Source organism: Simochromis diagramma, unplaced genomic scaffold (genome assembly GCF_900408965.1).
Source record: "Simochromis diagramma unplaced genomic scaffold, fSimDia1.1 OVJJ01000644.1, whole genome shotgun sequence".
NCBI classification, from domain to species: domain Eukaryota; kingdom Metazoa; phylum Chordata; class Actinopteri; order Cichliformes; family Cichlidae; genus Simochromis; species Simochromis diagramma.
In genome coordinates, this window is record NW_024387201.1 from 762,256 (window position 1) to 834,344 (window position 72,089).

The window sequence follows — 72,089 nt, forward strand, 5'->3', positions numbered from 1 at the left end:
TAAACAAGCAAAATACAAGAATGGCTACATCTGAAACTAATAAATATATGTACAAATATCAAACGATCACTATGGCATTACTGAGAGATGAAAAACTGTCTAAAGTCTTTCATCTTTAATAAAATGATCAGCGTTCTGCTCTACCCGGTGTAACAATTGAGTTTATCATCCAGGCATCCATGAAAACGGAATTTATGACGTTTAACGGAGTTAGAAGTTAGCAGTGCACATTGAAGAGAACGGCAACCTCAACATCGAAGTTTACCGGAAGCACACACACACGGACCAGTACCTCCTCTTTGACTCCCATAACCCTCTGGAACACAAACTTGGAGTAATTAGGACCCTACACCACCGGGCAGAACATGTTCCCTCTAAGCCTGAAGGAAAAAAAGAAGGAACACACACACATGTAAAGGAAGCTCTTAAAACATGCGGTTATCCTAAATGGGCGTTCTTAAAGTCAGCAAAGAGGCACAGAAAAGAAGACCAGACACCAGCGAGGGAGGATATGAAAGACAGACGCAACAACATTGTCATCCCCTATGTAGCCGGTGTATCAGAAAAACTCAGGAGAGTTTTCTCCAAGCATGACATCCCGGTGCATTTCAGACCCAGCAACACGCTCAGACAAAAACTGGTTCACCCGAAAGACAAAACGCCAAAACACAGACTTAACAATGTGGTGTATGCTGTACAGTGCAGCGAGGAATGCCCAGACCTCTACATTGGAGAGACCAAACAGCCACTTCACAAGCGCATGGCACAACACAGAAGAGCCACCTCCACAGGACAAGACTCAGCAGTCCATCTGCATCTTAAGGATAAAGGACACTCTTTCGAGGATGCCAATGTTCACATTTTGGACAGAGAGGACAGATGGTTTGAAAGAGGAGTGAAAGAAGCCATCTATGTCCACTGTGAGCGACCATCTTTGAACAGAGGCGGGGGTTTACGACACCAACTGTCTGCCATCTATAATCCAGTTTTGAGATCCCTTCCCAGACGGCTTAACGCCCACTCACATCCTGGGCCATCTGATCTCAGGAATTCGCATGATAAGGTGGGGCCAGGTTTCACAATGAGCTCACCCGAAACTCTGGCTGATTGGGACCCACACCCAGTTTCACACCTTGGCTCAGGCGATTAGAGGATCATCAGGGGGTCCTTTTGTCCCTCTGTGGGGGGGTTACTCCCACTAGGTTTATATCTGGGACTCTCCACCATTTGACCTGAAATCTGAAGAAGCTTCTCGGATGAGAGGTGAAACGTCTTCAAGTAACTTAAAGAAGTCCAGATGCTTTTCTTTGCAAGCTCCTTTGACTACGATGACCTGGATGACTGAGAACCTTCACAGACAAGTTAGCAGGAAGTTAGCTCGCTAGCTTCTATTTAAATACAATATAGCATGTCCTGACTGCGGGGTTTTGGAAACAAATTCAAACGTACAGCTCTGTTATCACTTCCAACATAAATGAAGACAGAAAACTAAACAGCAGTGACGTTTGTAGGGTTACTGAAGTTGGGCTAGCTGGTATATAATGATGTGCTACGTGACCGCTAGCGACACAGCTATGTTAGCATAATATAAACAAGCTAACTTTTTTTCCACTCGATAAAAGTTAACGTGAGTGTTCTCGGTGGTCAGGAACAAATGTAATCGCATGGCAGGATGCTGTAAAAGGACCAAACTTCAGCCAGGAGAACAACTGAGATAATCCATCCACAATACGAGGTTAGTCATTCATATACTGCTGCATGGGCTGGGCTGTAGTTACATCCTAAGATTTTAAAAACTGAGCTTAAATAAATGATTAGCGGTAATAAAAGCCGAGGGAGGTCAACAGGGATCACTGACTGTTTTGGGAGCTTTTTGAGATCAAATAGAAGAAAATACAAAACATTAAAGATGTTAACAACACAAAAGCCATATTAAACGCAGACTACTTTAGGCCCGGAAGTAGGATTCGTCGAGTCATCACTGAACAACTGGATTCTGTCTGACTTAAATTAGTTATGGCATGATTTCTTACCCAATAAAGGAATATATAATATATCAGTCTACTCTTTATTTTATCAGAAAGATGCAATTGATCACAGCTTGTGAATTTTCTTTTTAACCATATGAGTAAGCTTTCAGATGTGCTAAAAAAAAGCCTCTTGGATAAGGGGTAAAATGTCTTCACAAAATGCTTTTCAAACTCCTTAGATATGTATGTTTGTTGGTTCGCAGTCATCCAGGTCATGGTAGTCTAAGTAAATTTTCTTAGCTTGATTCTCCAAGTACTCTCCAAACTACGCCCAAGCTTGGGCAAAGTAACTCTAAGTGTGCTGAAAAAGTGAACTAGTTTCAGAGGCATACAAAAATCACAATAATACAACAACACTTGTACTCATACACACAACATCCTTTCCAAGTCATAAACCTGTGAATTTCATAAACGCTCCAATCGGGAAGAATTTGGCTGGTGCTGTGCTGTTTCTCGTTAACAGTAAATAGCATCACTGGGTCCTGGTGGTGAAATTACACTATATCATGGCTGAGAGCTCATTAAAAATGGATATGAATGGTTGACTAACAGTAGCTCCCAGGCTGGAAAGTGTCAACAGGCCTGCCGCTTTTCTTCCATGTTGTAAAAAATTCAAACTGATGTGACACAGTGGGCACGTTGGTGCCAGACATGCACAGTGATTTATGCCTCTCATTTTCAGTAGGGGACATTTTAAGTGAAAGCACAGGGAATTTGCCAATTTTACAGTGAGGCACTGCAGAGGAAACAGTTGTATATACTTGGTACATTGTTGAGAGAAAAAGCAAAGACGCCAGAAAACAGCATCTGTCAAGAGCAAGCTCACAAATTACCTGTTGGCACTCTCTGACGAACATTCAAGGCCAACTGCCACACAAACAAAGCAGCAAGTACAAAAGACAATTTATGTTATCTCTGTCTGAACAGGCTGTGCCTTAATATACAAAGCAATAAAAGATGTGGAGCTGAAGGGAACTGGCAGTCGTCAGGGACGTTAGTAGGATACAAGAAACTATTATCTCCCACCATACAGCAAAGTCAATTTGCTGTTGAAAGCTCTCTGGCAACTGAGTTTGACAAGGAAAAGTAAGATCCTACCCTTCTGATGACATTGTTGGCTTGGCAGGAGGTCTGTAGTGGAAGTCAAGTCCCTCAAATTAGGAGGTCAGCGATAAAGGAGACCCACTAAACAGGCCAAACAGGTGCCTGCAGCAGAGACCAAGACCATTTTCAGGATTATCAGACCACTGATCAAAAAGGAGACAGAACTGTTGGAGGCTGACCTACTGCTTCACACTTAGGTAGCACAGACCCCCTAAAGACTCTGGAGGCCGGGGTTGCTCAGCGCAGCATGTGGTCTCCTCAAGGTGAAGAGGTTACTGGCTCTTGACCCCAGTTCCACTGCTGAGAACCATGCTTCTGTGTGTGGGAAGCTGGAAGCAGCAACGAGGCTCCATTACTGGGTTGCTGGCTGGTGAAAAGCTTAGCCAACCAGCCCCCATCACTAGGGAAAATGTAGGGGAATAAAGCAGTTGAGGATGTTTCTTAATAATTTACCTCATAACACTAAGTCCCACAGACAAAATGAATGTCATAAATCTATGTGGAAATCTTTGAGAATATGTAAAACTCTTCCTTCAGCTCATCAAAAACAACAGCAATGTCTGCTGGGTCCATTCTCTGATCATGTCATTTTGTCATGTGATATGTGAAGTTAATAAACTATAAACAAACCTTTATTCAAGTGGCAGCCAATTAAGAAGACATGTGGGGGAACTTTAAATAGACTGGTTCTTATATAGGACTTTTCTACTCTACCTCAGCACTCAAAGCGCTTTGTACAACATGGTTCGTTCACTTATTCACACCCATTCATACAAGCACTATGCTTAAGTACTCAAATAGATAAATTGAAGAGCAAAGTGGAGTTAGATCTTACCCAGGGATATTTGACATCTAAAGTGAGGCAGCTAGGGATTGAACCACCAATCTTCCAATTAGTAGAGGACCTGTGTAGTCTTACCACTATAATGCAATGACTGCGCCGTCTACCAGTAGCTGGTGTTTCTCCCCCCTGGTGTTCCTACCAATCCCTTTGTGTGCTCCACTCATGTATTGATCCTGTTTCTCTTAGCCGCCATGATGCCTGACAGAAGCGTCCAAGTGGTACTGAGGTAGGTTATTGGCCAGTAGTTAGATGGGACTGGTCTCTCCTGGGCATCCTTGGGGATCAGGACTGTCCGGCCTTCAGTTAGCCCTTCTAGGTGTGTTTCATTGACTAGCAGCTGGTTCATTTGTGCTGGCAAACACTCATGGAGTGCAGTCAGCTTCTTCAGCCAGTAGGTCCTTCTCTCATATGCTCTCCCAGTATTGCAGGGGTGGTGGTGGTGTTCTCATATGGTGGTGTTGTTGCCCTGCCACTGCGAGAGGCGGCTGTAACTCAGGGTACAACAGGTCATCTACTGATTGGAAGATTTATGGTTGGATCCCTGGCTGCCCAGCCTGCATACCAAATGTGCTTGGGCAAGACCCTAACCCCAAGTTGTTCTCTGATGCAGCTAAAAAGCATAGAACAAATGAAATGTGGCATGTTGTATAAAACCCTTTGAGTGCTCTGGGAGAGTAGAAAAGCACTATATAAGAATCAGTCCATTTATCATACCTTTGATGGTTCTGTGGAGAACAGCTGGTTTATTCTCCTGCTTTCTATTTCTCATTTATATCTCTTCAAGCGGCTGCCAAGGCTGCCAGTCTTTGCTTGCCAGATTACAAAGTATGGACAGCTTGGTGCACTTCTTCTTCCGTGGGTGGGGTGAATGCCGCTGGATCCATATCTGGCTGGTCATACTGTCACGGCGAGTGAGATGAGCCGTGTGGAAATAATAAAGGAGGATCCAATCGCAGGCAGTAGTGAAGGTGTGAAGGTGGTTTATTGAACACCAAAAATAAAAATTGACAAACGGCAAACGGAGAAAGAACTAAACTACACTGGGAACAACTAACTACTTGAACATGAACCAAAACACGAACCTGAACATGAAGGAAGATAGACGATGGTATATGATGGTGACAGCAGGGAGAACACACGAAAGGAACATGGTAGATACACAGACGGACCAGCAACTACAATGACAGAAGACGCGACTTAAATACACACAGAGAAACACAGGGAGATTACACAGAGGTGGTGGACACAGCTGGGAGTAATTAACGAGACGAGACAAGGGAGGTAAAACTGAACACACTCACATGAGACGCAGACCTTCACAATAAAACAGGAAACAAGGACACACTACACAAAGACGCAGACTCGACACTGAGAGACAGACAGAATATAACACATGGAACCTGAACTAAACTAAACGGGAGACACAACCGAAGAACAAATCCTTAAACATGAATAAACAGAAACATAGAATTCTAATAACAATAATAATAATAGCACCCGAAAACACAACAATCATTCAAAAATAAACCAAAACATCAGAACTCAAACTACTGGGTCGAACCGATTACTCAACACTCACCCAACGTGGAGACAGACACAAAGAGACACTGTACACACAATCGCACTCCCCAAGCGTACTCTATACCCCAGGTCTAGGTACCCTTGCCCCTGGAGGGGGAAACTGCACCCTGCCCCGACTCGGCAGCAGCAGGGAGGCCCCACATTCCAGACCCCAATCGGACGGCCAACTCCTCCTCCCAGACCCCCCGCTCCAGCAGGCTGCAGAGAACAGGGGTGTGTGAAGACTCCAAACCTCCCTCCGCCCGCTCATATGTAGTGTTGATGCATGTGTGTTCTAAGGTGCATTTTAAACCCAGGAGGGCATGGAGCTACCTGCCAGAGAGCAGCAGGTAAGCGCATAGCCCCTCCTGATAGCCCTCAATGTCTACGTGTATTTAAAATTGAGAGGTGGGCAACGATGCCAGGGGTGAGGTGTACACCCTGATGGTCTTTTGGACACATACATATAAGACCTTGGCCTATATGTATGTGTTATGAGAGTGTGAGTAATGTGAATGTCTAAGTTGTGAGATAAAATTGAGGCAGAGGCAGCCAGAAGGGGACAGGGGGGGGGATGCCTCCCCTGCACCCTGGTGACACACCTTTACCCCAAGGCCCTGCATGTGTGGGTGATTGTGGTGGAGCGGGAAGAGGGAGGCAGCTGGAGATGGGGAGGGAAGGAAGGGAGGGGCAAGTGATCCCTGTGCTCTCCCTCTAACAAGTACATACACTCACACATACAAGGGTAGCTGGATGAAAAAACACAAAAGAATAAATCAGTGACAGATGTTCTAACACTTCGAGAGGATCCTGCTCTCATTAATCATACCTTATCAGTCACAATCTGAATGTAGAGGGACAGAAAACGGAGTAAGATGGAGGCGGAGTGCTCCTCTGTGTTCACTGTGTGACTCAGAGAGCACAGTCCCTGACCTCCTGCCACCTAACTGAATTGAATAAGAAATCAGCAGCAACCCAAGGGCACAGTGTTAAATAATACCCAGGCACACGGAGTACATTAAGATGTAGTATAAATAAGGAAAAGTAGAGTATTGGATGGCCTCCGTGTCGCCACCTCATTAACCCTGTCAGAGAAAGAGAAAAACAAGTCTAAAGGGATATGTCAAAGAAAAAAATGAAAGCCCACATGAGGTGGTGGCTGGAGGCAACTGAGGAAAAAAACTTGGGATGCAGGTCACATTTCAAAGGTTTTTAAAGCAGGGATTATAAAGTAACAGTTGAATATGGGCATCCATTACCTTTGTGCTGAGATTAAGAGCCAAGATGACACTGGGTTCCTAATGCTTTCCCCGGGATGATGTCCAGCTGCTGAATGCATACTAGTAGCAAACACACTCAGCAAAGCTGAGAAGAAAGGTGTTTTTCATTAATCAGATTAGTTATTGATAAACACAAGCATCAGCTTAGACCCCATTGTAGTCAACAGTCATATAACTAGGTCACAATACATGCTACTGATTAATGAAGAAGCGAGTTTTTTTGTTCAGCAAAACAAAAACAACTTCAATTGCAAATGCAAGCATTCGTTTGAGAGCTTCCTTTTTTAACCCCACCAAAATACAGTTGGTTGTTAATTAATAACAGTGGAGACCAACTCAGGACCTTCTTGCTGTAGGGCAACAGTGCTAACCACTGCACCACCTGTCTGATCAAGTCTGGCCGACTATGTCCTGATGTAACTTAACAGAACACTGAACTGTCACAAAGGACATCATGGACATGATGTTTAAAAACTCTAACCTAACTGGGTATTATCACCATCTCTGCTATATATACACAACAATGATTTGCAACCATTTCTGTGACGATCACTGAAACCAACAGTGAGATGATTGGCAATAAGATGAATGAGACTTCTGATTTCTTTCTTTTTCTATCTCTAGACAAGATAAAACCACCTTTCACTTGTAAACCAGGGTATTGTTTTGGGGACTAGGGTGGGGTCACTTTCCTTTAAACCTGATGGGTCTGTCTAGCACAGACCCACCTCTGGAATGAGACAATTCTACTACAACAGCAAAAAGCATTGGACACCAAGCAGAGCTCTTTGTTTGATCTCGTGCACGAGGGAGAGAACTGTGACGAGCGCCGTTCCTTCCGCTCGAACCCCAGTCGCTCTCAGCCAGCTTCCCCCGTAGCACTGCTCTTTATTGTGGTTACATGACTATGCATAAGTTCATTAACATATGACGTCTTACACAGGCATACATGTGAACAAAGAGTACCTTGTCTGTATGTACGTATAGGCATGCGTGTGTGTGTGTGTGTGTGTGTGTGTGTGTCAAGATGTGACCCTGTGAACGACTCCCCAAAGCTGGTGCTAGGAGCCCAGCGGTCCACCTAAACAAAGGGCTCTTATACTTAAACAGACACAGAGTAGGTGTCCTCCTATACCACAAATCAGTAAGAGGAGGTACGACCTCTCTCATGACCCTAGGATGTGTGTGTATGCCAGAACACTCTGGAAGGCCCACAGAGTCTTTGCAGACTGCTAAGGATCAGACCTCTATCATTATGCAATCGATTATAAAACTTTGAGGATATATGAGTATATATTTCCAAGCATAAATGACAATCCACAATATAAACCTTACAAAACCCTTATTTTGCATTCCGGTACCCCTAGATCAGGATGTAACACTTGTGTTTTTTTGGAATTTTGTTGGGCAGTTACCAGCTATTATATCAGTAAAGTTTAACTGTGATAACTGTGGTATGTACTAGAGATGGCACGATACCACTTTTTATGTCCGATACCGATATCATAAATTTGGATATCTGCCGATACCGATATGAATCCGATATAGTGTTTTTTTTAATCAATAAAACAGTTTTTTAAATATCTTGCTGCTTTTTGTATAAGTTCATACTCAAGTTAAAAAACAAACAAACACTAAAGCTATTCTGTTATACCTGTATGCAAAAAATGCACTGCACCCAAAATATTTCATAGTTCAGCAATACTGATCAATCTAATAAACTTAAACCTACTCCATCCTTCCTATTCTGGTATTTTAAAGAGTAATTAGCAGAAACATTAAGCAACCTAACTAATAGGGTTCTAAAACTCCAAGCAAAAAAAAAAAAAAAAAAAAATAGGGAACCACCCACCCTCCACCTCATGATGCTTAATTGATGTAATCAACTATAATTTGATGCAGTGTGGGAAAAAAATACACAGAAATCAGTTATTTTTCAAGAATAATTAAATAGATTCAACATCTTTCTTCAACAGAATTGCAGATTGAACAAATGGCATCTTCCCAAAGGAAAAAGTACTATAGCTTACTAGGGTATATTGGACTTAATAGTTACTATATACAGTAATGGACTCCTATACATTTTACATCAGATTAAAACTTTGGATGTAAGATTCGGATAATTATTTATTAAAAGCTAGACATTTTAAATGAGAATAAGAAAGAAAAGTATGTCTTTGTGCCCCCTTTTCCCTGTTCATGCCCTATCGGCCCCCCTGGCTAAACTTTGCTAGATCCGCCCCTGCACAGTCAGCTATGTAGAAAAAGATCCTGGTGTAGAAAGTAATATTAAATAAATTCTAATAAATTGATCAGTTTCGATTGAAGTAGCAGCAGGAGAGGGAGGGAGAGAGGCAGTCGCTCCATATATGGGTTGTTAAGCTTAACGCTGGAATGCTTTACAAACATTCAGAGATGAACTTACACACTTGCTTTACTTCTCTCTGGGATCACTTCCTCGGAGATGAAATGCTGGTTTGGTAGCGAGGCTACAAATACACACAGCCACTCTATCACGTGACCCGTACTGATGTGCTACGGTTATGAGCCGAGTTACGCCGTGTCGCAAGTTTTGTGAGGTGCTTTTTTGATATTTAATGGATCGGCTTACATTTTTTTATTTTTCTCTGATATCCGATCCAGTAATTTACGTCAATATCGGATCGGTCCATCTCTAGTATGTACTGCATTTTGAAAACTGTTACAAGTTGTCATGTCTCTACATATCGCAAAATAATTCTAAAGTGAAGACAATCCAGCATGCACATACACTAAATTGCTGCCATTCGTTAGCTAAATAGAATTATCTTCATCCAACATCTCCTGGCTGAAAATTGGTTGGTGATCTCTCCCTACAAAGCTGCCATAGATGTAATAATAATGTATAACTTATTGAGCGCTGTGGGGAAATTCCTCTCTGCATTTAACCCATTCACCCAGGGAGCAGTGTATAGGGATGGTACCTTGCTCAGGGGTACCTCAGGGTAGCCGTTCAGTGGCTTCGAACCCCAGACCTTCCGATCATAGGGGCCACCACTCTACCTACTGAGCTATCCCTGCCCTCAGTATATGCCTGCCAGCATATGTTCCATACTTAACAATGTAGGTAGCGCACTTCATGCAAGTGTTCTGAGTAAGGCAAGGCAAGTTTATTTGTATAGCACAATTCAACAACAAGGTGATTCAAAGTGCTTTACAGAGACATTAGAAACAAGAACAAATAAAAAGCATGATTTAAAATTGATTAAAACAAGCAAATAAACTAACTAATTAACAAACAAACAAACAAACAACAGTATATAAAATCAAAACAGATAAAATCAGAACAGTAGATAAAATCAGTAGTTAAATGTAAGTTTTGAAATTTAAGCTTAAAGTGTGGATTTGGTGCTTTATTCAAATGCAGCTGAGAACAGGTGAGTCTTCAACCTGGATTTAAATAAACTGAGTGTTTCAGCTGATCTGAGGCTTTCTGGGAGTTTGTTCCAGATATATGGAGCATAAAAGCTGAATGCAGCTTCTCCGTGTCTGGTTCTGACTCTGGGGACTGATAAAAGACCGGATCCAGATGACCTGAGGGATCTGGATGGTTCATACTGGGTCAGGAGGTCATTGATGTATTTTGGTCCTAAACCATTCAGAGCTTTATAGGCCAGCATCAGAACTTTAAAGTCTATCCTCTGACGGACAGGCAGCCAGTGTAAGGACCTCAGAGCTGGACTGATGTGGTCCACTTTTTTGGTCTTAGTGAGGACTCGAGCAGCAGAGTTCTGAATGAGCTGTAGTTGTCTGACTGATTTTTTAGGTAGACCTGTAAAGATGCTGTTACAGTAATCAAGCCTACTAAAGATGAATGCATGGACTAGTTTTTCCAGGTCCTGTTGAGACATCAGATCTTTTATCCTTGATATATTCTTGAGGTGATAGTAAGCTGACTTTGTTATTGTCTTAATGTGTTTTTCTAAGTTTAGGTCTGCATCCATCACTACACCCAAATTTCTCGCCTGGTTTGTGGTTTTTAGATGTATAGATTGAAGTTCTCTGGTGACCTGTAATCGTTTTTCTTTGGCGCCAAAGACTATTACCTCAGTTTTGTTTTTGTTTAGCTGGAGAAAATTGTGGCACAACCAGTCATTGATTTCCTCAATGCATTTACCAAGAGCCTGTACAGGGCCTCGGTCTCCTGGTGACATTGTGATATATATTTGCGTGTCATCTGCATAGCTGTGATAGTTTATTTTGTTGTTGTTTATAATCTGTGCCAGTGGGAGCATGTAGATGTTAAACAGAAGGGGTCCCAAGATGGAACCTTGGGGAACTCCACATGTGATACTTGTCTGCTCAGATGTGAAGTTACCTATTGATACAAAGTATTTCCTGTTTTCTAAGTATGTTTTGAACCAGTTTAGTACAGTTCCTGAAAGACCTGTCCAGTTCTCCAGTCGTTTGAGTAATATGTTGTGGTCAACTGTATCAAATGCTGCACTGAGATCCAGTAAAACTAGGACTGACATTTTTCCACTGTCTGTATTCAGACATATGTCATTAAACACTTTGGTCAGAGCGGTTTCAGTGCTGTGGTTCTGTCTAAAACCTGACTGGAAGGCATCGTAGCAGTTATTCTGTTTTAAGAAGTAACTGAGCTGTTGAGAAACTGCTTTTTCAATGATCTTACTTAAAAACGGGAGATTTGAGATCGGCCTGTAGTTGTTCATTTGTGTCTTGTCAAGATTGTCCTTTTTCAGTATAGGTTTGATTACAGCAGTTTTTAGTGATTCTGGAAACACACCTGATAATAAAGAAAAGTTGACGATCTGTAACAGGTCTGACTCTAAAGTCTTTGAGACCTTTTTGAAAAAACTTGTTGGCAGGACATCTAAACAGCAGGAGGAGGAGTTCAGTTGACCTAAGATGTCCTCCAGGTCTTTGCTGTTAATAGGTTTAAACTGTTTCATGGTGTTTAAACAGTTTTTTGGTGGACACAGTACATATCCTGGATCTGCTGTTGATGTACCAATTGCTTGTCTAATTTTTTGGATTTTTTCAGTGAAGAATTTGGCAAAGTCATTGCAGGCCATGGTCGAATGAAGTTCAGCTGCCACTGACACAGGAGGGTTTGTTAGCCTGTCAACTGTAGAAAATAAGACCCGAGCATTATGGCTATTTTTAGTGATGATGTCAGAGAAGTAGGACCTCCTTGCATTCCTCAGTTGTAAATTATAATTGTGAAGTTTCTCTTTATAAATGCCATAATGAACCTGGAGGTTTGTTTTTCTCCATCTGCGCTCAGCTTTCCTACACTCTCTTTTTTCATTTTTCACCAGTGTGGAGTTTCTCCATGGAGACTTTTTCCTTCCAGAGATAACCTTCACCTTAATGGGAGCAATAGTGTCCATTAGTACTGTGAGTACACTTGTGCACTGCACTAAAAATAGCAAGAGTAAATATGGCTGTATATCATTTAGGACACTCTGTAATCTGTAGCAATAATGCACATTTTACAGTTTACAAAGTAAAAGCGTGTCAAAAAGCAAATCCATTCCCACAGGCTTCCAAGGTAAAATATTTAATATCACAATGAAAATGTCATATTTACAGGCCTGCTCAATAACACACACACACACACACACACACACACACACACACACACACACACACACACACACACACACACACACACACTTGTTTGTCTTTGTTTTTTAATGATTCACCAATATGGATTCTCTCAGGCTAAAAATTAGTGAGTATCAGTATCAGTTAATATATTATTAGATTATTTGTGAACTAAGCCTTCAAGCATTAGCTGATAACTTACCCCCCCGTAGTCTAAATCTGGATGATGACACATGTACAATCTCTGCTCCTTCTTTTATCTATTCTTTAAATCTGACATCAACATATTTTTCCTTCCTTTCAAGATGCAGCAGCCAGATCAATGAAAAGACTCTTAGCCGAGCCACACTTTGAACTTGTGCTATCGAAAGAGCACTTTGAGGTCCTACTAAAAGTGCAAGACATTTTTCTCCATTGTTGGTCTCTGTATACGAATCCTTTGAATTGTTGTGTGCGTGTGTGTGTGTGTGTGTGTGTGTGTGTGTGTGACAGAGATGGAGCGAGTAGGTATTTACATTTTTGGTAGACATCCATGATATGCAAATCCGAAATGAAACTGACATGTTATACTAAGGAAAAGGCAGTATTTGACCATCAGTCAGGTCATGAATATAAAGAACAAACAAACAAACAAAAAACGTTTTATCTCGGTCAACCTAACCACTAAGTGGGTGCTAGACATATGACTACACTCAGTAGATACATTTGCTAGATCTTTCCTGCTTTTCCCCTACATTTCTGTGTATCTTGGCAAAAAATAAATCAGTAACTTTAAATTTAAGTTCTGTTTTCTAATCCCTCCCAATTCAAATGCACAACCCTCGGTTTGGTGCCTCCAAACAGCTCACTACAGCGAACATTTACTGCCATTCATTTGTAGTTAGTGTAGCCTGTTAGTTTGGTGTTTACCTCACCTGGTGTCCACGTCTATTCACTCTGTCCTTAACAGAATTTGTTTCCCTTGCATCTTGAGTGCACACTGGGCAGGGAGAGTGGATCAAGTTGACTCCACCTCCATTCCAACCAAATAGACCTGGAAGTAGTGATGTTTTACTTTTCTGAAAACATGAAAGATGAGTGTTGTTACATTACCATTCAGTTTTGGGGTTACAATAGAAAAAGATACATTTATTGTGGTATCAGGTCGTGGTGTCAGTTTTGATTATTTCAACAAACAGAGGACATTTTGCCAAATAAGAGGATAATTGGAGATTAAGTATTGGAATCTCAGGAGCAGGACCACGCCTCCAAACACGCTCCTTCCGGTTCTCATCTATATAGGTTCCCCCAGTTCTACAAACTGTTCATTCTCATTTATGTGCCCCACCCTCCCTCCCCTTATCAGTTCTTTAACCTCTTCATTTCTATTTAGCACATGGGTGATAGGTTTGTAGCTTGAACCTATTCGCTGGAACGTTGAAAACAATATAATTACACAGCAAGCAAGACACGAAGTAGGCAAAGTTCTTCATGTTTCTCGTGCACGGGAGAGAACCGGACAAACGCCGTTCCTTCGCTTGACCCCAGTTGCTCTCGCCAGCTCTCCCGTAACACCGCTCTTTTATTGAGGTTACATGAATATGCATAGGTTCATTAACATACGACTTCTACATACAAACAAAGAGTACCTTGCCTGTGTGTGTGTGTGTGTGTCTGTGTGTGTGTGTGTGTGTGTGGTCAGAGTGACTTCCCTAAACCTGCTGGTCTGGAAGTCCAACAGTTCATCTAAACAAAAGGCACTTAGCCTAAAACAGATACAGCCACGTTTATCCTGCCATAAAACAATAAAACAAGGTACGACCTCTTCCCATGCTCCCAGGATGTAGGTGTGCATTCCTGCTAAAGATCACACATCCTATCACTACACAATTGATTATACACCTCTAAGCATATATGGTTAAATATTTCTAAGCATAAATGACAATCAACAATACAAAACCTAACAATGGGGATCTGCCAGGCCCAGGAACCATCACCAGTCCACTTTGAGGTCTTCCCCAAACTGCAGCTCAATTCATGTCCAAGCCATTCGCCTTTGCCTACTAAAACGCTGTCAAACCTAAAATGAGGACGTAGGCCCAGCTAGTGAATCATGTGTGTAAACTCCATTCATATAAACTTTAATATTCAATATATCACATTCTCAACAAGTAAATCGCTCCAAGTTTGTTTTCAGACGTCCTAAAAAAATACAATTTTTTCTGATTGTTGCATGTGTAAATGGCCTCCTTGATTCTGCGCTCAAACCAGCGTTCCTCCCTGTCCAGGATGTGTTTGATTTAAACAGGGGGAACAAATTGTGGTAAGGTCAACCTGATAGCATCTGTTCCCGCAAATAGGGGAAAGCTGTGGCAGAAAGACTTCAAAAGACAAAGATTAAGTGCAGTTACTTATTATAATCTTGAAGATATGTAAATTAAAATAATAAATAGGTTGACTAGATGGGGGATACGGATTCTGGCAGTGTGGAATGAAATACAAAAGTTGATGTTAGAACAGACACTGGCTTTGTTGAAGAGAATATAACATGAACAAGTTGTGCGTCTGGTGTGGATGCTTTAAGGTGTAAATATGCAACATAAACACAAAGTTAAGTGCCAAATGAGTCATCACCCTGCCATATTTAGGTTTAAAGTAATGTTTTACCTGAAAGTAATATTAACATTTCAGAGTCATGTCTTTAATCGATCATGCTGGCCCTGCTGCAATTTTTTCCCTCTGTCCAAATCATGAACAAACAGTATCCCACATTCTTGTCTTTCAACTACAGAATTGTGTTTTACAAGAATAAAATAGACTTCAGCAGACATAACTTTTGGCAGCTAAAAGGGAAAGACCATCTATGAATCGAGGAGGGGGCCTAAGGGTACATCTGTTACCATCTTACAGTGCTGTGATTGCAACCATTCCCCAACTCATGGCCATTATTCAGTGGTCTATGATCCATGATCAGTGGTCTTTGATCAGCGGATGTTGATCAATGGTCATAACAATTTGCATACTAATGATCAAGGAACTGACCTCACAGCCCATTGTTCATTCGGTGGTGAGGGTTTCAGTCATTGTGCAAAGGTACTGTTTATAAGATTGGGGAAACCTGCAGTCAGCTGAGACTGAAGAAGTCACTTGAATGAGTGACGAAACATTTCTCCCACTGAAAATGCTACGTGCAGATGAACAGACCTTTGGGGACACTCATCTTTCACTTTTTCACAAAGTAAAACATCACTACTTCCAGGTCTAGTTGGTTGGAATGGAGGCAAAGCCAACTGGATCCACTCCCCCTGCCCAGTGTGCGCTCCTGATGCAGGGAAACAAACCGGTTGGGCATGAGTACTTTAGCATGACAGAGACGGTAAACCTTTGTTAAAGGAGTCTGATACAAGTTGATGGATCAGTGAAGCTAACCTCAGTCTGATGGCAGTGATATAGAGATTGACAGACCACGTGACTTTCGCGCATTGCATGCCGGGTACTCGTGGCAAAACAATCAAAGCAATGCATCAAACACAAGCATTTGCAGCACCGCAAAACGTTCATTCTCTGGTTCCAATACCTTCTTGCTTTTTCTTTGTCCCCCCAAAAAGTTATGTACAAAACGTGTACAATGCCGGTCCCTACAAAGACAGACTTGATGAAAAGGCAAAGAAAAGATACGAGGAAAAAATCAAAGGAGTGAAAGGTTTAGACCCTTACGAGCACACAGAGTGGACAAAATACGTTAGCGTGCTGCCCAACTTTCACCACGCTCATATTTATAATTATACGGTTCTTGGAGTGAGTGCATACACTCGTGAAGTTTAGTAACTTCAGGTCACTGCAACAAGCCCAGGTACAGTTTACCGACGGATGGGTACAGGACCTCGAAATGCACCGTGTAGAACGAAAGACCATCGTACGAACAAAGGTAAGTTTACCAGTCTCACAAATCGTCGTCATAAATACACATTCGTTAACCGTTTATTAATAGGACCTTTGAGCTCAACGGTAATTAATTAGTAATGGAAATAATTTCTGGTTCATTACAGAAATGTAGCAGTGACAATAATACTGTATGCTGTAATCGCACTGGACAATTAGTGATACAAAAAATTGTTTTATCCTGTGAATAAAAGTATATGTTTTTGTCAATGTACCATAATAACAGAAGCGAAACACAATATTGTGTCAGGACAATTCACTATTTATGCACAATAAACAAAGGAGCATAGCGCGACCATTTCTGTTCAGCGCCAGACTTGCTTGTAACCTATATCACCAATTATGTTAAGAAAAATGACGCATTAACTACAACAGCAGACTGACCTTTATGGGAATGCTTGGAGCAGACTAACCTGTGAGCTGGAGTGTTCTGAGACGTTATATTTGGTCTTTGAATGGCTGCAATCCAGGCCATCCATGGCTCTTTGTTACTTCGGAAACATGGCTCGAACAATTTCTCTTCAACGACGTAATCAGATAACAACCGATCTCTTTACCCGTCGGCTTCCTGTGGCTGTCATGTGACCGGCTATTGCAGTTAATAATACAACAGCTTCTTGCCATTTTTTGTGGGGTTTTTTTATCGCTGTGTGACTGATTTCAATTGAAAGCCTGTGTGCGCTAGTACCTCTTGCCACGAGTTCCCAGAATCCTTTGCGGTTTTACCCCTGAATGACGTCACATTTTCAATCTCTATAGTGGTTAACTGTTGTAGCTTGAGCAATGTTAGCTTATAATCAGCTGCTGTTGTCTGGTGATAAGTATAATGTCTGACAATGAATAAGTGTGACAATATTGAGAATAAAAATGCATGTTCATAACTATTTATGTGTATCAGTTCAGGAGAAGAAGCTTGAGGTCAGGGGGAAAAGGATGATATTCTATCCAGATGCTGGTCATATTCCCTCTTGGATTTTCATTTATTTATAGAGGGCACCCCTTCTCAGATAATGAAATGTGTATGAACCTTCATATCTTCCATTTGAAGTTGCAGATATGAAATTAAATTTGTCTCCATAGCACACATGTGTATAAGTTCTGTTTTGCTCTGCCTTTGGTGTACTGAGGATGCTAAAAGTGGAGCAGACAGCCATGAAAATTATAGGACAGAACGCTCATCATTGCTCTCAGTCTCTTTATAAATAGTGGTACAAAAAGCCAACTGTTAACTTCTGGAAGGAAATAAAGTTCCACAATGTAAGTTTTAAAAATGTTAGACTTCATTTTTGCCTTGTTCAGTTAATGCTCTGAATAGCAGGCTCTAATGTGGAAATCACTGGGTTAGTGTAGGATAACAGTTATAGCTACACTTCATTTTGATCTTGATGTATGCGAAGTGCTACTAAATTGCGATCGATGATCAAACAGTGTGCCAAGCCCAACCTAGAGGTCAAAGGTTGATTTTCATCAAGTAATAACATCAGGGATAAAGTGTGTATGATCATATGTACTATTACATCTTTCTACAGTAAAAGTCCCCATGTTTCTGGGATGTGCTCTTTGGGATGTTCTTTACCCACTCTGTAGTAATACTTAAAAAGGCTACTAAAAGAAATATCATCTGTATATCTTGCATCATTATTAGGACGTGCAGATGCTAATTAAGCTATATGAAGAGTTTGGTTTTAATAAATAGTGGTACAAATATATTTGTATATATTATATATATTGTATATATACAAAAAAATATTTAAGGGCAGGGATAGCTCAGTAGGTAGAGTGGCGGCCCCATGATCGGAAGGTCGGGGGTTCGATTCCCCTGAACAGCTACCCTGAGGTACCCCTGAGCAAGGTACCGTCCCTACACACTGCTCCCCGGGCGCCCAATGGCTGCCCACTGCTTCACTGAGTGAATGGGTTAAATGCAGAGAGGGATTTTCCCCACGGGGACCAATAAAAGTACACCTTCTATATTGTTAAGTAGCAATTATTCAGGCTGTGTTGTGGAGAAATCCCAACGTCATGTAACAAGTAGTGTAGCAAATTGCTCTCTATAGGCAGTAATGAATAAAGTAATGGATAACACAGTGCACTCCCCTATCACTATAATTAATAAATACTAATTGGTTTAAATATTGTATAAAATGAGCATTCTTACCACTGGCCGCATGTACAGGCTAAAACCTTAAAGTTACCTTTAAATTTGTAATAAATATTTGAACTAATAATTTTTGAGGGTTAACATCTGAGAAAGGGAAACAGTCAACACAATGTTAAACCCTTTAAACTGCAAACTTTGAATGTAAAGTCAGTGGATTTAAAATCTGTTGTGATCTTCCTCAGACACAAAACCATAAAAATGTATAATTCCCCAAAACATACGAACTTAACTATACATTGCGTTGGGGCTGCTTTTCTTAAACCACTGCATGCACACTCATTAGCAGAATAACAACTAGGATTTTTTTCTCCACAGCTCCAGTTAACCTTTTAACTGATGACAGAGCTAATATTAACAAAATGCAGCTAATAAATCAAAAGGTGAAGCTGTCACTTCACTTGTGTAAACTGGATCTCTGTGGTCTGCCTCATCCACAGTAAATAAAAACACAATAGTTTACTGGCATGTTTTCTTTGCTGGCTTTAGTGTGATTGGAATATTTATTTATTTTAAACAGATACTTTCTTGCTGTATTGCCAGTTGTTACTAAATAGCTGCTTTTACATTATGTTGAGTCCTTATTAAAGGTAACTCTCATCGGTACTCTGATTCAGTTAAGGAACTGAATCAATGGTTCATCAGAATTTAATATCCCTCATCGTACTGTGATGGTCATGGCTTCTGCTCAATGATTTTGGATTTTCCAGTGAAAGAGAAAGTGGTTGTGGGCTTGCTTGTTATGGCTACCATGTACATGTAGATACTTATGGGTCGCTCCTCTTAGTTTAACTGAGGATTCAATTGCAACCTAAGGGTAAATCAGAAGCAATGACAAAATACATCTTCTATGCATTTTAAACCAGAATTAAATCGTACATGATGCAAGCCTTTCGATGCCTTCATGCACATGCTGATGGATGCTCTAACCCATTCCACACGAACACAGGTTTTTGTCTCTGACCCCTGCTGCTGCCTCTTGCTCTTGCCTGCTTTCTAGATGAAACACTGATAATGTGAAAAAAGCCTGTTGCAAAGCTGTTTCTTGCCATATTGTGATGATGTCATTTGTCACTGCACTCCAACTTTCCTCTTTGCCGTACAAGTGTGATCAAATCAAAATAAAAGGTTAAAAATAATAGTGAGCAAGAGCCACAACATTTGCAGACATGCCTTTTATAGCAATAAGGTTTAAATCAGTGAAGGTTTCTCTGCAGGTTCAACTGAATGCAAGCCATTAATTTGTTGACTGAAACTGGGAGGAACTCTGATCAGACACTGAGCAATTAAATTAAATGCCAACACGCAATGTGATGTGTCCAGCCCTTATGTATTGTCAGTGACACAGCAGGAGTTAAACCTAGTGAACCCATGCTCTGCCTCTCTAAGCCTATAGCTGGGAAACAATGCCCTTATCTGGTTCACTCAACCTGCTTTCCCATTTAGCCCCTCTGCCAGCCACAAATTTGCATGTCAATCATAGCAGCGAATGACATTTAAAAAGCCTGTAAAGAGACTGGTAGAAAATCACAGAAATTAATTGCAAAGCGTATGTGCATGTTTGTGTGAAATGCACACATACATACACTCTCTCTCACATGTACATACACAGTCCTGCTATCTTCCCACGCACACACTGCTCACCAGGAATTGTAATTACTTTACATTTCTTTGTGGAAGGAGGAAATAACCAAAATGGTTGAAGTAAGCGTCTCTGCACATAATTAACACTGCAGCATCACAACTCTTTCGAAAGAAAGAATTCTCTCCTCCTTTCTTTTGAAATTTTCTTTCTCTTTCTTTTCTACTAAATAAACCTACCAGCAGACTTCTGTCTTTAAGATCAATAGATCATCTAAATACTGGGTATTCACAATCATCACTTTTAGTGTTTAGTGTTTTCATTCAGTCTTTATTCACATTCTCTCTCTCTCTCTCTCTCTCTCTGAGTGGGTGTGGTGAGTGAGTTGAGGAGTGTGGTGCAGCATGAGTGCATTGTGTCAAACTTTCTCTTTGTTGTGTGGTTTTAGTTTTTTTCTGTTGTGTGGAGGGTTACTAGGTGGTGTTGGCAGGGTGGGCTGAGGCTTTCTTTGTTTAACTGTTACCTTTGCTGGTCAGCATGGTGGTGGTACAGAATTCTGTTTCGGAGCAGTTGACTGGCCGGCATGCTGATAAGCTGGTGCTGGCTGTCAGCTGCTCGGTGGAGAAATGCAGTTTGTGTGTGACTTAGTTGGGTATAGCAGTGTAAAATCAGCCTCCTGAATCAATAATGCAGTGCTCATCTTTGTGTAGACAAAGTCTATGAGGTTGTTGAGAGTGATGTAGCGATTAAGGATACACTCATTTCTCTTCTCTCGCTATTAAATCCTGTAAAGAAAGTCACGATCTCCAATGTTCCACCGTTCATCAAAAACAACCTTTTGGAGAAGTTGTCAACTCCTATCTTCCATAAAAATGTTCCCTTTAGGTTGCAAATTTCCACACTTAAAACATGTAGTATTGTTTAGAAGGCAACTTCTAATGATTCTCAAGGACAATATGGAGATCTTAAATCTGGCTTTCAAATTTAGGATTGATGACACTTTGATTACACCATTAATGTCACATTCAAAAACATGAAATGTGTCAGCTGTGGGATAGATGGGGAATCTGATTAGTGCATGTCCAGAAAGAGTCAGGGAGGGCTGGGCACCTGGTATAGATGGTACGGTACGGGTGCTGCCGTTTGTGAAGGCAGATTCACTGTTTTTTCATCCTTGTCAGGTGGCTCCTTTCGATGTAAAGGACCAGCGGCTCCGGTTTCTAGCTGGTTTCTAGCTTGGCAGATAACTAACAGGTCCACAATAAACACCTGGGAGTCAGCGGATACATTTTAGATGTTTACTGTTGAAGCCCTGTGTTGCATCTTCAAAAAATAAAAATACAATAACTGAGCCTTACACCGGAGTATCGTTGCACTGGTTTACTGAACCTTACTTTCAGGGCATGTACAGAACATGAGCATCCATTTTCCTACTGCCTCCTACAGGACACACACTTCTTCCACTTCCTTACACATTAATGTAACACAGAACTAATACTGCCTCTCCTGGCATTACCATTGTAACAACACATTCATTCTGTTTCTTTCAGAAGAATAACAGGAACTTAGGATGTAGGTATCTATGAATAATAACTATTATGTATACTCATATATTTATATAACCACTTATTTCTTGCGATACCACATCTCCTCCCCCCTTAAGTCAACAACTCCCTTGACTTACAAAATAACTGTTTATCTCAAGAATGCTTAACAAGCAATCAACATGTAATTAAGGTAACCATACAACCATACAACTGTACATAGGTTTCCATGTTTCTCTTTTTTTTTTCTAACTAGGAAGGTACGTCCTTCCTGTGAGATCAGAGTGCATTGTTGCTCTATTTCTGGAAGATCTCACTCTACCTAACAAAGTCCTTTAAAGTCTCTGGTGGACGTCTCTCTCTCTGGGAACGTCGCAACACGGGTGTCACTGAGGAGTCTCCGGGAGCCGGAGTCTCCGGAGCATAAGGCAACTCCATTGCCGGAGGTTGTGGCGATGTGTTCAACTCTGATGGCAAGCAGCACTCAGGCACTGCTTCTTTGTCAAGCAATGGCTCCACCTCCCTGTCTGGTGTACTGGGAACAGTGTCAGCCACTCTTGCTCTCACCTGATCCACGTGCCGCTTCACAGTTTGACCTGATCCTATGGTAACAATGTAAGACACTGGACCCGATGCTCTCACAATGACTGCGGGAATCCACTTCGGGCCATAGGAGTAGTTTCTGATGAAGACCTTGTCTCCTGGTGTGAAACTTCTCAGTCTTTTCTTGGTGTCATGATTTTCTTTCTGTTTCAATTGTTTGTGCTGCACTTTTGTTTTCACATCAGGCATGAGCAAGTCCAAAACTGATCTGAGTCTCCGTGACATCATCAACTCTGCAGGTGATAAACCAGTAGTGGCATGCGGTGTGATGCGATAACTGAACAGAAATCGGGACAGTCTGGTTTGTAAGGTATCACCTTTGACTTTCTTCATCCCCTCCTTAAAGGTCTGGACCGCCCTCTCAGCCAGCCCATTTGAAGAAGGGTGGAAAGGTGCTGATCTTACATGGTCAATTCCATTCTGCTTCATGAATGACTCAAATTCAGCACTTGTGAAACATGTTCCGTTGTCTGAAACTAACATTTTAGGTAGTCCAAACACACTGAAACTCTGGCGCAGTTTCTCTATAGTTACCTGTGATGTAGAGGATTTCACAGGGTAAATGTCCATCCACTTGGAATGAGCATCCACAATGATTAGAAACATCTCCCCGAGGAAAGGCCCTGCATAGTCCACATGGATTCTGGACCATGGTGACTCCGGCCACTCCCAAGGGTGTAATGGTGCAGTAGGTGGTGCCTTGGAGTGTTTCTGACACTCCTCACATGCCTGCACTTCTCTTTCAATGTTCTCATCCATCCCTGGCCACCATACATATGACCTTGCCAAGCCTTTCATCTTCGACATGCCTGTATGAGTCTGGTGCAGGAGTTTCAATATTTTGTCTCGGCCTTTGGTGGGAATAATTACTCGGGCTCCCCAGAGCACGCAACCATCCCTCACACTCAGTTCCAGCTTTCTCTGTCGATACGGCTTTAAACAGGTGTCGGTCTCAGTTGGCCAGCCTTTTAAGGTGTACTCGTGGACTTGCGACAACAAGACATCCTTAGCTGTCCATCGTTTGATCTGTGCAGTGTCCACTAATGTGTCATCCAGTACATCCATCATCAAAACCTGCTCAGCCATCTCTTGCTCAGGTGCTGAGTCTGGGACCGGCAACCGGCTGAGCGCATCCGTGTTTTCATGATGTTTTCCTGGCTTGTACCTGATGTTGTACTCGTAAGCACTCAATGTCACGGCCCATCTTTGTACTCTTGGTGAGCCCATCTGAGGTATAGGCTTCTTTTCATTGAACAATGAGATTAGGGGTTTATGATCTGTGTAAATCGTGAAAACTCGGCCATACAAGTATTTGTGAAATTTCTTGATGCCAAATATCACAGCTAGACCTTCTTTGTCAAGCTGAGAATACTTTTCTCTCAGCAGGAGAGAGTGTGCGTGACATGAACCCCAAAGGTCTCTTGCTTCCATCCTCCATCTTATGTGACAATACGGCGCCTACGCCATATGGGGATGCATCACATGAGAGAACCAACTCACGGTCAGCAGAATAATGAACTAACACCTCTGCTGAGTTCAACAGGTTCTTAGATTTCTGGAATGCTTCCTCTTGTCTCTTTTGCCATGTCCACCGTACCTCGTGTCTCAAAAGTTCATGTAAGGGTGCCAACAGGGTTGCCAGGTTTGGAAGGAATTTGTTGTAGTAATTTAGCAAACCTAAGTATGCTTTCAGTTCAGTGATATTTGTGGGGGTAGGTGCGTCCATGATTGCTTTAACTTTCTTTTCCACTGGGTGGAGCCCCTGGGCGTCCACTATGTGCCCCAAGTACTCCACTTTCTCTTGCATGAAGGCACACTTGCACCTCTTTAACCTCAATCCAGCTTCCTCCAACCGGGTCAACACCTCCTCCAGGTTCTGTAGATGGCTTAGTTCATCCACTCCAGTCACTAAGATGTCATCTAAATACACTGCTACATGAGGTATCCCCTTCAAAAGACTTTCCATGGTCCTCTGGAATATTGCTGGAGCAGAGGCCACTCCAAAAGGCAATCTGTTATACGTGAACAGCCCCCGAGATGTGTTTACTGTCACGTACTTTTTCGATTTGTCATCCAAGAGGATTTGCTGGTAAGCGTGGCTCATGTCTAATTTTGAGAACTGCTTACCCCCGGACAGTGTGGCAAACAAGTCCTCCATTCTGGGTATGGGGTACTGCTCCAGTGAAGCCACGGTATTTACAGTAAGCTTGTAATCCCCACACAGTCTTATTGTCCCTGTGGGCTTCAGGAGTGGCACTACTGGTGCCGCCCATTCAGCATATTTCACTGGCGAGATGATGCCTTCTTTCAACAGTCGGTCTATTTCCTCGTCGACTTTTGCTCGCATAGCAAAGGGGACAGTACGTGGACGGAAGAAGCGTGGGGTGGCATCACTTTTCACATGAATAGCAGCTTTCATTCCTTTCAGGGTGCCCAACTCCTCTTTGAACACATTCTCATGTTTACTTAACACTTGCTGAAGTGTTTTTTCTGTTGTTTTGACTTGGTGCAGCTTTCTGTTGTTAGGACTGTTTTTCACTTCACCCCAGTCCAATTGAATTTCCTCGAGCCAAGCTCGACCTAGCAAGCTGGGGCCGTCGCCTTCAACCACCACCAGGGGCAGATGTTTTTTCTGCTGCTTGTATTTGACGCTGACTCGTGTTGCACCAATCACCTTAACAGGATCCCCTGTATAAGTTTCGAGCTTGATTTTGATGGGCTGTAGGCTGGGGGGCTTGCTGTCTTTCCCTGTTTCTCTGAATGTTGCTTCGTTCATAACTGTTAGGCAACATCCAGTGTCTATTTCAAAGTTCACCTTTTTCCCATCAATTTGCATATCCACGGTGTAGGGGTCTACTCTTCTTAAGTGTACCGCACTGCCACGCCCTAACTTGAACAGTTTTCTGTTGTGCCCTTGACTGCACTTGACACAGTTCAACATGAAAGAGTCATCTTCAGAGCTATCAGTTTTGTTGCTATCTGCTTTTTCGCCCACATTGTGAGTACTGTAGTGTGAACTCTGCTTTTTTTCTTTCTTTACATATGTCGATCCATACTTTTTCTGGTTCAGTTTAGTCTTGCTTTTACAAGCTCTAGCTATGTGTCCCATTTTACCACAAGCATGACATTTTTCTTGTTTGTACTTACAGTCTGCTGCTGTGTGCTTGGTTCCTTTGCAACGATAACACTCTTTATTTTCTGCTTTAAAGGTACGACTCTCCTGTTGTCCTCTAGCGAGACTGAAACATTTTGGTGACGCCCCTGAGGTCTGCAGATCCTGTGCATTTTTATTTGCAGTCTCCATGGCTACTGCAATTGACAGAGCTTTGTCAAAAGTGAGATCTATTTCTGACAAGAGACGTCTCTGAATTCGGTCATCCTTAATTCCGCAGACGATCCTATCTCTCAACATCTGTTGTAACGTGTTGCCATAGTTACAATCCTGTGCCAGGCGACGCAGCTCCGCTACATATTCCATGACGGTTTCATTCGGCTTGCGGGAGCGAGAGTCGAACTTATACCTTTGCACAATTTCACTGGGCTTCGGATCGAAGTGATTTTTCATCAGAAGCACCAGCTCTTGGAAGGTTTTGTCTTTGGGCTTGGCCGGGCTGAGAAGGTTTCGCATCAAGCTGTACGTCGCTGCTCCGACGACACTTATTAATATCGCTCTTTGTTTCTCTGCATCGTCGATCCCGTTAGCTGCGAAAAACTGCTCGAGTATTTCCGTATACTCATCCCAAGTCTGATTCTTTGGATCGAACGCTACTAGCATGCCAATTGTAGCCATTTCCGCTTCGAGGTCACTGCCTTCTATTTCCAGCCGAAAACTTTTGCATTCTTTGAAAAGCTAGCCAAACCTGTAGCCGATTCCATCACTTTATTTTCTTCTCTTTCCTTTCAGTCCGATCGCCCAAACTCCTTCCCCCTAAACGTCCTCGTCGCCAAAAAGATGTTGCATCTTCAAAAAATAAAAATACAATAACTGAGCCTTACACCGGAGTATCGTTGCACTGGTTTACTGAACCTTACTTTCAGGGCATGTACAGAACATGAGCATCCATTTTCCTACTGCCTCCTACAGGACACACACTTCTTCCACTTCCTTACACATTAATGTAACACAGAACTAATACTGCCTCTCCTGGCATTACCATTGTAACAACACATTCATTCTGTTTCTTTCAGAAGAATAACAGGAACTTAGGATGTAGGTATCTATGAATAATAACTATTATGTATACTCATATATTTATATAACCACTTATTTCTTGCGATACCACACCCTGTAAAACTGGTACAGAAACAAAAATAAAATATTACATTTCTGCTGTAATTGCATTTTCTTTACAACAGTCGTTTTTCCTCACAAAAGAAAGTTTCTCACACAAAACTCTAAACTGCTACACAAAACTAACGCTGGAAAGCTTACAAAACAAATAGCAACTACTTACAGGCATGTGCTCTCTCAGGCTCAGCAAGAAAAAGTGAACAAAAAGTGGAACAGACGACAGTTTGGCTAAAGGACTGTTTTTCACTGGTGAGGTACTATGGCAAGTCTGCTGGTACAAAAAACACACACACAAATTATCATGCCTGCCTTAAAGGGGGAGCACACTCTCCGCCTGGTATAGGGTACTATACCACTATGTCCCTTCTGAGTAACTGTAGCAATGGGAATTGCATTTACCTGTGTGTTCCACTCGGAGTCTTGAGAGTGTAACACCGGAAGGTGAGAACCAGAGACTCATGACTGTTTATTAAGAGTTTAATAAAAGTTTACCTCGGAGGAGGGAAAGTTCAACCGAGCATCTTGTGAAGTTTATAGAGAGAACAAGATGAAACATGGTGGCAGCGGGGTCTAGAGTGATCCACACCACGCTTTGAAGACAACAGATTGAGCGGACGGTATCAACGCGTCTAGCTAGGCTAGTTAGCTTCGGAGGTGCTAACGGCTCAGGACAGCAGGTGAGACGCTGACGAGAAGAGCGCAGCGGCGTCTACGATGGATGGATTGAAGCCACCCGCACAGTGGAGTATGGATTCAGTGAACCTGTCTAAAGCGTGGAAAACATGGAAAGAAGAGTTTACACTCTACACGGAACTAGCTCTGCCGGATGCTGAGGAAAAGGCGAGAGTGAAGCTGTTTTACTATCTGATCGGGGAACGGGGCAGGGAGCTCTGTGGAACGCTGATCGGAGCTGAGGCAAGAGTAACAGTAAGTGAGCTGATGAGAAAAATCGATGAACACTGTAATCCCAAAGTTAATGAGACTGTCGAGAGATACAGATTTTTTGCACGCAATCAGGCTCCTGGAGAAAATATTGATAAATATGTTACGGACCTGAGAATGCTGGCGAGCACCTGCAATTTTGGACAATTATAAGACTCACTGATCAGAGACAGGATCGTCTGTGGCACGAACAGCTCCAGTTGGAGGGAAAGGTTGCTCAGAGAAGAGAACCTCACATTAGACAGATGTCTAGATGTTTGTAGAGCAATGGAGATTTCAAGAGAATACAACAAAACAATAGCGGGACAGGCTGTAGAGGAACTGCATGCAGTAAAACAAAAAGAGAGAAAAAGACTGGATAAAGAGATATCATGCAGATTTTGTGGAAGAGCACATGAAAGACTCAAATCAAAATGCCCAGCATATGGAAAAAAATGCAAAAAATGTGGCAAAGAAAATCATTTTGCTATAGCATGCAGGAGTAAAAGCAGACAGAGTGAAAACGGAAAAAAGGTCTACACAGTGACAGAGCAGGACTCGGATTCCTGTGAAGACATAATGATTGTCACAGCTATGACACAGACTGCAGTAGAAGTGAACCAGATCAAAGAATCAGACATGAATAAACGAGAGCGGCATGATGATTGGCAACAGCCTGGTCAAGTTTCAAGTTGACTGTGGTGCAACCTGCAACGTTATTCCCATCAACTTGTTGAACCCTAACATCAAAATGGAGCACACAGACAAGGTTCTTGTGATGTACAATAAGTCAAGGCTGTGTCCATTAGGAAAGTGTAAGGTCAAGCTGACAAACCCAAGAAACAACAAAAAGTACAGAGTCGAGTTCCAAGTGGTAGAGGAGGATTGTAAAACACCTCTACTTGGGAGAACAGCTAGTGAAGCGATGAAGCTAATACAAGTTAAATATGATAACATCTGTGCTTTGGACAGCTCAGTGACAACAGCTCCATCAGAGAAAAACGCATGGTTGTTGGAAGAGATAAAGACTGAGTTTCAGGATGTGTTTACAGGAGATGGATGTTTGCAAGGTGAATATGAGCTGGAAATCGACACAACAGTGCAGCCTGTCAAACTGCCAAAACGCAGAGTCCCAGTGTCGATGATGAAACCACTGAAAGAGGAACTGATGAGCCTTGCAGACAGACAAATAATAGCACCAGTGGAAGGTAGTACTGATTGGATCAGTGGGATGGTGACAGTGCAGAAGCCAAATGGCAAACCCAGGATATGTATTGACCCAAGACCGCTCAACAAAGCTTTGAAGCATAGTCACTTCCCGTTACCAACAATAGATGACATCTTGCCAGATGTGTCAAAAGTGAAAGTTTTCGCAGTTTGTGACGTGAAACATGGCTTTTGGCATGTGAAGCTTACAGAAGAGTTAAGCCATCTCACGACATTCGCAACACCATTTGGTCGCTTTCGTTGGCTGAGAATGCCGATGGGGATCAGCCCAGCGCCAGAGGTCTTTCAGCGCAAACTGATGCAAGCGTTAGAGAACCTGCCAGGCACATACATCATTGCTGATGACATCCTGATCACTGGAAAAGGAGAGACGACTGAGTTGGCAGAAATGGATCATGACAGAAACCTGAGACTTTTCCTGGAACGCTGCAGAGAGAGAAACATCAAATTAAATGTGGAAAAACTCAAGCTTAGAAGACAGGAAGTACCATACATTGGACATCTACTCACAGCAGAGGGGCTGAGAGCTGACCCAGAGAAGGTACGGGCCATCACAGAGATGCCAGCACCAACTGACATAAAAGGGGTGCAGAGACTAGTTGGAATGGTCAACTATTTATCAAAGTTTTACAAGCATCTGTCAGACGACTGTGAGCCTCTCAGACAACTGACGCACAGAGACAGCCTATGGGAGTGGACAGACGTGCAGGAAGATGCATTTAAAAGACTGAAAGAAAAACTAACACAAGTCCCAGTTTTGAAATATTACAGCCCTGAAGAAGAGCTGACGCTGCAGTGTGATGCCAGCGAGACAGGACTGGGAGCAGCTCTGACTCAACATGGAAAACCAGTGGCATTTGCAAGTCGTGCACTGACGCTCACTGAAAGAAGTTATGCACAAATTGAAAAGGAATGTTTAGCTATTGTGTTTGGGATGGAGAAATTCCACCAATATACATATGGTCGTCTTGTGAGAGTGCAATCAGACCACAAGCCACTCGAGAACATTATTAAAAAGCCACTGTTACATGCACCTAAGAGACTGCAAAGGATGTTATTAAGGCTGCAAAAATATGATATAACCATAACATATGTTCCAGGCCGCGACATGCTACTTGCTGATACGCTGAGTAGGGCCTACCTGCAGGATAGCATCAAAAGCCAGACGGAGTTGGAGACAGAATGTGTCAACATGGTGGACTATGTACCTGTTTCAACAGAAAGCATGGACAGAATACGGGCAGGGACAAGAACCGACCACACACTACAAATGCTGATAAAAACAATACAAAAGGGGTGGCCGGCCTGTAAGAAAGATGTACCTGTTGAAATAACCCAGTTCCAATCTTTGCAGGATGAACTGAGCACACAGGATGGTTTGGTCTTCAAGGGAGAGAGAGGGGTGATTCCAGAAGCACTGCAGGCAGATATAACCCAGCGAATTCACTCAAAACACATCGGCACAGAAGAGCTAGAGACTGCGTCTACTGGCACGGTATGAACGACCACATCAAAAAGTACATCGCTACATGTGACATATGTCGGTCTGTGGATGCAAAACAACAGAAAGAGACACTAAAACCACACGAGCCGACCACTAGACCATGGACCAAAGTTGGGACAGATTTATTCAACTTTGAGGGTAGGGACTACCTAATAACTGTTGATTATTACCGTATTTTCACGACCATAAGACGCACTGTACTAAAAGGCGCAGTCTCAGTTATGTGTGTCATTACTGTATTTAACACACACATAAGGCGCACCTGATTATAGGGCGCATACAAGTATGCGTGTTTAAAAATAAAGCGGGAGCAAAGCAGAGTTTGGTACTCACATTTTTATTACCGGTAATCGTCATCAATCAAACCCATCGAAGTCCTCATCCTCTGTGTCTGAATTGAACAGCTGTGCTAAATCTCCATCAAACATTCCAGGTTCACTTTCTTCACCGTCAGAGTCACTTTCCGCGCCGTGCGGCTTCTCGGAAATGATGCTGGCTTTTGCGAAAGCTCGAACAACAGTGCCAGCAGACATGTTAGCCCAAGTAGCTACAATCCATTCGCAAATTGTGGCGTAACTTGCCCGGCGCTGCCTTCCACTCTTAGTGAAACTGTGGTCTCGCTCCCAGGCCGCTCGCAGCCTTACTTTGAACGGGCGGTTCACACCGATGTCCAGCGGCTGGAGTTCCTTTGTCAGGCCTCCAGCAATGACAGCAAGCTCACAGTTCATTTGTTTCACTTGTTTTTTCACATTGGCTGTGAGATGGGCACGCATAGAGTCACAGATCAACAGCGATGGTGATGCGTGGAAAAAACCACCTGGTCTCCTTACATACACCTCCCTCAGCCAGTCTTTCATCATTTCCTCATCCATCCAGCCCTTTTCATTTGCCTTAATGATGATTCCTGCTGGAAACTTCTCTTTAGGCAAAGTCTTTCTCTTCAAAATCACCATAGGCGGCTGTTTCTGTCCATTAGCATGGCAGCCAAGCACAACAGTAAAAGAAGACTTTTCGTGCCCCGTTGTGCGTATCGCTACCGTGCTGGTCCCCTTCTTCTCCACAGTGTGACTCACCGGGATGTCGAAAGTGAGCGGGACCTCGTCCATGTTTGTGATGTGGCTGGGCTGGATGTGTTTGTCGGCAATGTGTTTGCTGCAGTAGGAGCGGAGGATGGCCAGCTTTTCATTACCGGTATAATCCGCTGGAAGTTGCTGCGCTACCGTAGTCTTGGTCCGAATGGGAAAATGGCACCGTTTCATGAAACGAAAGCACCAAGACGGACCTCCTCGGAAATGTTCAATTTTCATTTCTTCTGCTAGCGAAACCGCTTTTAGTCGAATGGTGACCGTCGAAACGCTTCTCCCGCTCATTCTTTGCTCAATGATCCACCGCTCGAGTCTTTCCTCCAACTCGGGCCACCTCGCCTTATGTCCGCGGAAACTCAGCTGCGTCTTCTTGACCTGTCTGAGCTTGTTTTCCAGCTTCCTCCACTTGCGAACCATCGATTCATTAATCTTAAATTCTCTCGCCGCTGCTCGATTTCCATGTTCCTCCGCGTAGCTGATGGCCTTCAGTTTAAACTGTGCTTCGTAAGCGTGTCTCTTTGCCATTTTCAGGGTTGTTAAAACAACGATGTCCTGCATAACGCACATACCGTTCTCATGATGTTCTCTACTACGTCCTCCTTACAACACATAGGGCGCACTGCGCTATAGGGCGCGCCGTGCTTTTTGAAGAAAATCTAAGACTTTTAAGTGCGCCTTATGGTCGTGAAAATACGGTACTCCAACTTTTGGGAGATAGATTATCTACCTGATACCAAGTCGAGTACTGTGATTAGGAAACTAAAGGCTCATTTCGCACGTCAGGGAATCCCAAATATTGTTTTTTCTGACAACGGGCCCCAGTACAGCTCGACAGAGTTTGCCAACTTCAGCCAGAAATGGGAATTTCGACACCATACCTCATCACCTGGCTATCCGCAGAGCAACGGCAAAGCTGAGTCTGCCGTTAAAACTGCCAAACGACTCATGAAAAAGGCGAAATTGGCTGGACAGGATCCATATTTGACCTTATTGGACCACAGAAACACCCCAACCCAAGGTTTAACTACCAGCCCCGCACAGAGACTGTTAAGCAGGAGGACGAGGACACTCCTCCCAATAGGAGACAGATTGTTGCAACCCAAAGTGACTGACAACAAGTTAGCACTGATGAAAAACAGAGAGAGACAAACAAAGTACTACAACAAGACAGCGAAGGACATGGACACATTAAACCCAGGGGACTTGGTGCGAGTCCAACCTTTTGAACCACACAAATTATGGACCAAGGCTAGAGTGTGTAACACCCTGGGAAACAGATCCTATGATGTGGAGTTGGACAACGGCAGAGTCAAATTCAAATTTTATTTGTCACGTACACAGTCATACACAGTACGATATGCAGTGAAATGCTTGGACAACTGCTCGTGACCTAAAGAAAACAAAAAAAAGGGAAAGGCTATGAATAAGATAGGAAATAAATATGAAAAATTAAAAAGGGTAAATTTAACTAGGAAGGAATAAAATATAAATTAAGGTTAAAAATGAAATAACTGTACAACACAAATTAGAATGAAGGGTAAATTTAACTGGGAAAGAATAAGATAAAATATATAAATTAAAGTTGAAAATAAAATAACTGTACAACAAAATACACAATATAGAACTATATAAGAATGTATGAAGAAATCTAAATCTAAATAATATATACACAATAACAGCAGCTGTACAAGTATTAACCGGAAATGAAGAATATAGTGACCAGTGTTGTGCAAAAACAAAGTCCAGAAAGTCCAGTGTGTGTGTAAGAACTGTATGTGTGGGTCAGTACTGTGTGGTGGTGTGATTGAGAGACCGTATCGCCTGCGGGAAGAAGCTCCTCCTCAGTCTCTCTGTGTTGGTCTTCAGGGAGCGGAATCGCTTTCCTGACCTCAACAGAGAGAACAGTCTGTTGTTGGGATGGCTGAGGTCCTTCACGATCTTCCTGGCCTTGGTCCAGCACCGCCTGCTGTAGATTGAGTGCAGGTCAGGGAGCTCGGAGCGGATGGTGCGCTCAGCTGACCGCACAACCCTCTGTAGAGCTCGTCTGTCCTGCATGGTGCTGTTTCCGAACCAGGTTAAGATGTTTCCCGTCAGGATGCTCTCTATGGTGCACGAGTAAAAGTTCCTGAGCACCTTGGAGGGCAGTTGGAAGTCTCTCAAGCGTCTGAGGTGGTAGAGACGCTGTCGGGCCTTTTTCACCACGGTGTTGATGTGACAGGACCATGACAGGTCCTGCGTGATGTGAACTCCGAGGTATTTGAAGCTGTCCACTCTCTCCACTGGGCACTCGTTGATGACGGGGGTCTGGTAGTTCCTCTCCTGCTTTGTGCTGAAGTCCACTATCAGCTCCTTTGTCTTACTGACATTTAGAAGGAGGTTGTTCCTCTGGCACCAGTTCTCCAGATTCCTAATCTCCTTCAGGTAGGCCGTCTCGTTGTTATCAGAGATCAGGCCCACCACGACGGTGTCGTCAGCAAACTTGATGATGGTGGTGGAGCTGGTAGTGGCCACACAGTCATATGTGTACAAAGAGTACAGCAGGGGGCTCAGAACACACCCCTGGGGGGCTCCAGTGCTGAGAGTGGTGGAGGCTGAGACATGTCCGCCCATCCTTACTGCCTGTGGTCTGCCAGTTAGGAAGTTGGAGATCCACTGACACATAGATGAGCTGAGTCCCAGATGCTCCAGCTTGGTGGTGAGTGTGGAGGGAATTATGGTGTTAAATGCAGAGCTGTAGTCTATGAAGAGCATTTTAACATAATTCCCCCTTCTAGTGTCCAAGTGAGTGAGTGATGTGTGGAGGAGATGAGAGATGGCATCGTCTGTGGAACGATTTGGACGGTAAGCGAACTGTAGTGGGTCCAGTGTGTCTGGTAGTGAAGAAATGATGAAGTCTCTGACCAGGCGTTCAAAGCACTTCATCACTACTGAGGTGAGGGCTACAGGGCTCATAAGGAATCGTCGCCATCTGAGGCGAGCTGTGGAGGTCAAAAAAGACATGTCAGCACATCTCCAGCTTGAGGGACAGAACATTACTGTGCCGACAAAGAGCAAAGAGAACACACAAAACAGCACTACCAGGTCAGGACGGGTAGTACAACAACCTGTATATCTGAAGGACTATGTATGCAATTAAGGGGTAATGTGTGAGTTATATGCTGTGATTTGTTTACTTGTCAGAGGAAAGACAAAAGAAAAAAAACATCTGTGACGACATTTTGAGTTATATGTTGTGATTTGTTTACTGGTTAGAGAACAGAGCAAAACATCTGTGATAATATTTTGAGTTATGGCTTTGTGATCTGTTTACTTGTTTGGAAGGGAAAAAAAATAAAAGAAAAAAAAATAAGGAAATGAGAAACAAAACGGAAAAAATGAATAAAAGTAATACTAAAGGAAAATAGAAAGAAAGCTAAAAAAGTAAGTGGAAGAAAGAATTTTTTATTTTTGAAGAAAATTGTGTCCAACAAAGAAATGTCATGTTTGTTCCAGTTGCAAACTGAGTTCTCAATTTATGAATAGTTCATTGTCTTTGTAAAAGAAAAGGGATGTAGCAATGGGAATTGCATTTACCTGTGTGTTCCACCCGGAGTCTTGAGAGTGTAACACCGGAAGGTGAGAACCAGAGACTCATGACTGTTTATTAAGAGTTTAATAAAAGTTTACCTCGGAGGAGGGAAAGTTCAACCGAGCATCTTGTGAAGTTTATAGAGAGAACAAGATGAAACAGTAACAACACAACTTCAGTGGCGGGTCTCGAATACACCCTGGGGGTGCCTGCTTGAACAACTCTCACCTCCACTTTCAAATTCAAATTCAAATTCAAATTTTATTTGTCACGTACACAGTCATACACAGTACGATACTCAGTGAAATGCTTAGACAACTGCTCGTGACCTAAAGAAAAAAAGAAAAGGCTATGAATAAGATAGGAAATAAATATGAAAATTAAAAAGGGTAAATTTAACTGGGAAAGAATAAGATAAAATATATAAATTAAAGTTAAAAAATAAAATAACTGTACAACAAAATACACAATACACATTATAGAACTACAGGGAGTGCAGAATTATTAGGCAAATGAGTATTTTGTCCACATCATCCTCTTCATGCATGTTGTCTTACTCCAAGCTGTATACGCTCGAAAGCCTACTACCAATTAAGCATATTAGGTGATGTGCATCTCTGTAATGAGAAGGGGTGTGGTCTAATGACATCAACACCCTATATCAGGTGTGCATAATTATTAGGCAACGTGTTTTTTTCGGAGCGGGAGCCAAGATGGCGACCTGTGTGGACGCTTCTCTGTAAGCTCGTGAATTTCTGATGAGTACCTAACGTTTTAAATGATCTAAACGGACTCAGATAATTCCTTTATTAGAAGTGACTCATTGCACTTGTGTTTTGCACACGTACAGGACATCTTTATAACATCAGGCCGAACTGAGTTTCTTTTTTTTCCCTGCCCAATTCTGACACGGTGAAGTGTTAGCTTGTATAGAAACATTTACAGTGGGGCAAAAAAGTATTTAGTCAGCCACCGATTGTGCAAGTTCCCCCACCTAAAATGATGACAGAGGTCAGTAATTTGCACCAGAGGTACACTTCAACTGTGAGAGACAGAATGTGAAAAAAAAATCCATGAATCCACATGGTAGGATTTGTAAAGAATTTATTCGTAAATCAGGGTGGAAAATAAGTATTTGGTCAATGACAAAAATACAACTCAATACTTTGTAACATAACCTTTGTTGGCAATAACAGAGGTCAAACGTTTACTATAGGTCTTTACCAGGTTTGCACACACAGTAGCTGGTATTTTGGCCCATTCCTCCATGCAGATCTTCTCGAGAGCAGTGATGTTTTGGGGCTGTCGCCGAGCAACACGGACTTTCAACTCCCGCCACAGATTTTCTATGGGGTTGAGGTCTGGAGACTGGCTAGGCCACTCCAGGACTTTCAAATGCTTCTTACGGAGCCACTCCTTTGTTGCCCGGGCGGTGTGTTTTGGATCATTGTCATGTTGGAAGACCCAGCCTCGTTTCATCTTCAAAGTTCTCACTGATGGAAGGAGGTTTTGGCTCAAAATCTCACGATACATGGCCCCATTCATTCTGTCCTTAACACGGATCAGTCGTCCTGTCCCCTTGGCAGAAAAACAGTCCCATAGCATGATGTTTCCACCCCCATGCTTCACAGTAGGTATGGTGTTCTTGGGATGCAACTCAGTATTCTTCTTCCTCCAAACACGACGAGTTGAGTTTATACCAAAAAGTTCTACTTTGGTTTCATCTGACCACATGACATTCTCCCAATCCTCTGCTGTATCATCCATGTGCTCTCTGGCAAACTTCAGACAGGCCTGGACATGCACTGGCTTCAGCAGCGGAACACGTCTGGCACTGCGGGATTTGATTCCCTGCCGTTGTAGTGTGTTACTGATGGTGACCTTTGTTACTTTGGTCCCAGTTCTCTGCACGTCATTCACCAGGTCCCCCCGTGTGGTTCTGAGATCTTTGCTCACCGTTCTCATGATCATTTTGACCCCACGGGATGAGATCTTGCGTGGAGCCCCAGATCGAGGGAGATTATCAGTGGTCTTGTATGTCTTCCATTTTCTGATGATTGCTCCCACAGTTGATTTTTTCACACCAAGCTGCTTGCCTATTGTAGATTCACTCTTCCCAGTCTGGTGCAGGTCTACAATACTTTTCCTGGTGTCCTTCGAAAGCTCTTTGGTCTTGGCCATGGTGGAGTTTGGAGTCTGACTGTTTGAGGCTGTGCACAGGTGTCTTTTATACAGATGATGAGTTCAAACAGGTGCCATTCATACAGGTAACGAGTGGGGGACAGAAAAGCTTCTTACAGAAGACGTTACAGGTCTGTGAGAGCCAGAGATTTTCCTTGTTTGAGGTGACCAAATACTTATTTTCCACCCTAATTTACGAATAAATTCTTTACAAATCCTACCATGTGAATTCATGGATTTTTTTTTCACATTCTGTCTCTCACAGTTGAAGTGTACCTCTGGTGCAAATTACTGACCTCTGTCATAATTTTAAGTGGGGGAACTTGCACAATCGGTGGCTGACTAAATACTTTTTTGCCCCACTGTAGCTAATAGCCACGGGATAAGCATGGCCAAAAAAGAGGCAAGAAGAAAGGAAGGACTGATAATGGACTTGGAGCCAGATAAAACCTTTGCAAGCTTATGCAAACCTCTCCCTCAGACCCCTCTAAAGAGCCCCAACCCAAAGAAGAGCCGCATCGAAGTGCATGAGGTAAGAGAGGAAGCTGTATCCAATGCCGACATCTTGAAAGCTATTAATGGGCTGAATGACAGATTCTCCAAATTCGAACAAATGGTGAACAAAAACACGGCGGAGATTATTGCCGTGCGGGATCAAGTGAAAGGTCTTGAAATACAGAGCAAAGAGACAGAGGTTACTGTGAAGAAGCTGAAAGATCGCATTGCTGCACTTCAAGAGAAACAAGAGGAGACGGAGAGATGTAGTCGGCGGTGGAACCTGCGTTTGCTGAATCTCCCAGAGCATAGTAACGAAGATATAAGAAAAGAGGTGATGGATATAATCGCCCTGATCATCCCAGAGGAAAAAAACAAATTCGAGTTCATGATAGATGCTGTTCACAGAGTTGGTCGAACAAGAGATGAAAACCGCTCACGCCCCATCATCATACAGTTCACCATGCGCACCTTCCGACACAAAGTGTGGAGAGCTTCCCTCAACTCTGATGTGATGAAGAAGAAGAATCTCAGGTTGGCTGAAGATCTCACCTACACGGAGAGACAGTGCAGAAATAAACTGTGGCCAACTGTCAAACAAGTCCGTGACGAGGGAAAGAAGACCAAATGGATTGGTCCTGTGGCCATCATTGATGGTGTAATACACACTGCATAAATAAGAGGTTATTAAAAGATCAGCAAGATGACTGAAATACTTTAAGTTCACTCTGTAAGTTACCTAACATTAACAGGTATTTCAACTACCTCAGGTTCCCAATGTTACTGTTCAATATTTAATAATTTTGAGGCACTTGTATATTGTATTTTTTTGTTTGTTTTGTTTTGCTTGAAATACCTCAGGTTCATTAGGTAATATGTTTACAACCAATAATATCCTCTTCAAATCTTCTATAAAACTTTCATACCTCCAAGTTAGTTGTTCCAATATTTGGCAAACATTATTTTGGTTATGTTTGGACTTGCTTATGTTTTACAGTGTGAGTAGTTAAACATCCTACTTTTATTGGTGTATAAATGTTAATTTGCTTAAAGTATTTGGGTCACTTCAATGGGGAAAAGAAAAACAAATAGAGTCTGAAGATTTTACTTAGGTACTCAACATTTAGTTTTCCTGTTTGAGAGTATCTTCTTTAGGTGTTTATACCTTAGCACCTTATAAATTTCTAGTTAATTTTACAGACATCCAGTTCACTTTATTCCTTCCCTTCTTCTCTTATGACAGACTTACCTTTCAGTTCCTTAAAAATACTATCCCTTAATGTTAGAGGTATTCGTGACAGTACCAAAAGAAAGTCAATTTTCATTTTCTGTAGACAGAAAAATGCTGATTTGATTTTTCTACAAGAAACTCATTCGAGTGATAATGATGTAAAATTCTGGAAAGCGCAGTGTTATTTTTGCCACGCCTCTCAACATTCGGCAGGCGTAGCCATTCTCCTTAACAACTTTAAAGGTAATATTTATTGAATCATTGTCTTCAGATGAAGGCAGAATGGATTTAATTCTGTGTATTCCACAATGGATTATTCTGGTTTTCAAATTGGACAACACCTTCTTTATAGTCTGTAATTTATACAGTCATAACAACACAACTCAGGCCAAATCTATGTGCATACAATTATCTGAGAAACTTGATTTTTTTAAATCAAAATATAAGGGAGCCCACATGATTCTTGGAGGAGATTATAATGATGCTCCAGACGATCTTATAGATAGAGTACCAATAAGAACATCTCAACACTCAAAATTTAAAATCACTGCATTTTTCTGTGAACAACTTGCAGTTATAGATGTATGGAGATTCTTCAACTCTGATACAAAATAGTTTACCTGGAGCAATGCAAATAGATCTCTACAATCCAGAATTGATTTGTGGTTAATATCTTCTTCGTGTTTACATTTTGTTTCAGAATCTTCTCATGATTTTGCTCCATTAACTGATCACAAATTCATCACAATTCACTTAGTTGGCAATAAACAAAGTCAAAGTAAACTACGTGGTTTTTGGAAGCTAAATAATAATTTATTGAATGATGATACATTTTGTAGTATAGTGGAAAAAACGGCAGAACAGATATTCGGGGATACCAATATGAATCACACACTAAAATGGGAATTTTTCAAATTCAAGGTAAGGGAAGCGGCAATAAGGCGAAGCAAAGAAATTTAAAAAAGAAATGACACTAAAGAAATCAGTATTATGAATGAATTAAACATATTAATGAAGAAAGATGCTCTATCAGATGATGAAGAAATTAAATTGAAAAGACTAAAGGAAGAAATAGATAATGCATATATTAACATGGCTAAAGGGGCTTTTATAAGGTCCAAAGCAAAATGGCTAGAACTAGGTGAAAGAAATTCTAGTTACTTTTTTGCTCTTGAGAAACGAAACCAAAGAAGAAACAATATATCTGCTCTTAAGATTGATAATAACATAACCACTAATTATTTAGATATCTCAAAACATGTTGGTTCATTCTACAAAGATATACACAAATCAAATTGTAATATCAATGATTGTGATAGATTTATCGAGACGGTTAAAAATTTTGCACCAACTATCTCAGAAAACTTTAAAACTAATTGTGTCCCATAACAAAATCAGAAATTTCAGAGGCAATTCGATCAATGAAAAAGGGCAAATCTCCAGGTAATGATGGTTTGTCAGTGGAATTTTATTTACAGTTCTGGGATATCATTGTTGATCCTTTATTAGAATTGTTTAAGGAATGCCTTGATGGAAAAGAAATGTCCACAAGCATGAAACAGGGTATTATAACTTTAATTCCTAAACCTGATAAAGATCTTCTTGTTATAGAAAATTGGAGACCTATCACACTTTTGAACATAGATTATAAGATTATCTCATTGATCTATGCCAAAAGATTAAAGAAAAATCTGGATGAGATCATAGCTGAAACGCAAACCGGATTTATGACCAACCGCCATATCAGTTCAAACATAAGGCTTATTTTTGACCTATTAGACTACTCTGACAATATAGATGATGATTCCCTTATTGTGTTTCTTGATTTTTATAAAGCTTTCGATACAGTAGAACATTATTTCTTATTTAAAGCACTCAAAACCTTTGGTTTTGGTCCAAACTTTGTGTCAACTATCGAAATGTTTTATAAAAATACTGACAGTTGTGTTATACTATATCCAAATACTACTAAAAGATTTCCAGTCATGAGATCTGTTCGCCAGGGTTGCCCAATTTCACCCTTTTTATTTTTGATTGTGGCTGAATTACTTTCATTACACATTTTAAATAGCCCAGTCATTAAAGGTTTATCTATTTTTGGTAAAGAAATCAGACTGACTCAACTAGCAGATGACACCATTTTATTCTTAAAAAACAAAGATCAGATTGAAAATGCTATTTCATTAATAAATGATTTCTCAATTGCCTCTGGATTAAAACTAAATAAATCTAAATGTGAAATTTTATGTTTGTACCAATCAAATGTCAAATCCTTTTACAATATTCCTGTCAAAATCTGTGTTAGATACCTTGGTATTCATGTCTGTAAGAATGACACAGAGTGTCAACAACTCAACTTCTCTCCCAGGATGGAAAAAACTAAAACTATACTGAACTTATGGCTCCAAAGAGACCTATCAATTTTTGGTAGAATCCTTTTGACTAAAGCTGAAGGTGTTTCCAGATTTGTGTATCCAGCCCTTTCCCTTAATGTGTATGATTCCACATGTAAAAATGTTAATAACTTATTTGTTAACTTTGTATGGAAGAATAAGCACCATCATCTAAAAAAATCATTGCTTTGTGGACCTAAAGACAAAGGTGGTTTTGGCCTTCTGGACTTCATGGACCTGAACTATACATTTAAGGTGAAATGGCTAAAAGAATGCTTAAAATCTCCTGGATCATTATGGCATTTCATTCCACATAACATTTTTAGAAATGTTGGAGGTTTACACTTCCTATTGTCTTGTAGTTACAGTATATCAAAGTTACCAGTTAAAATGTCTGCATTTTATCAACAGGCATTGTTGGCTTGGAAATTATGTTATTCACACAACTTTTCTCCACATAGATCTATTATCTGGAATAACGAATGTATTACTAAGAGGAACAAATCACTATATTTGCAGAATTGGATTGATAAAAATATAATCTATTTAAAAGACTTATTTGACTCTGAAGGCCAGCTACTTAGTTACAATGACTTTATTACAGAAAAAACATTCCCTATCAAATTTAAAGATTTTAGCTCTGTAGTAAAGTCCGTTCCCAGCGGACTGACTGAGTTGATGAAAAGCTACAAAAAACAGAACACACCACATGCATCCGTTAACACTCTTTATATAAATGGTATTGATTTCTTAAGCAAGAAATGCACCAATAAACATATTAGAGAATGTTTGTATAATGCGAAGAAAATAACTCCAAGAGGGAAGTTTTTTTGGAATGCTATTTTTGATAATATCAACTGGGATAAAGTGTGGCTTGTTCCTTTTAATTTTGTATTACAAACAAAGTTAGAGAATTACATTTGAAAATATTACATAACATATATCCATCCAACATGTACATTTCAAGATTCTGTGACATTGATAGAAAATGTACCTTTTGTAAAACTGAACTTGAAAGTGTTACTCATTTGTTTTATGGCTGTTCATATAGTGCTACGTTTTGGAGAGAGCTTGAAAATTATATACTGTGCAAGACAACATACGAAATCAAAATTGAAGGGAAGAACATTATCACTTATTTTGAAACTAAAGAAAAAAAAAATATGTGCCATTGTCAATCTTTATATCTTATTAGGGAAATTCCATATACATAAATGTAAATTTCAAAACTCAACCCCATCATTTAATTTGTTTTTGATTGAAATTGAATATTATTTAAACTCTCTTAAATTAACTTCCAATAAAAAAGGTTTATCACTGATTGAAATTCATTCAGAAATGTTTAACAAATGAGCTGTCACGACTTTCAAGTACTAAATTATGAAGTCTGTCACATCCCCCCCCCCCCTTTTTTTTTCTTCTTTTTTTTTTTTTCCTTTATTTATTTGTCCTTCTTGTTTCATTGTACTGTATATTGTTGCTTTTGTTTACCTTGTATGTCTACTGTTCAGGCTGAACTGGAATGACTGGCTGTTCACTTTGTAATTTCAATAAAGTTTGTGAAAAAAAAAATTATTAGGCAACGTCCTTTCCTTTGGCAAAATGGGTCAAAAGAAGGACTTGACAGGCTCAGAAAAGTCAAAAATAGTGAGATATCTTGCAGAGGGATGCAGCAGTCTCAAAATTGCAAAGCTTCTGAAGCGTGATCATCGAACAATCAAGCGTTTCATTCAAAATAGTCAACAGGGTCGCAAGAAGCGTGTGGAAAAACCAAGGCGCAAAATAACTGCCCATGAACTGAGAAAAGTCAAGCGTGCAGCTGCCAAGATGCCACTTGCCACCAGTTTGGCCATATTTCAGAGCTGCAACATCACTGGAGTGCCCAAAAGCACAAGGTGTGCAATACTCAGAGACATGGCCAAGGTAAGAAAGGCTGAAAGACGACCACCACTGAACAAGACACACAAGCTGAAACGTCAAGACTGGGCCAAGAAATATCTCAAGACTGGTTTTTCTAAGGTTTTATGGACTGATGAAATGAGAGTGAGTCTTGATGGGCCAGATGGATGGGCCCGTGGCTGGATTGGTAAAGGGCAGAGAGCTCCAGTCCGACTCAGACGCCAGCAAGGTGGAGGTGGAGTACTGGTTTGGGCTGGTATCATCAAAGATGAGCTTGTGGGGCCTTTTCGGGTTGAGGATGGAGTCAAGCTCAACTCCCAGTCCTACTCCCAGTTTCTGGAAGACACCTTCTTCAAGCAGTGGTACAGGAAGAAGTCTGCATCCTTCAAGAAAAACATGATTTTCATGCAGGACAATGCTCCATCACACGCGTCCAAGTACTCCACAGCGTGGCTGGCAAGAAAGGGTATAAAAGAAGAAAAACTAATGACATGGCCTCCTTGTTCACCTGATCTGAACCCCATTGAGAACCTGTGGTCCATCATCAAATGTGAGATTTACAAGGAGGGAAAACAGTACACCTCTCTGAACAGTGTCTGGGAGGCTGTGGTTGCTGCTGCACGCAATGTTGATGGTGAACAGATCAAAACACTGACAGAATCCATGGATGGCAGGCTTTTGAGTGTCCTTGCAAAGAAAGGTGGCTATATTGGTCGCTGATTTGTTTTTGTTTTGTTTTTGAATGTCAGAAATGTATATTTGTGAATGTGGAGATGTTATATTGGTTTCACTGGTAAAAATAAATAATTGAAATGGGTATATATTTGTTTTTTGTTAAGTTGCCTAATAATTATGCACAGTAATAGTCACCTGCACACACAGATATCCCCCTAAAATAGCTAAAACTAAAATCAAACTAAAAACTACTTCCAAAAACATTCAGCTTTGATATTAATGAGTTTTTTGGGTTCATTGAGAACATGGTTGTTGTTCAATAATAAAATTATTCCTCAAAAATACAACTTGCCTAATAATTCTGCACTCCCTGTATATAAGAATGTATGAAGAAAGTTTCCGGAGCCTGCTGTCTTGTATTTACCACCATTCCTGTGGGCCATTGATTTCATTTAGCCTCCTTGTCCTTTAGGAGCACAACATCTCCAACTTGCAGGCTGGCTTGTTCTGCTTGCCATTTCCTTCGTCGGGTACTCTTGACGCCATCTTTTCCAGAATGAATCCGCAAGACTTTGAACTTGCTTCCACTGACTTTGGTAAAGATCCTTGAGGTCGATGTCTTCCAAGGGAGCAGACACGGAGTCCACCTTTTGTGTTAAAAGCATAGCAGGGGTGAGTATGGTCGGCATGTCTGGATCTGACGACACAGGGACTATTGGCCGGGCATTCATGATGGCTGCGACCTCTGCCATCAGCGTGGTGAGCACTTCGTGTGAAAGACTAGGGGAATGCATCTTGAGTAAGATGCTATCCAAAATGCGGCGAGCCATCCCTATCATTCTTTCCCATGCTCCCCCCATGTGGGAGGAGTGTGGAAGATTGAAGTCCCACGTGCAGCCTTGGTCTCTGAGGTAAGAATGAAGTGTTGCATCTTCTGGGGTTATACCAAGTTCTTTACATGCACCAACAAAGTTTGTGCCTCGGTCTGAACGAAAGAGCTTTGCTGGACCTCTGATGGCAGTGAATCGCCTAAGCGCATTTTCAGAGCAGTGGTGAAGTCCAGTTTTTATCATTTAAGGCAACTGGCAAGAGTAAAACCTTTTCTTTCGAGGCAGCACCTTGAAATAGTGACCCATGCTTTTATTTCTTCCCGCCTGGACTACTGTAACGCACTTTATGTGGGGGTCAGTCAGTCGTTGCTCTCACGTCTGCAGCTGGTTCAAAATGCTGCTGCACGACTCCTAACAGAAACTTGTAAAAGAGAGCATATAACCCCCGTGCTAGCCTCTCTGCACTGGCTGCCTGTGTCTTTTAGAGTTCATTTTAAAATTCTCATGTTTGTTTTAAATGCCTTCACAGTCTTGCCCCGCCTTACCTCTATGAGCTTCTTCATCTCCACACACCCTGTCGGTCTCTCAGGTCAGCTGACCAGCTGCTCCTGGAGGTACCGAGATCCAGGAGGAAGCTCAGAGGGGACAGGGCCTTCTCTATCGTTGCTCCAAAATTATGGAATAATTTGCCCTTGCACGTTAGAGAGGCCCCTTCACTGTCCACTTTTAAATTGCGTCTTAAAACCCACTTTTATTCTTTGGCTTTTAACCTCAGTGAAACTTGTCTGTGAAGGTTCTCAGTCATCCAGGTCATCGTAGTCAAAGGAGCTTGCAAAGAAAAGCGTCTGGACTTCTTTAAGTTGCTTGAAGACGTTTCACCTCTCATCCGAGAAGCTTCTTCAGTTCTAAGGTCAAATGGTGGAGAGTCCCAGATATAAACCTAGTGGGAGTGACCCCCCACAGAGGGACAAAAGGACCCCCTGATGATCCTCTAATCGCCTGAGCCAAGGTGGGAAACTGGGCGTGGGTCCCAATCAGCCAGAGTTTCGGGTGTGTTCATTGTGAAACCTGGCCCCACCTTATCATGCGAATTCCTGAGGTCAGATGGCCCGGGATGTGAGTGGGCGTTAAGGCATCTGGGAAGGGATCTCAAAACTGGATTATAGATGGCAGAGAGTTGGTGTCGTAAACCCCCACCTCTGTTCAAAGATGGTCGCTCTATGTCCACTGTGAGCGACCATCTTTGAACAGAGGCGGTGGTTTACGACACCAACTGTCTGCCATTGTTGGTCCAGGCCAGTCTATAATCCAGTTTTGAGATCCCTTCCCAGATGCCTTAACGCCCAATCACATCCTGGGCCATCTGACCTCAGGAATTCGCATGATAAGGTGGGGCCAGGTTTCACAATGAACTCACCCGAAACTCTGGCTGATTGGGACCCACACCCAGTTTCCCACCTTGGCTCAGGCGATTAGAGGATCATCAGGGGGTCCTTTTGTCCCTCTGTGGGGGGTCACTCCCACTAGGTTTATATCTGGGACTCTCCACCATTTGACCTTAGAACTGAAGAAGCTTCTCGGATGAGAGGTGAAACGTCTTCAAGCAACTTAAAGAAGTCCAGACGCTTTTCTTTGCAAGCTCCTTTGCCTCAGTGAAACTTAGTTTTTTATTGAAATGAAATTAGTTATTTAATTAATTATTTTAGTTTTTCTTTCTTTTATTTGGCTTTTACTTATAGCTTATGTAATTTTATTTTATGGTTCCAATGTACAGTACTTTGTGTTAGCTGTGGTTGTTTTAATCTGCTTTATAAATAAAGGTGATTGATTGATTGATTGATTGATTGATTGATTGACCTCTTTACATTGCTTTCAAGCCACGCTGCAGGTACAGCCACCATGGGTTCCGGCGAAACTTCAATACCAATGACACTAACTCAACAGTGTCCATCTGGGCCAAAACTCATTGCAAAACTGACCGGGCTGTTGACCACAATCTGCTGGCCCACCTAGTTAGGGCGGCTAAGCCTACTGTCAGACATGGTAATTCCAGCATCAACTTTGGTCTATTAAATATCCACACTGGTAATTGGCATCTCGTCCAGTATCTCCTCTCGGACTGTAAGTTGGATTTTCTTTGCTTGACTGAAATGTGGCAACAAAGTTTCACTTAATAACTCTACTCCATCTGAGTTTGTTTACATCTGTCAACCTTGCAACTCCGGGAGGGACGGTGGCCTCGCAATAATTCACCGCAAGCACTGGAAAGTTCTCCCTGACTCTGCCCCACCCTTCCGCTCATGTGAATACATTGCAATAGAGCTCCTTGGATGTACTCCCACCATTATATGTACTGTGTACCGGCCACCTAAGCCAAATAAGCATTTTTTAAATCACTTTGCTGCTCTTCTTACTTCTCAGTATTTTATAATTATTTATATTTATATTTACTTTGATAATTGTTGGTGACTTCAATATCCATATGGACAATGATAAAATCCCTCTTTCCAGAGATTTTGCTTCTTGTCTGGAAAGCTTTGGGCTTCTACAATACATAAACATTTTCTACTCATTCTAAAGGTCATATCTTGGATTTGGTCTGCAGTTCTGGCATTACCCACACTCACTGTACAGCCCATTTGTTTCCCCAATCTGATCATATGTTTATATATGTTTTTACTGTAAATACAACAGCCTCCAAAACTTGTACTCCCCGTGACATGACATTTAGGAAAATTAGTAATATTAACCCTGCTGATCTTCCATCTGCCATTTATGACCTTCCATTTATGCACAGCTCCTTGTCCCCTGATGAACTTGTTTCTCACTATGATGTCAACCTCCATAATCTTCTTAACATATTTGCTCCACTTAAACACTGAACTGTCTCATTTTCCCATTCAGCACCATGGTTTACTCTTAACCTGTGCCATCTCAAAGCTAAAGGACGCCAACTGGAACATCTGTTCAAGAAAACCGGACTTACCATACACAAAGAAATGTTTAACGATCATATCTTGTATGTTGTTGGACTGCATTGCTTCAGCCAAATCCGCATACTATTCTGGTTTAATCAGTTCTAGTGAAGGCAACTCCAGGTCTTTCTTTTCATTGTTTAATGAAATTACAAAACCTCCGGACTCATTCCCCTCTCATATGGACTCTGCTGACTTTTGCAACTCTCTTATATCTTTTTTCACTCATAAAATCACTGATATCCACCAAAAACTTAATTCTGTAGGAGCTTCTAACTGTGAAGTAGACTTTCTGTTTTCCTAACTGTCTTCCTCCCAGTCATTTTCAAGTTTTACTCTTCCCTCCATAGCTGATGTATCAAATCTTATTCAAAAATCTAAATCATCCACTTGCCAGCTCGACCCTCTTCCCACTGTGTTAGTTAAAGCTAGTCTTCCCTCAATGGCTCCTCTCATAACTAGTATTATCCACTCTTCCCTTAACACTGGAATTATTCCTCCATCCCTGAAAACTGCTTTTGTCATTCCAATTCTCAAAAAGCCTGGTACAGATCCCAATAATTCTGATAATCACTCCCCAATATCAAACCTCCCCTTTATTTCAAAAATCCTTGAGAAAATTGTTGCCTTCCAGCTGCACTCATACCTCAATGACCAGATTAGCATCCATTGGCATTAGTCACACCCCCCTTGGCTAAGACCGCACTCAGTTTAACCAATTTAAATCACACTCTTCAAGTTTCTTTCCTGTTTCTGCTGGTGTGCCCCAGGGTTCAGTATTAGGGTCTCTTTTATTCATTATCTACATGCTCCCTCTTGGATATATATTCCAAAGATATAATATCAATTTTTATTGTTATGCTGATGACACCCAGCTCTACATTTCCTCCAAACCTAATTCATCCCTTCCACCTAACTCTCTCCATCTTATGGTGATGAGATCATGGTTCTCCTCCAATTTTCTCAAGCTTAACAGTAATAAAACAGAAGACTTACTTGTTGGCACAGCCTCTACCTTAACCAAATCTCACAGTTTGTCCATTAATATTGAAAATTCCCCCATACTTTCTTCCCTGCAGGTAAAGAGTTTGGGTGTCATACTTGACAGTACTCTCTCATTTCGGTCTCACATTAATTACATAACCCAGTCTGCATACTTTCACTTATGTAACATTAACTAACTTCGTCCCTTCCTTACTCCCCGTGCTGCTGCCATCCTTGTCTATAGTCTTATTACTTCCCAGATCGATTATTGCAATTCCTTCCTATTTGGTCTCCCCAATAAGTCCCTCCATAAATTTTAACTTCTTCAGAACTCTGCATCTCAGGTCATAACTCGGACTCCCTTAAGAGACCACATTACCCCAATTCTTCAACAGCTTCACTGGTTGCCCATAGAAGCTCAGATAAACTTTAAAATCTTAGTTCTCATGTTTAAGTGTATTCATAACCTTGCCCCTCCTTATCTCTGTCATCTGCTTCATATCACCACTTGTTACGCCTCCTCGAGGGCAGGAAGGGGTAACACAACAACTGCAGAAACTCAGTACAAGTTTTATAAACAGAAACAAGTTTAATGGTAGCTTTCTCACAAAAACAATAACCCAAATTCATACAACAAATGTGGAGGAGAAGGGGACAGTCAGGCTGTGCCAAAAAAACCCACCAAAAAAGACAAAACCAAAACTTAGCTGAGCTCTTATCCTAGAAAAACAAAAAAATGGGAAAAAATACCCCTAATCTTCAACTCAAAACAAGCTCAAAATTGAATTTTTTTATTCAAGCAACCAGATCATGTTAATAATCACCACATCACACAATATGCATAGAAGCTTAAAAAGGATTTGATCATGAATCACACATTTGAGTTAGTAGGCAGAGAACTTTACTTTTCCTACCACTGTATGTATGTCTCATCTACAACTTTATGCACATTAGTGCTTTTCACAGTACTCACACGATCTTGCAAATTTCTAAGACTCTGTTCAACACTCACATATTCTGTTAACTAAAACACATAGGCTTCTTCTGTGCCTCTAACACATCCCAAATCTGTGCTGTAGGTACAAAATGCCCATTCCACAGTCTTTTTGTCAGCTCCTCAAAATATCAGAAAAAGTAATATTTTTCATTGGGGAAAGGCATGAATGTTTCATTTTATTAGGGGCCAAACCCTATGCAAATGTCTAGCCATTGTGTAATTCCATTTAGAACTGTGCTTAGGGTGACTTTTATGAGCTCCAAAACTGCTATTTGCAACATACCATATTTCTTATAGCGGTGCAGAAAAGTGAGTTCCTGGGGCTGCTTCTCAGCAGTCTCTGGGGGTTCATGTGACCATTGGCTTTTAGTGTGATTGGTCCAGATTTTTGTCTATTGGCTCTCAAATTGGTACAGAAGACATGACTTTTTTCTCTGGAGAGTCTTACACTTAACCCTGATGTTTTGGGTTTTTTTTAAATGTTGACCTATTCTTTTTGTCATCATGTATTATACCACTGAATGAATGAGGAATATATAGTTTCAATGGATTCTTTGAATTGTATGTTATTATGAAGTTTAACTCAGGAATAATATAAATGATTTGTATGAATATGCAGAATAAACTGTCTTATAGATACTTAGCTCGACCAGACATCAAACATTATAACTTCCAAAAAACAGTCATGAACTTATTCAAAATATGAGTAGTAGCATGGTTTTTGGCTGTTTTTTTTGAAAATTTCAGTGCATAATTCATTTGAGACATCTGAGGTAAATGCATCCATGAGGGGGTGACATTGCTGAGCCTTGTGGATTTTATATTTACAGTCAAATGAAAGTAATCTCTATTAAGAGGTGTATTTAAATGCCATGTTACATTCTTGATCAGGAGTTTATTTACTTTTTATAGAGTTAGCTCTAAAACAGTTTTAAACTGTGATTTAAATTGGTGTAATGCACATACTATGTGTTTTCTCTAATCATAATGTGTTTTAGGTTGAGAGGTATCGGGTAACATCTTTTGACTAAATTAAATGTGACAGCACTGGTAGCCCACTGTTGTATATGTCTGTGATTCATCTTTAGGAAAAATGTCTTTGTTGCACAGACAAAACTACAGGCCTTCCAGCAGGTAATTTCCATCAAGGAAAGTTGCCTTCTATAAGGAAAATGAACAATAAGACACAGTCACCTTCTTTGGCCTCAGAGCCATAGCTTAATTATAGTGTTCAAGTGTATGGTGGCATTGGCAAAGTAATGTACTTATTTAACACAACTAATGACAGGAAAAGTGATCTAACTTTTTCTATTTTGGTGGGTGTGGCGGGTGTTTTTGGTTTGTTGCATATGCCGAAGACAAGATTGAATACCCACCACCCTCACTAGGCCATGGCTTACATCCTGATCCCTTACTACCCGTTTTCAGTGATACCTTTCTCATGAACTAGCAAAGGTACCTTGTACAGAGGATCATGCACATGTACACCCACGTCCATGCATGAGTTAAAATGTTGGGAATAAATAGTGCATAATGCTTACTACTGACCACAGTGGGGGCAAAAGGTGATTGAACATGGCATGGTTGTTGATGCCAGATGGTCCGGTCTGAGTATTTCAAAAACTGTTGACCTACTGGCAAATTTCCCACACATCTGGGTTTACAGAGCACGGTCTGAAAAAAATAAAATATCGGACTGTAAACAAATGGACTGTAGTCATTGGGTTATCATGTTCTAAGTTCCCTGTACATCTTTTTAATATTCGGAAGAATCATAGTCCATTCCTGATTAGTAAAGCTATACTAAGGTCAGTTTCCCAGGTTGATTAGTACAATTCATTTTAATTATTTAACTATGCCCCAAAGAGAAAGAAATAGTTTGGGACCATCGAGCTATATTTGATCCAAATGTTTGAAAGGTATCTGTAGCTGTTTCAATTCTTTCAATTAAAATAAATTATAAAATTTTGGAGAGAAAAGTTGAATATTTTAAAAAGTATTAAAGTTAGAAATGAGAAAAGAAATAGCGCACTTGTCATATACATCAAAATAAGGAAATTTGATCTGCATTTGCTGAAGCTGCTCTCAAAAAGGGAAATAAAGTATAATTTTGTGTTTTAGGGCATCAAAATCAAAAGACCTATTGACCAAAACTGTTTTTGCTGCATAGAGTTGAATGGGTTTGCCTCAACAAAAGGTGAATAAACTCAACCATCATGTGATGAAAAATATTTTACTTGAAATGTGAAAAAAACATGACAATTTTAAAAACGTCAACTGAAAGAACAAAATGTAGAAAAGTATGAGCTTGAAACTATCTAAATATTATTTACAAAGATACACTGAAAACATCTTAGGAGCTCAATTATTTTTGTTAATTTAAGCAGAAAGATTAATTTAAGCACACGGATGAGACAAAATGTCTTTGATGCAAGTGAAACAGATTATTATGAAAAGGCTACTTTTTTAGCCACATAATGCTGGGCATACACTGTGCGATTTTTGTCCCATTTTGAGCCGATTTTTCAGTCGTGCGACCGTTTTTGTCAGGGCAAGTCACAAGTCCATGACTGCCCAGTCATGGACTTGTGATATTATATGTATTTTTAGTGTTTCTGCCCCTCTTCTCCATGTTTGTAGATATGAGTGTGTGTGTGGGTGTGTATATGGGTGCAGGTGTGTCTGAACACTTGTTTACAGGCGCCTTCAGACCTGGTGGGTGTGGCCCTGCTAGGGGACTGGCCACACCCGAAGCCACTCACCTGCTGCTTATCAGGGCTCGTCGGGGGAGCTACTTAGGAGAGTCTTGGAGCTCCCACCGATGTGGGATCATTGAGTTAGACTCCCAAGTCAGTGTTAGTCCAGGAAGGCCTTATCGTGTTTGCCCGCAGGGGTCAGTGTCTAACGGCTAGTGATGGCCAAATGAAGCTTTCTGAAGCTTGTATTGAGAAACGGTTCATTACTCGAAGCTTTTCAACACAGTCCTCTCTGGTGACATCTGGTGGCCAAAAATATGAAGAGCCGCTTGAATCCACAAAATAAAACCAACTGCTTCATTAAGATTGCCCACTACAGAGCGGTGTCCTGTCTGATATTGGGCCGCCGTTGTGTTGCTTTGAACGTGTATTTTTTGGGGTTAAAAAAAATGTGGTTTATTTGTTTAATAAATAATTTTGACCAGTAAACTCTCCTTGTTATGCACCATGGTGTGGTCTTTCTTTGCTTGTGACTTCTTGATGTTGGTAAATACAATAATTGAAAAATACCACATTACATATAATGTACAACACATTGAGGTCCTGCCTCCATGCACTTATGCAATTAACCACTAGACGGGTATATATATATAAATAATATTATATTAGGGAAATTTTCCCAAACATATTTTTGACCTGGGGGTAGAATTGATTGTGAAAGGGAAAATGCTTATGAACTTGCAAATGAAAAACATGATGCATTTAAGGTAACCTTTTTTCATTTTTATTTAAGAAGCGAATTTGTTCTAGTGTGCGATGGCCGAACCTGTTCCTTTTCGTGGAGATAATTTCTCCTGCATTAAGGGAAATCCCTTCACGTGGCACAGAGGAGGCTGGAGTGCAGACAAACTGGTAGAGATGCAGTTATACAGTCTACCAGGGCCCCACAAACTATCAGCTAAAGAGAATAAATAGATTAAATTGCTGCACATTTGGCAGACTAACATTTTCAGATTAATTAAACAATAAAATATATATTTTTACAACATTACATGTAAAGAGTCAAGTGGAAGTTTTTCTAAAGTTATTAAATGATATTTATATTATGGAAGCAGATTTTTGACATTTTATCTTTTTCCCGTTTTCAGATATAATAAACACGCACAAAACAAAAGCAAACGGCCAGAACACAAAGCTGGAAAACCCACCCGATTGACAAAAATCAACTCAAAATTCTCCCACGCAACAGAACCTCCTCTATTCCTTGCTGGCTCCAAATCTCTCAGTGGTTCGCTATCTGTCACCATCAAAACACTCCACAAATCCCGCAAATGATTCACTTCCTTATAAACCATTGAATCAGACACCGAAGCAGTTAGGTTCTAAATGAAGCTTCGGACGTCACTGATCATGTGACTCTGGCCAAACGAATCAAGCTTCGACACAGTGCTTCTGAAGCAGTGTGTTGATTTTTTTGACACACACAACAGAGCTTCAGCTTCAAGCGGGCCATCACTACTAACGGCTGCTTCCATTATTTTCTCTGCAGGAGGAGCGTGGAGAGGAAGGACAGCACGCACAGGGTGTGCACAGTCATAACAGCGGGGAGCACGAACACGGACGCCACTGGAAGACACACACGGGAGTCTTGGGGAGCACGGGGATTAATTGTGCGTCAGTATTTACCACACTGTAAATAAACGCACTGTCTACACACAGAGCTCCGCGCTTGGGTCCTCATTCCCTACATCTCCACGGCCTGCCAGCCAGCCGTGACAGTTTTCGTGATCGGCCCGAGTTTTGCCTTCATCGTCTGTCGTGCATCGTCTAGTATACATGGGGTAACGAGAAGCGATTAACACCTCACGACCATATGTATAATATAATAGTGCATCAGATGTGGGTGTGAGCGTTTGCTGGTTGTCTCGGTGCCCTGTCCTGAGTTATATTAGCTATCTACTGAAATTCAATATAGCAGAAACTGTAAAAAAAAAAGAAAAAAAAAAAGAGGTGATGTATTTTCTCCAACATTCTCTCCATCTCCCACTCTTTCCCTCACTCATGAAGAAGACCCCAAGATACTTAAATTCCTCTGCTTGGGGCAGTGACTCATCCCTGACTTGGAGTAGGCATGGTGGTAAGCATCGGCAGATCTGAAGAGCCGTCCTTGGATCTGTTACATTTATAATTTCAGCATTCCTCATCTAGCCCCCACGCCTCCTGTTATTTTGGTACTTCATTGGACATGTCATATACAGTTTCAATCAAAACAACTTCTTTACCTCTGCCCTTACTTTATGTGTGTGTGTTGCTGGTAGAGTGATTACGTGTGCTACCCTCTGCCTAGTTCCGCTTTTCCGTCTGCATCCTGTTCTTAATATACTGCCTCTGCAGCTCTGCACAAGACTTCCTGTTCTGCACAGTTCCAGTCTGGCTGAGCAATTGGTTTGTGAGTCAAAGCTGGCCTTCCTTTATACAGGCCTTTATTATTAAAATACATAAAACAAAATACACAGAAAATAAGCACTAGAAAATATATTTTTCCTTAACACCACCCTTTTCCAGCTGAGGATCATGACCTCAGATTTAGCTGTGATTATTCTCATTCACGCCACTTCACACGCAGCTGCAAACCTCGGCAGTGCAAGCTACAGGGCACCACCTGATCAAACCAACACAACAATATTATCCACAAAAGGCTAAGATGACATTCTGAGGCCACCAAAGTAATTCAGCTCAATTCAACTCAATTTTATTTATATAGCGCAAAATCACAACAAAAGTCGCCTCAAGGCACTTTATATAAGTAGAAATCGTCCTCTACCTGGCTAAGCTTAGAGATTCTGTCCATAAAAACAGAACTGGTTACCAAGAGTCCAACATGCACTGGGACCGTTGTTGGCATTGTTGGCTCCTGCAACAGTTATACAGGGATTGAATGACCCATACTGTGATGGACCAAGCAGCAAATGAAACTTAGGCACAGGTTGAAGTCCAAAAAAAATTTTTTTTATTTAACCCGAAAACATAATTGGTTAAATCATGCAAAAAGAATCAAAATCTTGGGCCCATAAAAGAGGTCAAAATAACAGAACTCTACTCAAAGTTAACAAATCATACCGGTAACTCAAAAAAACTGACGTCACTTAACGAGACAAAGGGGAAACTCGGATTTTGAATTTTTTGTCTGAATTTAGATCAATTGTGCTAGTAGTCAAAAACGGCCAATTATACCCTGACCCCAGAGGGTTAAATAGTGGCTGATCAGCCCACAAAAACGGGGAAAAACACACAAAACCTAACTGAAACTAACTTAATGAACTCCAATTCCCCCCCCATTGTCCCGGGTTATGGAATGAGCCAATTTGCAGTCTTCCATCAAAGCTCGCTCTGCCCCTTTTCCACCTCTTGGCTCCTCAATCAAGGGACTGGAGCAGCTGCAACAAAGGTAACAAAGATTAAATCATACATAACAGTGTAAACGAAAATGTTCGCACTTATTTTAGAATGCAGTGTTATGTGGGTATGTGAATTAATTCTAAACCAAAACCAGTTATTTATTGTCGTGTAAATTAATTCCTATATTTAAAGAAAGACAAATGTGAATGTGAATGTGAATGCAATGTTTGTCATGGTCCTGGGCCATGTTGGCCCAGTATTCTTAGTTTTATGTATCTTTGTATTTCAGTTCCCTGTTTAGGCCCTGTTTCCTAAGTTGTCCTGTTGTGTTGTTCCTTATTTGACTTCCCCTTGTGACTTTTATCCCTTGTGTGCCCCTCTATGTATCTGTGAGCCCTCATCTCCCCTCCTTGTTTCATTCCATGTTTCCCCAGCCCACTATGCCCGCGCTCTCTCTCCTCCTGTTTGCACCTGTGTACTTCCTGTTTTACTTTGACAGTCTCCCGTCAGTGTTGTTTACTCCTGCCATGTCTTGTTATGTTTATCTGTGTCAGCTGTGTTCCCATGTGTGGCCACTTCCCCTGATCATCCCTCTTGTGTATTTAGTCTCTGTGTTTCATGTAGTCTGTGTCGCGTCGTCTGTGTTACCACCCCCTGTGTTCCGTATCTCCAGCCATAGCGTTTTCTTAGTTTATGTCCAGTTTAGGTTTTCTGTTTGAACTATTACCCTTATACTGCCCTCGCTCTGGTTTGTTCTGTTATCAGCCATAATAAAAGGCTCGCTTTTGTTTAATCCACTCCTGCATCTTCGCTTGTGTTCGCGTCTGGGTCCAACACACACATTCCCACACGGTCTATCTCCACGGACCGTGACAATGTTATGTATAAGCCTGTAAGTGCAGCCATCACACATACCAATGGGCCAAACACCCCATACACCTTGAATAGTTCCCAGAAAAAAGTCAAGTGCCTTCCCTAAGCCCACCAAAGAGACTTGGACTTGTTGGGTAAACTCTCACTCACCCTCGACTATTCGCCAGTTCAATTCAATTGAATTTAGTTTTATGTATAAAGCACCAAATTACCACAACAGTTGCCTCAAGGCACTTTATATTGTAAGGTAAAGACCCTGTGATAAAAATCCCAATAATCAGAAGACCTTCTCTGGATCAGTGCTTTCCTTTCCAGTGGAAAGGAAAAACTCCCATTTGAAAGGACGAAACCTCCAGCAGAACCAGCCTCAGAGAGGGACAGCCATCAGCCATGGCTGGTTGGGGGTGAGAGGAGGAAGAGAAGACAAAGCCTCAATTAGAAGGCCTAGACTCCCTGGCATAACTCTCAAATACACATCTGAAAGCACAGAAATTGTAAGTTGCAGAGGAAATGGTGTCGCAATAATTTAGAAGATCATCATTTACCCTGGAAAAATAGTTTCTGATTCTCTTAAAAAAAACCTCAGTAAGTTCAGAACATCTTGCACTCATCACTGAAAAAAGAAAATATGAACAACCCTAGGTTTCTTTTCAGCATTGTAGTCAGGCTGAAATAAAGTCAGAGCTTTGTTAAGCCAAGCATTCCTCTGACACCATTCCTTCAAAACTGCTCAAAGAAGTTCTAAAATGTATTAATGCTTCAATCTTAAATGTGATCAACCTATTTCTAGTAATCGCCTACACACCACAGGCCTTCAAGCTAGCATTAGATAAACTGTTACTTAAAAAGCCATCACTTGACCCAGCTGTCTTAGCTAATCATAAGCAAATCTTCAACCTTCCTTTCATCATTGAAAGAGTGGTTTTAAAACAGCTACCTTATCATCTGTAGACGAATGGCTTATTTTAGGAGATTCAGTCAGGTTTCAGGACATCACAGAAAGTGAAGTGAAGGTTAGTGAAGGTTACAAATGATCTTCTGACAGTGGAGTCACGTAAATGGGGAGTCCTCTTCACAAACAAAGGTTAATGATGGAATTCCACAGGGATCCATGCTAGGACCAATATTGTTTATATTATACATGCTTTGCTTCGCTAATTTTATTTAAAGGTATAGCATAGATTGGCATTGCTATGCAGATGATACTCAGCTCTATCTGTCCTCTATCTATTTCTACATTTGATAAAATGTAGGAATATCTTAAAGACTTAAAGACCTGGATGTCTTCTAATTTCCTGCTTCTAAATCCAGGTAACACTAAGATTATTGTATTTGGCCCATGAGGACTTGGAAACTATCCACACTGCTAATACTATTGAATTGTTTGATGACCATCTTATTACAGAGTTTCAATGGCCTATCCAAAAATCTATGGATTTTCATCAAAAAGAAGATGTGAAACATATGACCCAAAAATAAAGATGAACTGAAGGCCACTATCAAAGCCTATTAGGGAGTTTATAAATGAATATTTGTTTTTCAGAAGTTGGAAATATTTGGACATATTTAAATAGTTTCAGATAGTGGTTTTTATTTTCGTGAGCTACAATTTTCCATTTTTGAGATGCACTATAAGTGTGTGGGTGCCACATGTCTATGTACATGTTTAATTGATAACCTGATCCCTGAGGTAAGCACTCATAAGATGAATATTCTCTATTAGGGTATTCTCATTAGTGTGTGACCTTCAAGTGAGCTCTCTCTGTATTGATTGCCTCAGCCACGGTTGACACTGGCCTTTCAATGAAGATTGCTCCCCATCACTGCAACAACAACACCACCACCACAGACGTTCGTTTGGAACATTATCGTTTAAAGAGCAGAGCCAGGACAATAATCTGTTCTTGTAGAGGCCAGGTGATGATCAATCAGAATGAGTGGATAGGGTGCTGAGAAAAGAGCAGCACCCTAAAGTCAAAAGATATAAGAAATATTACATTAACTAACTTTATCACGTGTATCAAAAAAACAAACAAAAAAAACAAAAAACAAAGTTTGGGAAAGATTTAACTGGAAAATGTTGCCAAATACACTGGGAAAAGGAGATTGGTATTAAATTCACAAGTCGTTTTGAAAGAGGAACGGCCATATAAGAGGAAAAAGCAGAAGAAACTCGTTCCATAGCTTAAAGTGGACATGAAGTACTACATGTATAGAGACTAATTTAGACTTTGGAGCCCTGGTCTCAAAAAACGTTGTAAATTTAACACTGACTGTGAAGCTGGATTTAAGAAATAAGTATTTGAAGTTTTTACGAAATGTTTAGTGCCACGGAAAAGAGGGATCCACGCGCGGTTCTCTTCAACACCAAAACAGTGCGTTTATTTATAGTGAGACAAAACAGGTAAGTCCAACAATTCACTCCAAAAGTGCAATTTTCAAACAGTGCTCGTCCTTTGCTCCCCGTGTGCTCCGTGCTGAGGCTCCGTGAGTGTGTGTGCTCTCCAACTCGCTTCTTCACCCGACTCTCCTGGAGGAAGAAGGAACTCCACAATTAGCAACTCGCTAGCCGAATACCAAAAGCACATTTCTCGCACAAACTCTACCAGTTAGGAGTAATAATCCCATGTCGACTGCTGCCGCGAGCCCAGCCCACCATAATCACTTAAGGTGGGCATGAGACACTACAAGTATAAAGGCTAATTTACTCTATGGAGCCCTACTCTAAAAAGGCACGATCAATTTAAGACTGTCTATAAAGCTGGTTGAATTTTTTCAGTAATGTAAAAATACATACTCTGTGTGTAATTTCCATTTTTATTCAACTGTCTCTAGACTCAGTACTTTTTTTCTTCTAAGGAAATATTCTCTGAAATCGTAAAAACTATTCAAAACATACTGTATAAAACAGTGAGTGAAAAAAAAGTACGTACACATGAAACATTCAATGCATCATGGGAGTGTAGGCCTATTGCCGTGTCACTAAGGGAGGATTCAGGGTCACCTGGTCCAGCCCTAACTATATGCTTCACCAAAAAGGAAAGTTTTAAGCCTAATCTTGAAAGTAGAGATAGTGTCTGTCTCCTGAATCCAAACTGGAAGCTGGTTCCACAGAAGAGGGGCCTGAAAACTGAAGGCTCTGCCTCCCATTCTACTTTTAAATACTCTAGGAACAACAAGTAGGCCTGCAGAGCGAGAGCGAAGTGCTCTAACAGGGTGATATGGTACTACAAGGTCATTAAGATAAGATGGGGCCTGATTATTTAAGACCTTGTATGTGAGGAGCAGGATTTTGAATCCTGGATTTAACAGGAAGCCAATGAAGGGAAGCCAAAACAGGAGAAATCTGCTCTCTCTTTCTAGTCCCTGTCAGGACTCTTGCTGCAGCATTTTGGATTAATTGAAGGCTTTTCAGTGAGTTTTTAGGACTTCCTGATAATAAGCAGAAAGTTAGAGCTCATGCAGTTCTTTAAACCTTTAAGATATTCCTGCAGTAACTAATTAACTAATTGAGCTAATTTTAGCAAACTCTGGTGTTTGCCAAAGGCATGTGCCTTTTACTGATGAGTGACTTCCCTCTGGCACCTCTATCACAGAGTGTTTTTGGTGGAATGATGCAGAAGTTAGAACACACATGCATCAACACTACAATGAGCGGGTGGAGGGAGGTTTGGAGTCTTCTCTCACCCCCATTCTCTGCGGCCTGCTGGAGCGGGGGGGCTAGGAGGAGGAGTTGGCCGTCCGACTGCGGTCTGGAGTGTGGGGCCTCCCTGCTGCTGCGGAGTCGGGGCGGTCTGCCTCCCCCCACCGCAGGGAAAAGGGTAACACCACCTGGGTCTGGGTGCAGTTCCCCCCTCCAGGGGTAAGGGTACCTAGACCCTGTTTGTAGAGTACGCTTGGGGAGTGTGATCGTGTGTACAGCGTCTCTTTATGTCTGTCTCCACGTTGGTTGAGTGTGGAGTAAGTGCATATGAGAGCATGAGGGTGGGAATGGATGTTTGTATCTGTGTGTGCCTGTATGTCTGTGTCTATATGTCAGGTTGGGTATCAGACGCCACCTCTCTGGGGACATCTTAGGCCCTCCAAGGTTTGGAGGCCTATCTCCCCCTACCACCACTTCCCCTGCCAGTGGCGGACTCCCTCAGACATCGGTGCGTTGGTGGTTCTTTGTGTCCGGGGATGGGCGTCCAGGTACACACCGGCTCACTCCTTGGCGGCCGCTTATCGGGGCCTGGAGCCTGGGGCTCGCTCGGGCCACTTCGGAGGCGGGGTGCCCCCGGCCTCTCGGCCTGGGGCTCGGTCACTCAGGCACGGCTGGCTGCCGGCGGAGCTCACGGGCGCGTCACTGCAACTCCCCCTGGCTTCTGCTCCGCGGCTGCTGAGTGAGCCCTCATCTGGGACTCTCCTCAGCTCTTTCTGGGACAGTGGCGCGGCTGCCCCTCTGTTGGTCTTCCTTGGTCTCTTGTGTTCTGGGGGCCTCTGGATGTCTGGAGTTTTGATCTCCTCCATACCTGCTTCATGCCCTGGAGGACGGGGCTGTGGCCCCCCCACACCCTCTAGCAGATCATTACATGAAGGAACCTTTAAAAAAAAAAAAAAACAAGCGCATCCATGCTCACAGGTGTACACACGGGTGATCACACCCACAAACTACACCCTTTTTGGCTCCTACCTCAAAGCACACTGTTCTGTTGATCTTATGTGCTGCACAATAATGTTTAATATTTAGTATTTACTGTCATATTCCCATATATCATTGTGATGTTGTTTATTCTATTACTCTTGTTCTCTTCTGCTTGTTTTCTTTTTTCTTTCTCAGCAGGTGATCCAGGTGATCGATAGATGCATTTTTTTTTTCTGCTCATTCTCTTGGTTTTTGTTTTTTGCCCTTCTCCCCCGTCCCTCTTCTCAGCTGTTTCTCTTACCCTCTTTCTTTCTCCCCTTCTTTCCCCCAGTCAAGTCTGTCCCGTATTCAGTAAGTGAAAATAAAATAAACAATAAAAGGTGAATCAAATGGACCATTATGGCAAGGCTGGGATGGTCAATTTGGTAAAGTAAATCCGTTGGGCATCTTTCCTCGCCTTTAGACAATAATTCTGATGGCAAAAGAGCCAAACGGGACAGGCAAAAAAAAAAAAAAAAAGGAATGATGCAGAAGTGGTAGTCTTTCTGAAAGGTCGTAGTCTTTACAGCATTGCACTCTCTCCACAGAGCAGTGTTGGAGCTCTGTCAGAGATCTCCGGGTTTTTGGATGCTCGCTGAGTAGTCTAGACTAGATTAAGGCCCTTCTACCCCGATTTAAGGCCATGTGTCTTGTCTAGACTAGTCAGAGAGCTATGGCCTTCAATTCCTAAGTCTAAGGCCTTCAATACTTATAGTTTTTTTCATTTATGGAAGATGGAGGCCACTGTCATGTCAGGTGGCAGAGCAGGTCACCTGCCAATCCCCTGTCTGCTCTAGTCTGCATGCCAAGTATCCTTGGGCAAGATACTAACCCCATGTTTGCCTACTGGTGGTGGTCAGAGGGCCCCGTGGCACCTGTATCCGGCAGCCTCGCCTCTGTCAGTGCGCCCCAGGGCAGCTGTGGCTACAATGTAGCTGCCATCACCAGTGTGTGAATGTGTGCGTGAATGGGTGAATGACTGAATGTAGTGTAAAGCGCTTTGGGGTCCTTAAGGACTATACAAATGCAGGCCATGTTGCTCTCTGATGCATCCATCTGAGTATGAATGTGTGTGAATATTAGATAGAAAGCACTTATGTAGAAAGAGCATAGTTGAAAGAGGGAACTGTAAAGGGCTTTAAGTGCTCAGAGTAGAAAAACACTATATAAGAACGCCATAACCAAGTGGCCGGCACAGTATACAGGTATATCTGTGCAGAGTATGGCCTGGAAGTCCCGAGGTCAAAATGGGACCCACTCCCTAGGGTGGTCGAGAATGACTGAGCTAAGATCCTGTGGAAGAAGAAACGCGAAGGTGAAGACAACAGTGGTTTCAGTGGTAATCAGAGCACTCAGTGCAGTTACCCCCAAGTTAGGCAAGTGGTTCCAGCAGATTCCAGGAACAACATCTGAGATCCCTGTCCAGAAGGCCACAGTCCTAGGGGTGAGAGGGGGATTTTTTTAAATTTATATATTTGTTTTTGTTTGTTTGTTTGTTTTGGCTGGTGCTGAAAAATTAATCCATGGAAAAATTAAACATAAATTCTGGTTTAAGCTGCCATATGTCCATAGTTGGTTTCAGCAGATTATTGGTGTTTTAATCCTTTTTCTTTTCTTGTGTGGACATCAGCTCTGTTAGTTACAAACAGAAATTTCGGCTAAAAACTGCAACTGATTTTATAGGCAGTCAGTGAGTGAAAAATACTGTGAGGGCATGTTCAGTGCTCTGTAATTCATCTTCAGTTAAAACTGTGTTTAATCCACCATTATTGAATGGTTATTGAAGTGCACGCTTTTTCAGTTTGGTGTTGCTGCCCTTTCAGATGTGCAGAGAGACACAAGACATGCTGCTGTTTGTACATATTTAATAATCAGCTCTAGACAACAGTTGAAGGAGAGTCTAGTCTGTTGCTCTTACAGTTTAATACTCATCCAACTTAAAGATTACATTTTCAACTAAACAGTCATCTTAACATTAGAACAGCCAAAGTCAGTTTGTTGTATTAGATTGTTTTATTAAAGCATGAAAATGTACAAACATTAAAAAACTATTCTCACCTCTTATCTCCCAGGGGTCTCTTAGCTTCTGTATTAAAGTTTCCAGACACTAATAGGCTTAGAAGCCAATAGCTGTGGATTAAGGCATAAAGGGAGGTGAGCCACCTCACTGTGTTCTCTTCTTGTTTCCCTTTTAGATGAAAAGAGGCACAGACTTAATCTGTCGCTTCGTAGGAAGGAGACATGGTTGTTCATTTGAAGAGGGTGACATGCAGTGATCTAGTTTCTCTTTCCAGGTCTGTCTAATTACTGGCTTGATCACTGGCCTGACCTTTCACATTCACGCTGGATGGAAGAAAGTGCCAACACCTTGATGGAGCTGGATAATAAGAACAGGAGGATCAGAAGGGTGGCAGAGACACACAGCATGAGGAAAAAAGACAGAAAAAGGGCAGGTCTGCAAAACAATTTGGTAATTGTACCTTTTTATCCCTCAACAAAGTAATGAAATGACCCATATCTCCGACCTTCCTTCCTTTCTGTTGTTCTTCAATGTCCTTCAATTAATTTTTATCCCCTGATGGGCCTACAGCTTTATTTTATACTTTATTGGAGCGTTACAAAAATTGCCTAGAAATATTATTGTCACCATCAGTTTCATGCTGATTATCGATATCAGAGTTCTCTGGAAAGGTGAGATTTGCAGGTTCTGATTTTAGAATTATGCAGAGCAACTTTCTGAAACAACCTGCAGTTAAAAAGTGCCTTGGAGTTAATGTTATGCATAAATGCATGGTTAGTTAGATTCATAATTCACAGTGCAGCCCTAAAATGAAATGAATGATAGTCAGCCCTAACCTGATCGTTATTCATTGCATCAATCACAAGTTAGAACATGTAGTCCATGATGCTGTTGAATCTGTTAGAGACCATTCTTGCAGGGAGCACCTTGTAGTTTCCGTTTTATGGTGAAATTAATTTTTTTCCACTTCTGGATTATGGCCGCACTAGTGCTCACTGGAACCTTCAGTAGTTGAGGAATTTTTCTAACCCTACCCATCATGAGATGTTTCTTGCATGACACCTTGTGTGACACATCACTTTATAGGCAGTCAGCTAGGACTGAACCAGCTAATAGTAATTTGCACCGAGGGATTGGATTACTTCCTAATTACTGATAGATATCATGACGTGGGCAGCCTGCAAAGGTTCAAAAATGCACTCCAGTGTGACAGATTAGTTTCAGTTTCAAAATACCTTTATTAATAGTATAATAAAGCCTTGACAAAACTGAGTCATTGTCCATGACAGTTGATGGTATTTTGCGGAATATGTCGTAGCATGAGTGAATGTTGTCCAACTCAACAGCAATATTGTCATGAATATAACACCCTCTGCATGCCAGTGCTGCTTTCCCATGTTTCATGGTGTGTGGATTTATCCAGTGTACCATAGATAGCTTTTATTACGTTCAGTCCAGATGTCTGCTGTCGTAGAGACATAGTCTACTCCTCAAATGTCTTTCTGAGCTCGAATTTAATTTTAGCATAATTACTGTCTATGTATTTGGAAATAGTCTTTCTACATGGCAGGCCTACCCCTCCTCTTGCTGGTATCTTGGCAATAAGAGACTTGAAAGAATCTGACTCGTGTGTTGATAATGGCGGCATGTTCCAGTAACTGAAAATTTTTAATGCCATTATTCTCATCACAGCCGATATCACTCTCAGGGACCTTCCTTTCTTAATGTGTTCAATGCTTTTTTCCCCCGTGCCATATCTCATTATTAGACATAATTTATGGACATCTATACTTTAATTTCTTTGCATGTGTGGATTGGATGGGTTGTTACCGACACCTGGTGGGAATTCCATGTCAGAAGCATCTGTTTTAGAAACTGCATTAAGTGCGGTGAGAATGACATTTCAGCTTCAAGAATTGTACCAAAGCAATTGACAAAAACTGTTAAGTCTATGAATGACATTGAATGGCAAAATCACTTTCAGAAATATATTGACTCTCAAAGTCCACATGCCTTCTTGTTGACTTCCATATATAAACCAGGGTTTGCCTCCTTTCCTGTCCGAAAAGCTACAGACATTGGTAAAAGAAGAGCAACATACTGTAGATGATTGCATAGGAAAGCTAAAGAACTCATCAAAGCAGACTATTTCCTTAGGGATCTACTCTAACAGAATTGTTCTTTTTATATAGACATCTTTATATAGAATCTGTTTAGTTCCCTTGTTAGTGTTTGTCAAGTCTTCCGTCGTGATGATGAAAAGACTTTGTCTCTGTGGGTCAAAGACTTTGAATAAAATGCACACACGCCCATTACATGCAGCCACACATAACATGTGCGCTGCATTTGACATTTTCATTTAATTAGCAGTTACCATGCAACTAAACACGGCTCCCAACCACTCTGGCAGGAAACAGTAGCCTGATTATAAGCTTCATTGTGAGTCACACATAAAACACATTATTTTCATTCAACGTAGTGATCACAAATAAAAGTCATCAGATGATGAAATAAATAGAGCATGGTGTGTATTATGGCATCCAAAGAGTTATGGTCTCATCTGACCACACCGCATTCTCCCAGTAAATCACGAGCCTGTTTAAACGTTGTTCAGTAAACTTTAAATGTGCTGTCTTTGCCTATTTCTGGTTTTATTAGATCGATGCAGTGAAAAGTGACAGGAAAGTGGAGGCAGGGTTAAAAAAACATTGTCCCCGCCCCGGTCCCCAAAGCCAGACCCAATAGCTAATATGCTGTTAAAGGTATGTGAAAGCATTAACTCCAAAATAATAGCTGGTCAAAAAAGCTGTTCCAAAAAAGTGCTACCTGCATGAAACAAAACCAAACACAAGCACTACTTCTAACTCCCAATTTTAATAAACAAGAGAAACTGTATGAAAAATGATCACCCTTTCTGCTTCAGTGCTTATTTACACATGGACAAGAGTATTTACAACACTGTATACAAAACCTAATGATTCTCAGAAGATGCACACAAAACTGAGTGTTTTGTGTGCTGCCAACTGCTGCCAGGAGAACAACTGCTAGAGACAGGGTTTTTAAAATTGCCAGTTGGTAGTGGGCACCAATCAGCAGCTGCCAGGTCAACGCCAGCCCAAGATAGCTCCCCAATCAGAAGGAGGCCCTGCAGAGACACTTAAAGACACAATCCAGACACATTGAGCCAAAATGTGGCCAGGGACTTAACACGTGCGCATACAGGCCATGGCGGTTGAGTTCATTACTTATTCTTTTCTTTGAAACAGTTGTAGGAAAGCAGATTTGTCAGCTGCTTATCATTTTCCTTTCAAGCACATTCCAAAGATGCTCAGCTTGACTCAGATCAGGTGACTGTGGGTGCATTTGGAGTACAGCATTTTTCCAATCGTCTTTTGTCCAATTTTGGTCCAAAATGTAGCCTCAGTTTCCTGTTCTTAGCTGACAGTGTAGTTTTATGTTGCTCTAGCCCACCTCTGCTATGGTATATGTTTTGTGTGTTCATTGATGATTTTCTAAATAACTTTTTTGTAGTTGATTGAGTTTCTTTTTCCTTCTTATCAGCCAAACATAATACTTCTGACTAATGACTATGTTTGTTGAAAAAAAGCGAAATAGCTGTGTGAGAAAATCCCAGTAGATCAGCATTTTCTGGAATGCTCAACTTGAAGAGATGCTTTGTTATAGAAATTAGAATATAGAAATTGCACTTGGTACTACTAGTGCATATCAGGGATACAGGACGAGAGTTAAAATTGTGTATGTGATGTGTGTGTGTCTGTCTGCACATTTGTGGTCCTCTGCAGAGACCATGTTGTAGAGCCTGACAGCAGTGGGGAGGAAAGACCTGTGAAATCTCTCCGTCCCACACCGTGGGTGCCGCAGCCACTGAAGGAGCTGCTCAGTGCTGTCACAGTCTGCTGCATGGGCTGGGAGATGTTGTCCAACAGGGATGACAGCTTAGCCACCATTCTCCTGTCACTCACCACCTCCACTGGGTCCAGAGGGCATCCAATCCAGAGCTGGCCCTCTGGATCAGCCTGTTCAGTCTCTTTCTGCCCCCAGCAGAGATGCTCCTGCCCCAGCAGACCACTCCGTAAAAGATGGCTGAGACCACCACAGAGTCATAGAAGGTCTTCAGGAGTGGGTCCTTCACTCCAAAAGACCTGAGTCTCCGCAGCAGGTACAGCCTGCTCTGCCCTTTCCTGTAGAGAACATGTGAATTATGTTTATTGTTCAGATGAACACCGGGGTATCTGTAGCTGTCCACAGCCTCAGTGTATATGCCTCGGATGTTCATTGGTTGCAGTGGAGGATGTTTGTGCCTGTGGAAGTCTACCACCAGCTCCTTGGTTTTTCTAGTGTTGATCTAGAGGTAGTTCTGCTGGCACCAGTCCACAAAGTCTTGGGTCAGTTTTCATCAGCATTGAGGCCGACTACTGCAGAGTCATCAGAGAAATTCTGCAGGAAGCACTGGGTGGAGTTGCAGTGTAGATGGTGAAGACCAACAGAGCCAGAACCGTTCCCTGTGGGGCCCCCATACTGCAGACGACCCTGTCACAGCCCTGAGTTCTCACGTACCATGGTCGGTCGGTGAGGTAGTCCAGTATCCATGTTGTGAGGTGATGGTCCACTCCTGAGTTCTCCAGCTTGTCCTTCAGGACCTTGGGAGTAATGGTGTTGAAGGAACTGGAGAAATTAAAGAACATGATCTCACAGTGCTCCCAGTGGTCTCCAGGTGAGAGAGGGACCAATGTAGGAGGTGAATGACAGCATCATCCACTCCGATGCCAGGCTGGTCAGCAAACTGAAGTGGGTCCAGTAATGAGCGTCCCAGGGGCCGAAGCTGAGCTAGGACCAGCCGCTCCAGGGTCTTCATCAGGTGCGATGTCAGAGCCTTTGATCTGTAGCTGTTGATGTCCTTGGGACGTCTTTGGCACTGGTACCACACAGGAGGTGTTCAGAGCTGTGGGACTCTCCCCAGCCTCAGGCTCAGGTTGAAGATGTGCGCCATCACCCCACACAGTTGACAGGACAACCCTTGAGCTGATGCCATCTGGACCTGCTGCCTTCCTGGTTCTGATCCTCCTCGGTTCCCTCCAAACCTGGATGGTTGAGAGAGACAGGCTGGAGTCGTGTGTTGGTTGTGTGCTGGATGCTGTGGTTGGGTGTGAGGAGTAGTGAGCAGAGGAGGTGTGTAGTGGCTGAGGTGTCAGAGGTGGAACAGCAGCAGTGGGGGTGGATGAGTCTGCAGCCGATGTTGAAGACTGCCTTCTGGATGAATCAACCTGTTGAAGAAGTGAAAAGATAGGAAGTCCATAAAAATACTGTGATTATGCCAAGATTCTATTTCAATTCAATTCAATTCAATTTTATTTACATAGCACCAAATCACAACAACAGTCGCCTCAAGGCGCTATATATTGTACAGTAGATTGTACAATAATAGATACAGAGAAAAACCCAACAATCATATGACCCCCTATGAGCAAGCACTTTGGCGACAGTGGGAAGGAAAAACTCCCTTTTAACAGGAAGAACCCTCCAGCAGAACCAGGCACATGCTGTGGAAGAGAGACAGAGATTGATAACATGTACGATTCAATGCAGAGGTCTATTAACACATAGTGAGTGAGAAAGGTGACTGGAAAGGAAAAACTCAATGCATCATGGGAATCCCCGGCAGCCTACGTCTATTGCACCATAACTAAGGGAGGATTCAGGGTCACCTGGTCCAGCCCTAACTATATGCTTTAGCAAAAAGGAAAGTTTGAAGCCTAATCTTAAAAGTACTCTAGGAACAACAAGTAGGCCTGCAATGTGAGAGCGAAGTGCTCTAATAGGGTGATATGGTACTACAAGGTCATTAAGGTAAGATGGGGCCTGATTATTTAAGACCTTGTATGTGAGGAGCAGGATTTTGAATTCTGGATTTAACAGGAAGCCAATGAAGGGAAGCCAATACAGGAGAAATCATCTCTCTCTTTCTAGTCCCTGTCAGGACTCTTGCTGCAGCATTTTGGATTAACTGAAGGCTTTCCAGGGAGTTTTTAGGACATCCTGATAATAATGAATTACAGTCGTCCAGCCTGGAGGTAATAAATGCATGAACTAGTTTTTATGTGTCACTCTGAGACAGGATACTTCTAATTTCAGTGTTAGTGCTGCTCGTAAAGTAGCTTCAAATTGTTATAATTATGTAAGTTTCTTTCTGAAAAAATGGACATCAAAGTCATATTTGCAGTTTCAGCTCCAGTCAGGGCAAGGGCGTAGATTTGGCATGGACGGAAGGGACGTGTCCCCACCAATATCCAGCGATTATTGAATTGTCCCCACCAATAATTTGATCTCTTCGAGTAAAGAAAAACAAACCCGATAGAAAGAAAAAAAAAAACGATCTGTCAACGTCTCATTACCTAGCGGTGCAGAAAGAGTTAAATTACGTTCTCTACCAGAGTCCAACCTCATGTGACAAATATGGCCAATGTGATTGGCTGTGACTTTCAGGGAGCTCTGTCTAGTTTTAGCAGCGGCAACCCTGTGCTGCAAGGACCTGCAAGGAGGAGAGGAGGATGGCTGCAAAAAGGAAGAACCTGGATATAAGAAAGTATTTTTCAAAGAGACCTGTAAGTTACTTAAAGTCAACTTCACTCATAAAATGTGTCCATCATAATAACGTTGCAGGCTATGCTAGGCTTTGGCCCACGTCAGTCTAAAATTAACGTTAACCATGAATAACGTGTTTTGGAAACTAACTGCACAACAGGCAGCACTATTAGTTCTCTCAGTCTCAGAGTAGCGTTTCTAATTTTGATTGAAACTGTCAGAGAAAACGGCAGCCTCGAGCAGCCAGGATATTAGTTTCCAGAGGCTTTTAGAATTATATGTCTAACGTTAAAATGTTGGTGACACAATAATTTCATCCTAATGGCACTGACATATTCATAGGGTTAATTTTTGAGACAAAATGTCATGAGGTCGTCATGATTTTGCAAATATCCACCTTGTAGTGCAGTTTGCACAAATTGTTTTAAAAAATGCACTCAGCCTACAAACATTACTGATGAGTCAAGATCTGCACAAAGTGACAGAAACACTGAAGCAGCTCCACATTTTATTCTTATTGTCATGTTTGTCCTATTTGGCAGGTGACAGAAGAACCAACACAAAGCTCAGAGAGTAATGGTGATACAAGATCACAGGTGAAACTTGATGATGACTTGTTGGTTCATGACTGTATTTGAAGCACATGTGTGGCTGCATGTATGTGGAATGTGTCACTGTCATTCATCAGGTGACAGAGGCAGCTCTGCCATGTTGTAGCTCAGAGGTGAAGAGGCGAGCTCACAGGTGACTGATGATTTGGTGCTATAGATTAACTAGTATTTATTATCATGACAGTTGTTAGACTGCTGATGTAAATTGATTCATTAGTGTATGTTTGACAAAGAATCTGAATTGACACGTCTCACTTTTTATATGGCACGAATCATGTGTTATTTTATCAGGTGGCAATATATCCTAGTGCAGTCAGAGGGGAAGAGCCAGGGCCAAAGGTGAGGCACATCAAGCACAGAATAATAATTTTGTAGTAATCTTAGATGAGTAGTTTTATTGACAAAAACCACCAGGTCATTCAGTGTTCCCTTAGTGCTAAATGTATAAGAGATGTTGGTGTACTATAACTGAAGTAATGTTGTTAAGTCCTTAAAGTCATATTCTTTTATTGTCATGACTGTATTTGAAGCTATTTTTATTTTTGTATGTTACCTGATTTATGTGGAATATGGCTGAAGTAAACTAAAGTCTAAAATTCTTAGTCATTTGTTTAATAGTAATTTAACATTATATAATTCACATATAAAACTATGAATTGTAATTTTAAATGGTTTAAAAGCATGTAGAATAGCATATGTAGGCAAGTATATTTCTCATTTTATCAAGAAGCAAAGACAAAAAGGAAGGAAAAAAAAAAGAAACAGTTCGGTGGTTGAATTATCCGTCCCCACCAATGCCAAAACCAAATCTACGCCCTTGAGTCAGGGTGTAACCAAGCATAAATACCGAAAGGTTAATAGCTCACCTTACTATGCCAATAGTAACTCTAAATATATCCAGACTCCAGTTCTGCTCCAATAGCCAGATAAGTGATTGATTCTCTTTTCTGTTTCTCTGTCTCCTACAGTCTCCTCCAATCTCTCCTGCTCACAGTACAGTACTGTACAGTTAATGCAATAATGAAGGTATGAGTCATTTTTCCTAAAAGATGTTATACTTTACATTGTGAATGCACTGGAAATCTATCTTCCATCCATTTAGGCAATAAACAGAACTACAGAATAAAGAGAAGACTAGGTCAAAGAAATTCTGCTTGCACTATAGCAATGAAGCTTTACTGACCACACCGATTTCTTTGCTTTAAGGATACAGAATATAGAAACATTTTCAGCAGGGAAATAAAAGATGAACAAATCCACAACTCTTATTAAATTGAAATAAAGTTAATGCCCCAATGCTGCAAAGAATTATCCTTGCCTGAGAATCTGATTCAACATTTCCCTCTAATATGGTAGTTATATCGAATATCACATGAAGCACTCTCAATTGAAATCTTCCTTATGTGGACAATAATGACTTTCCTCCTTAAATCCAATTTAAGAGCCTCTAATGGCTCCATAATGTTTCCCACATGGCAAATTAACAGCTTTGCATGAGGCTGTGGCACAGAAAAGAGACACTTTTACTCACTTTTTAAACTCAGCGATTTGCCTTTTCTCCACAGGAAAAAAAGAAAAACACATGAGGGAGGCTAACTTATCTAAGAAAAAAACATGTGCAATTATTATTAATATCACTCCACACTCTAGGGTTTATGACACATTGCTTAAATATTAGCTTTTGCAGGCAATATTGTGTGCTATAGTGCATTAACGTCATGGAGGCAAA

The 72,089-nt window shown here is 41.6% G+C and overlaps 1 protein-coding gene and 1 pseudogene across 1 annotated transcript; both read right to left on the reverse strand.

The window, feature by feature from the left end:
- Positions 1-21,817: 21,817 nt before the first annotated feature.
- Positions 21,818-25,030, reverse strand: LOC120745995 (annotated as a pseudogene).
- On the reverse strand, positions 25,021-26,525 carry LOC120745983. Its single transcript, XM_040051217.1, has 2 exons — positions 25,082-26,525; positions 25,021-25,038 (listed from the first exon to the last, which is right to left on the reverse strand). Exons 1-2 carry the CDS (start codon positions 26,027-26,029, stop codon positions 25,021-25,023), a joined length of 966 nt encoding a protein of 321 aa, XP_039907151.1. The 5' UTR covers positions 26,030-26,525.
- Between the last annotated feature and the right edge of the window lie 45,564 nt (positions 26,526-72,089).

Coding starts and splice junctions, on each gene's coding strand:
- LOC120745983 (XM_040051217.1), bottom strand. CDS start 26,029: ATGGCTACAATTGGCATGCTAGTAGCGTTCGATCCAAAGAATCAGACT.